The 71,873-nt window shown below is 43.4% G+C and overlaps 2 protein-coding genes and 1 pseudogene across 5 annotated transcripts in view; all 3 read right to left on the reverse strand.

Annotated features, from left to right (window-relative positions):
• Positions 1–9,863: 9,863 nt before the first annotated feature.
• DGUOK (deoxyguanosine kinase) lies at positions 9,864–43,427 on the reverse strand. Of its 4 annotated transcripts, none has more exons than XM_052649021.1 (7): positions 43,265–43,427; positions 32,897–33,009; positions 20,677–20,864; positions 16,695–16,842; positions 11,220–11,335; positions 10,531–10,630; positions 9,864–10,098 (listed from the first exon to the last, which is right to left on the reverse strand). In XM_052649021.1, the coding sequence occupies exons 1-7, from the start codon at positions 43,404–43,406 to the stop codon at positions 10,072–10,074; spliced, it is 834 nt and encodes a 277-aa protein (XP_052504981.1). In that variant the 5' UTR covers positions 43,407–43,427; the 3' UTR covers positions 9,864–10,071. The 4 variants fall into 4 exon arrangements, with proteins under 4 accessions (XP_052504981.1, XP_052504982.1, XP_052504983.1 ...); XM_052649022.1 differs by lacking the exon at positions 32,897–33,009 and adding an exon at positions 40,264–40,325; XM_052649023.1 differs by lacking the exon at positions 11,220–11,335 and having other exon boundaries at positions 16,695–16,751.
• Positions 43,428–49,646: 6,219 nt separating this feature from the next.
• The window catches only part of ACTG2 (actin gamma 2, smooth muscle), a 24,085-nt gene continuing 1,858 nt past the window's right edge, over positions 49,647–71,873 (reverse strand). Inside the window, exons 2-9 of the mRNA XM_052647889.1 lie at positions 64,673–64,834; positions 64,162–64,290; positions 57,452–57,562; positions 57,113–57,197; positions 55,171–55,332; positions 54,236–54,427; positions 52,398–52,579; positions 49,647–49,804 (exon numbers count right to left, since the gene is read on the reverse strand). Of these exons, the coding sequence (XP_052503849.1) occupies positions 49,661–49,804; positions 52,398–52,579; positions 54,236–54,427; positions 55,171–55,332; positions 57,113–57,197; positions 57,452–57,562; positions 64,162–64,290; positions 64,673–64,798 (1,131 nt within the window). The 5' untranslated portion in view covers positions 64,799–64,834 and the 3' untranslated portion in view covers positions 49,647–49,660. The remainder of the gene's footprint in view (positions 49,805–52,397; positions 52,580–54,235; positions 54,428–55,170; positions 55,333–57,112; positions 57,198–57,451; positions 57,563–64,161; positions 64,291–64,672; positions 64,835–71,873) is intronic.
• On the reverse strand, positions 60,122–60,803 carry LOC128055358 (complex I assembly factor TMEM126B, mitochondrial-like; annotated as a pseudogene).

The following is a 71,873-nucleotide window of genomic DNA, read 5'->3' on the forward strand; positions in this document are numbered from 1 at the left end:
TTTCTGATCTTTGGAACGTCTCTGCAAAGTAGGTGCAGAGTCTCACTTTCAGAGGTAAGAAAAGAAGCTCCGAGAGGTTAAGAAAGTGTCTGAGTTGCACTGCTACCTTGTGGCCCAGCCAGGGTTAGACCCCAGGCTTGTGTGACACTGGAACCCAAGCCTTCCCTCCATTCCATGCAACTTCTTCATTCACAGGGCAAATATTTTAAGCATAAGACTGTTAGGACCTTGAAGATGATCTTTGTTTTCAATGCAGGAAGCCTAAGGTGTCATGACTTGCCCAAGGTGACACAGTTTCTTCCTACCTGCTTTCCTCATATCTCCCAGAAACCATCTGTCAGCTGCAGTGGTCCCTAATACCAGGTAACATTCCCTGGGGTCCCCAGTTGCAAGCCATCTGACACAACTGCCTGGCAACAGGGCTCCAAATTAGACAGGAGAGGATGTTGCAACAAGTTCAGAGTCACAGCTGTACATAGTGATAACATCCCAAACGAGTCACAGCTGTACATAGTGATAACATCCCAAACGACAGTCACTTAGCATTTCTTTCTTGTCTGAGGAGGGCTTCATCAGGTTCACAGTAACCTGCTCCTCATTGCAGTTTAGGACCATGATGGAGTCTTCGGCTGCCATCAGTCCAGCAGAGGGCTGGGCTATGGCAAACGTGGGGACCAGGAGAGCGTGGCTTTGTTCAGAGGACAGTGAGTAAAACCATTGAGCTGGCACAGAGAGTTCTTTCATAGAGGCAGAAGATGAGGTTGGAGGACCTCAAAATCCCAGTAAAGGAACCTGGTCATCATCTTGTAAGGAGCACCAACATTTTTGAAAAATGAACTTTTCCTTGGATTTACAGAGAAGTTTCAGAAACTCCATAGAGAATTTCCATATATCCCTTACCCAGTTTTCCCTAGTGCTAACATCTTATAGTGTATGGCACATTTGTTAAAACTCAGAAGCTGACATTGGTGCATTACTATTATTCAAACTCCAGACTTAATTCGGATTTCACTAGTTTTTCCACTAAAATTTTCTTTTCTCTTCCACAGTCCTCTCCAGGATACCATTCTATATTTAGACACCAACCTTTTTAAAGGAGAATATTAACATTATTAAAGGCATTTTAGGAGAACCATCTGACAGCAATGGTCCAGTAAGTGAGATAGGAAGGCATTCTAGAACCTTTGAACGTCTAAATACATCCCACTGCCCAGCATCTGAAGGGGCTCACCACCTTGAAAGTGCAGTTGCCAGGAAGAGGAAACCTGGGCCACTGGAAGCATCTCTGTGCCTCTTCAGGGTCCAGGGGCCAAATATATATTTAGGATACACTTGGGAGCCAAAAAAAAGAAAACTCCTTCCTTGGGAATTCTCTGGAAGTCCAGTAGTTAGGACACCATGCTTTCACTGCTGAGGGTCCAGGTTCAATCCCTGGTTGGAAAACTAAAAAAAAAAAAGAGAGAGAAAGACATCTGGGAGCCTTCGCCTAGCAGTGAGGCAAGCTAGAAGGTCTTCCTGCCTAGGCACCCAAAGTTGGCTGGTAACCCAGACAGGTAGCCAAAGAAATGAGTGTTTGCCTTCTTTTCTGAAAGTCTAGACTTGTCTCCCTTACAATTCAGTTTGATGTTGTGGAAAGAGAACTGGCTCTAGGATCAGGATGGCCCAGGATTTAAGTCTTGACTCCACCACTTATTCAGTAACTCAACTCATGTGTGAGTTACTGAACTCTGAGCTTCAGTTTCCTCACTGATAATAACTGGTATATTAAACTTCCTTCATAAGATTATTTAGAGGATTGATTAACATTTACAAAGTGTTCAGTAGGGGGCCTGGCACACAATAGGCATTCAGTTATCAATTGGCTCCCTTGACAACAGGAAGGTGAGGGCTGAGCCCATAATTTTCTTGCATATCCTCAAAGTGCTTAACATTTGCAAAGCAGTTCATACATTGATGATTGTGATATGGAGCTCACAAACCCAATGACTTATGAAAGAGCAGATCATGATTCCAACCACAGCATTCATTTATTGAGCAAGTCTCTATTAGTCACTCACTAAATATCAATAAACAGGTAACTGTCAGGCTCTGTGCTAAGTGACTAAGATGGTTTGCGTCAAGAATGGCGAAGCCCAGGAAGGAGAGAGAACTTTATTCAGGTCTGATACATAGTCTGACATAGTTTAATAAGCAGAGGGCCTAAGGTACAAAGGCTGGTTACTTGTGTTGAGAGGTGAGGGAAGAGCCTCACAGAGAGAGGAGGAAGAGAACTTGGGACTGGCAAATTAGTAGGTCTTCCAGTAAAAAAAGAGTGAGGAAAAAGCGAGAAGGAGAGAGAGAGAATTGCATTATGTGGGAAACACAGGTCATATTGTGGAACCTACGTTAGTCTTGTATGGAATGAGTGGTGGGAAATGAGGTTATGAAAACATGGCAGCTGGAATACTTCTGCACAGGAAGAGCTGTGTGGGGGCAGGGCCCGAGACCCAACTGGAAGCTGCTTCTTTAACACATGGTTTAGTTGAGGGGAGGGCTTCCCAGGTGGCTCAGTGGTAAAGAATCCGCCTGCCAATACAAGAGACACAGGAGACCCGGGTTTGATCCCTGGGTTGGGAAAATTCCCTGGAGGAGGAAATGGCAACCCACTCCAGTATTCTAGCCTGGGAAATCCCATGGACAGAGGAGCCTGGTGGGCTGCAGTCCAGCGGGATCGCAATAGGTCAGATATGACTGAGCGACTGAGCGTGCACACACACACTTTAGTTGAGGTATCTTGGGCAAGAGATGATTACTGGCAGCAGTGAAGGGCAGGGTCTGGGCAGGGAGTGGGCATTCCAGCCACTCCTGGCATGCCCATGCAGAGAAGGAGCCATGTAAGCGCCATGACAGAGCAGGCAGAATGGATGAGTCAGCCGCGATACCCACTACACCTGCAACTAGGGAAACCGACCGGGGTGCAGAGAAGACCTGCACTGTTTCGGATGAACAGGTAGACTCTGGTGAAAAAGCAGGGCATGATGGTAGCTGGAAGAGGCCAAGACGACTCCAGAGAGTCTGGTGAGTCAACTAGGTGAATGGAGGCGCAGGAGAAGTGGGTTTTGTTAGCTCAGGTTGCAGGTGGGTGTAGCGCGTGGGTGGGGATGAGATGCTATCTCATACACACTGAGCATGATGGATGTCCAGGTTATGATATCCAGAGGTCGATATAGCTGTAGCTTTAGAAGTCCTCTTCCTGCCTGGAATTTGCTTCAAAACCATGTGTCAAAACCAGGTGGGTAGGCTATAAGTGAAACAGAATTGGCTATTAGTAGATAACTGAAGTGGGTGAAAAAGTAAAAATTAGCTCATACTAAGGGAAAAAAAGCTGCCCTGCCATTCATCAGGCTGGGAGGACAGACATCTGCAAGGCTAGATACAAAGTTACCATGAAACAATATTCCCCCCAAGGGCACGCTACAGCTAAAGTGTCATAACCACCCCCTCCTTTGTGTGACTACTGCTTTCTGATTCACTGGGAAACCTTGTTCTCTAAAATGATGGATCAGAAACTTCGCTGTTTGAAATTTTATCAGTAAAAATGAAACACCCTTCTGTTGCCAGGAGGATCTAAGTCACTTTGACATAGGGAAGCAGTCTTGATTTGCAACCCAGGCTCAGAGCCTCATGATAAGGGGCTTCTGAACACATTTCATGTTTAGCTTAACTTTGCACTTCCTAAGGAAATGAACCTGGCTCTAGTGTGCAGTTCAGACCAGATGTTGACTCCTGCTTTGCTTTGAGTCTGTCAAAACATGGCTTCTTTTAAATTTTACCTAAATTCTATCCTTACCCTAAATCCTGTTAACTCTGTGTCTGCTTGGTGAGACACCCCATAGTTTCCCTGGTATGTGGGTTCCTTCGTTTGAGTGAGTTAATAAATCTGATTTTGCCAAAATACAGGTCTGTTCCCAGTGATCTTAGGCTGATTGATTATGTCATGAGCAACTGGGATACAGGAATTCTCTATACTATTCTATTGTAAATGATCCACGTTTTCCATAACATTTCCAAGTTTTTAAAGAGTCCTCACCCCATGTTAGTAGTGTGCACCATGACAGTGTTTGAGGTCTAAGGCAGAATGATGCCCCACCCCTCAACGTACAGACCGTAATTCCTGGCACTTGCGAATCTTACCTCACTAGCAAAAAGGACTCTGAAGATGTAGGGAAGGCTAAAGAACTTGAGTTGGCAGAGTATTCTGGACTATCCAGATGAGCCCAGTGTACTCTAGTGGGCCCTTAAAAGCAAAGAACCTTTCTTGGTTGTGGTCAGAAAGAGATGAGATGGTGGGAGAGTCAGAGATGCAGCGCTGCTGGCTTTGAAGAGGAAGGGGCCACAAGCCAAGGGATGTGGGCAGCCTCTAGAAGGCCAAAAAAGGTAAGGGAACAAGTTCGCCTCTAGAACCTCCAGAAAGGAATGCAGCCATGTAGACAATTTGACTTGAACCCAGTGAGACCCATGTAAGAGTTCTGACCTTCAGAACTGTGAGATAATAATCTGTACTGCTTTAAATCACCTTGGTGGTAATTTGGTATGGCAGCAATAGAAACCAATGCAAGATCACCCAGAAGAGTGAGCAGAGATAAGGGATGAGCCAAGGGTGCCTGGGGCAGCACCAGCATTTCAGACTAGAAAAAGAAAGGCGAGGCAGTCAGAGACAGAAAGGGCGATACAAGCACTGGAAAAGCCAGAAGAGACCAACAAAGGAAAGTTTCAAGGAGAAAGTGGTCCAGAGACTGAAACTGCCTACTCTTTACAGGGACAGCTGAAGATTAAGTAGTAGTCTCTCCAAGTATATGTTATTTCTTGCTTCATATTCCCAGTGATTCTTGTATTTGTATATAACAAACAATTTTCACCTGAAACTATCACCTTCTCCCTCATGTTAAAAGCCTGAGAGTTTGAGAATTTTCACAACCTCAATCCGCATTATAAACCCATTAAGGTAATTATTCTGGTTCCAGAAGAGCAGGTTTTACCACATGGTAATGATCAGTGCAAAGAAATAGAAGAAAACAATAGAATAGAAAAGACTAGAGATCTCTTCAAGATCTTTAAGATCTCTTCAAGGGAACATTTCATGCAAAAATGGGCACAATAAAGGACAGAAATGGTATGGACCTAACAGAAGTAGAAGATATTAAGAAGATGTGGCAAGAATACCCAGAAGAACTGTACAAAAAAGATCTTCACGACCCAGATAATCACGATGGTGTTATCACTCACCTAGAGCCAGACATCCTGAAATGTGAAGTCAAGGTGGCCTTAGGAAGCATCACTATGAACAAAGATAGTGGAGGTGATGGAATTCCAGTTGAGCTATTTCAAATCCTAAAAGATGGGAAGTGCTGCACTCAATATGCCAGCAAATTTGGAAAACTCAGCAGTGGCCACAGGACTGGAAGAGATCAGTTTTCATTCCAATCCCAAAGAAAGGCAATGCCAAAGAATGCTCAAACTTACCACACAATTGCACTCATCTCACATGCTAGTAAAGTAATGCTCAAAATTCTCCAAGCCAGGCTTCAACAATACGTGAACTGTGAATTTCCAAATGTTCAAGCTGGTTTTAAAAAAGGTAGAAGAAACAGAGGTCAAATTGCCAACATCTGCTGGATCATGGAAAAAGCAAGAGTTCCAGAAAAACATCTATTTCTGCTTTATTGACTATGCCAAAGCCTTTGACTGTATGGCTCACAATAAACTCTGGAAAATTCTGAAAGATATGGGAATACCAGACCACCTGACCTGCCTCTTGAGAAATCTGTATGCAGGTCAGGAAGCAACAGGTAGAACTGGACATGGAAAAACAGACTGGTTCCAAATAGGAAAAGGAGTATGTCAAGGCTGTATATTGTCACCCTGCTTATTTAACTTATATGCAGAATACATCATGAGAAACGCTGGGCTGGAAGAAGCACAAGCTGGAATCAAGATTGCTGGGAGAAATATCAATAACCTCAGATATATAGATGACACCACCCTTATGGCAGAAAGTGAAGAACTAAAGAGCCTCTTGATGAAAGTGAAAGAGGAGAGTGAAAAAGTTGGCCTAAAGCTCAACGTTCAAAAAACTAAAATCATGGCATCTGGTTCCATCACTTCATGGCAAATAGCTGGGGAAACAGAGGAAACAGTGGCTGACTTTATTTTTTTGGGCTGCAAAATCACTGCAGATGGTGACGCAGGCATGAAATAAAAAGACACTTATTCGTTGGAAGGAAAGTTATGACCAACCTAGACAGCACATTCAAAAGCAAAGACATTACTTTGCCAACAAAGGTCCATCTAGTCAAGGCTATGGTCTTTCCAGTAGTCATGTATAGACGTGAGTTGGACTACAAAGAAAGCTGAGTGCTGAAGAATTGATGCTTTTGAACTGTGATGTTGGAGAAGACTCTTGAGAGTCCCTTGGACTGCAAGGAGATCCAGCTGGTCCATCCTAAAGGAACTCAGTCCTGAATATTCACTGGAAGGACTGATGTTGAAGCTGAAGCCCCAATATTTTGGCTACCTGATGTAAAGAGCTGACTCATTTGAGAAGACCCTGATGCTGCAAAAGATTGAAGGCAGGAGGAGAAGGGGATGACAGAGGATGAGATGGTTGGATTGCATCACCAACTCATTGGACGAGTTTGAGTAAGCTCTGGGAGTTGGTGATGGACAAGGAAGCCTGGCATGCTGCAGTCCATGGGGTTGCAAAGAGTCAGATGCAACTAAGTGACTCAACTGAACTGAAGCCAGAAAGAAATGTAGCTGTGTTATGTGTTTTATGTGTTAATCCCAGTTACTTGATTCTGGGGGCCTGTCTAATCCAAGACTGAGAACAGCCCACCCAGTCTGGCCTGCCAGTGAAGACCTAATCTCCATATTTAAACACTTCACCTAGACCTACCCCTACCCACATTCTTAAAGTTCCAAACTACTCCTAATTAAAATATATACTCTCACCAGACCAGCTCAGCTACCAATCTGGAAAATGACAAATTGTTTCCGGTGAGACTGTTGACAGCTTTGATTATTTCAGAGAATATTTACATTCTAAAGGCAATGTTTACAAATGGAAAGAAACACTGTATTTGCAGATTTTCAGACTTCAAGTGTGTAGAGAGGAAGGCATTCTTAAATAATAATCTCATTAACCTCAAGTTTTGTCAGTGTGGGCCTAATGCCTTGTTCTCACACGAAAGCCTTGGCACAGGACGTTTTTCTCTGCCTGGACACTTCGTTCTTCAGGGCAGCTGTCGCTTTTGTAGGGGGCTGTCCCGGACTATGTGGCTCCTTCTGCTCTGGCCGCCACAGTGCACCTGCACATCTTTTGAAACAGTCACTACGTCTGCACCACTTGGTCCGTGACTGTCACCCTCTCCATTAGCTGACAGTTTCTGTGAGGTGAGGATGAGGTCTGCCTTACCTTCCTGGTCTCTAGCATATGGGAGATACTCAAATATTTGTTGATGACAGAATAAATGAATGAAGGGTGGGGACCTAGTGCTCTTACTCCGGGTTTACAGGTGATTTCTACATTAGCGGCTCCTGGAAACTTAAATAGGAATGAAACATTTGAGACCCTCAGAGCTCAAATACCAAAACCATTGACTTTCCAAACACACCTAATATCCTGTATTCATCCCTGGTCTTGTCCAAAGCCCGAAGCGGCAAATAAACACACAAACAAGTGGGACAGATTTCCAAGATGGTGCCAAGACTATTTTGTTTTTTGGCCATAACAATTCAATGGGAGAAAAGTCATGTTTTCTACAAATAGTGTTGGAATAACTGGATATACGCATGCAAAAGAATGATGTTGAATCCCTTCCTTAAACTCTACACAAAAATTAACTCAAAATGGATCACAGACCTAATGTAAGAGCTAAAACTACACAACTCTTAGAAGAAAACATGGCAGATATTTGTGACGCTGGGTTATTCAAAACTTTCTTAGACATGGTGCCAAAATAAGTTGATAAAAATAAATTTGACTTCATAAAGATTAAAAACATTCATGCTTCAAAGGACACTATCAAAATGAAAATATAACCCACAGAGTGGGAGAAAATATGAATAAATTATCTATGTAATAAGGATTTGTATCCGGAATATATACTCTTACAACTCAACAATAAAAAGCCACAAAACACAATTGAAAAAATGGATTTGAATAGACGGTTTTTCCCAAAGATATACAAATGACCAATAAGTACATGAGAGTTACATTCAACATCATTAGCTGTTAGTGCAATGTAAATCAAGACCCCACTGCAGTGAGATACAGCGTCACTCCTATTAGGATTGTTATAATCAAAATGACAGATGGCGATGACGTGAAGAAAGTGGAACACTCACACACTGCTGGAGGGAACATAACACGGAATTTCGGAAGTTTAGCAATTCCTCAAAAAGTGAAACGTGGAGTTGTCATCTGACCCAGTAATTCCATTCCTCAGTATATACCCGAGGGAAATTATAACATATGTCCACACAAAAACCTGTAGATGAATTTTCATAGCAGTGTTATTCCTAATAGTCAAAATGTGGAACCCTCATGTCCATCAATGGATAAATGGATAAATAAATGTATATTTACAAAATACTTAGCCATAAAAAGGAATGAATCTTAAAAACCTTGAAAATGAAAGAAGCCAGTCACAAAAGGCCACATATTATGTGACTCTGTTTACATGAAATGTCCAGAATAGGCCAATCAGTAGAAACAGAAAGTAGACTGCTGGTTGCCCAGAGTAGGGTATAGGTGGGTAGGGATTGTGGGAAAGTGGGGGATAGAGGGTGACTCCAATTGGCATGGCATTTCTTTTTGAGGTGATGAAAACATTCTGGAATTGACTGTGGTGATGGCTGTACAACTCTATGACTACACTAAAAACTCCAGAATTGAACACTTTAAATGGGTAAATTGTATGGTAATGTGAATTACCTCAATAAAGCTGTTAAAAAAATTTTTTAAGTAGCATAAAGAAATGCTGTGCTATTTCAAAACATCACACATCTATTAGAAACCAGTCTCACATTTGTTTTCCCAAGTATCAGGGGAAACGCAGGTTTGTGTCTTCTGGGACACTCTGGGTCCCAAGCTCATTCATCTTCTCGTGGGCCTGTGCAGCTATTAAGGGCTCAGTGCAAGAATCCCAATCCTGATGAATCGTGGATCTGCAGGCTTCTTTCAATGAAGCACTTCAATTCTAGACAGTCATGTATTTTTCTCTTTACAGTAAACTGTCCTTGAAGCTTGAACTGCAGCACACACACAAAATTTTCTCTCTTTCCAGCACAGACAAATTCACTCCGTGAAGTTAACCTGAAACTTACTTGGTAGGTGTTTGGAGGAGGCCAGAGTGCCAGGACGACCAAGCCCTAAATGTCATATGCTGAACTTCTAAGCTTGTGATTTATTCTCTCCCTCCTTCCCTCCTTTTCTTTCATCCAGGTTCTTCAGCTTTGGGACAAAGGTCTAAGTACCCACCCCACCACCCACACCAAGAGTGCTGGATGGGGAGACACAGAGAACCTTCCTGGAGTTTGAGCTCCATTTCCTAGCTCTGAGGGCTCTCACTTCACATCCATCCACTCCTGAGTCATTTTATTCCCCTTCTTCATGCCTAAGGCAGAGCTTGGTCAGGGTTCTGAAGTAGTCCCTGCCCTGGCATGTCAGAAGGAACCAGTGAACACACAGGGAAGTCTGACAGGTGAAGGATTTAAAAGCAAGCAAGGACTCTTCTCAAGTGAAAATGGCTAGTCTAGAGGGGAGCTCAGAGCAGTAGATACAAGATGAAATAAACAAACAACTAGATTAACAAAACCCACAAGAGCATAGACTTTATTTAAGAAGTCCGTGAGATACAAAAGAAGACTAGGGCTAGGCCTACAGCTAACAGAAGCTTAACCCCCCGCGTGTCAGAGCACTCTAGGGGTAAAAGCAGGTGGGGGCAGGGGACAGAAGCGTGGGTGCTTTGGTAGTCTCTGGCTTTAGAAAGTCAGAGAGCCCAGATCCCAGCTAGAACATCCCAGTCCTGGTTATAGATTCTTTACAAAGGTGTTTACCTGTGGGAAAGAGAAAAACGAAAAGTTAAATTTCACATTTTCAGGAGACTATACACTAGCCCATCCATAACGCATGTGTAGCCAAGCCTCCGAGTGTTTTGTGAGGAAGAGAACACAGGTATGGAAAGGAAATGTGACCTGCCCAGGGTATCAAGTGGCAGAGCTGGAGTGAATCCAGAAGTCTCATTTCCCTAGTTCTAGAATACCTCAGACGAGGAAGTCAGCTGGAAAGCACATCTTACAAGGCAAGTATTTAACAATTATTAGCCCCAAATACTTTAGAGAATAGAGATTATATTAATAACTTATCCAAGGCCCCACAGGCTTTGGAGTGTGAAATGCTATTTGAGGCACAATGCATAGGACCCAGAGTGAAGTTCTGAAGTCATAGAAGTGTAAAGAAAGAAAAGCAGGCGTTAAGGTCTTCCCCACCCTCCTCATGAGCTCTTCTTGTATGGTTACTTCTTCCGAAAAGTCATCATTGACATCCAACACGAGCACTGGAATGTTCAGCAGAGCCTCAGAGTGGAGCCTGTAAGAAGCACGAGTATTTAGGGAGCAGAAAAAAGACGGTAAGCTTCACATACTCACCAGTCTTAATAATTCAGAACAGCTCTAAGGTCACAGGGCTTCTCAGGGAAATTTCACGTAAACAGTTTAAAAAAGGAATTCAATAAAGTTGGCTGGAAAGATGAGACTGAAATTTCTCTTTAGTCTGAAGACTGATACTGAAGGTCGGAGCCCCAAACAATTTAAATGGACAGCACAACAAGCCTGAAGGGAGGAAAGGCTGAAACCAGGAATGTTAACTTAGTACACACTGACAATTTTTCAGCCCTTTACCCTGAGCCAACTACTTCATCATCATCAATCACCAAGTTCAGTCTAGGGGCATATCGAAAAATAAAAAAAACTGGGAAACAATCTAATGAAAAAAGTTTCTTGGAATATATAGGTTATATCCAGTATTAAATTTCTGCTGGGGATAATGCTTGACAATTCTAACCACTTCCGGGACATTCTGAACCTGCTTAAGGGGCTGCGTGTTCAGCTGCCTGTATTTTAATGACTGGCTGCAGGAAGGCAGGCCTCTGTCCACTGGCGCCCTCTTCTCCACTTACGGGGTTGTTTTGTGGACAAGCCAGGCTTCGTGTTGACCATGAAGCTGCTCCAGATAGGCCAACTCAACTTCTTTCTCCTCTTGCCTGCCCCTCCGGTGTAGTCTCTTTAGACAAACCTGAAAGACAGTCCCCGGGCTCTGCTGAGCTGCTGGGCTATCTCGGCTGTCACAGAAGCTGGGGCTCTCAGGCCTCCTTGCTGCGTCTATCCCGGGCGCTAGTGCTATGACATTCCTTCTGCTGCCTGTCTTCTTACTGAATCACAGGTTAATGGCAAACATCATCTACCCGAGGAACCTGGGATTATTATTTTTTCCCTCCTCCCTGCCACATCCAGGAAGTCACTGAGTTCTCTTTCATCTCTCTCCAGCTGGTTCTCTCCTTGCCCCTCTCTCACCCCTGCCCTGGTCAGGTCCCCAGCATTTCTCACCTGGACCATGGAGCAAGAGCCTTCTGACTCTCTGCCTCCTGGAGGCAGTGAAGTGTATGGAAAGAGCACAGGCCTTAATGTCAGAAAGTCCAGGATTAAATTCCCATCTTCGCCAGGCACCAGGGGCGTAAGATTTGTGGGCTTCTACTTCCTCTCATCAACCCCATGGGTCACTGTGAAGACTCACAGAAGGGAGCCCATCAGTTCCAGGCAAATGCTGTCTTTTCTCCTACTTGTCCTGCTCACTCCACCCTTCCAGATTACTGCAATATACAGCTGTCCCTCAGCATGTGCAGTGGGGGTTTCAGGGGGGTTGGTTCCAGGACCCTCTGTGGGTACGAAATTCCAACGCTGCTAGAGCCCCTTATGTGTATGAAATGGCAGTGGGCTCTCCACATCAGGGGGTTCCATGTCTGGACCCGGAGGGCTGACTCTCCTTGCTTAAAGTACCTCACAGGGTGCTTATCGCCTTTAGTCCCAGGTGCAAGGAAGTATGAGTGACATCATATTTACAAAAGGGTAAGTAATTTGAAGTCATGTCATATCACACATTCACTCTGGCGTAGAATGCAAATTCTGCATAGGTCACAGTTCAAAAAATAAAAAAGTGAGGCTTGAGACTCACTTTGTCCCTCAGTCCTTCCAGAGCGTGCATAATTCCAGTCTGTCTTCATCTGATCAGAAAATCTGAAGCACAATGGCTCAGGGAATGTCACCTCCTTTACTGGTCACACAGGGCCATTCCCAGAGTCTGGCCACCCCTCCTAACTCTCCACTCTTGACATTCTTAGCTCCTTCCTCCCCTGAAGCTGGATGTGACCTCTTGTCTGCAGTACAGACCAAGCTCTTTTGCATCTCAAAACTTTTGCTCCGAATGTCTGCTTTGCTGAATTGCCTTCCTTCCTCTCTATGCATGGCAAACACTTCATTATTCAGTGTCATCTGTCCTGGGAAGAACACGTAGATTAACTCACTGATTTAGGACTTCTCTCCTTCAAATAGTTGAGTTTTATTCCCAAATGTAAACTTTTATCCCCAAATATAATGTATAAGATTCCCAAAGGTGCAATCTTCACTGTTTCCCTCTTGTACCATCTTTTCTCTAGGGAAAGAAAACCATATAAACAAATTCCATTTATGATCTTCTGCCCAACTTTTCAAATTGATTAACACAGGTTAACAGTCTAACATGCTAATACTTTTAGCACTTATCCCTTCTCATCTCTTTCCCTTGAATCAAGAACTGTTCTAAAGTTAGATGAAGTCCTTGTCCTAGGGAGTCTATAATTTAATTAGATAACAAGTAAAACAACATATGCAAAACAGCAAATCAGGTGCCCTACTGTGAGGTTAGGATCTTAAGTACAGAAGTCAGATAAGGAAGACAGCAACTGGGCTGGGGCAGTCAGAAGAGCTTCCTGGAAGAGGCAGGGGCTCCCCCTTCATCGCTGGCACCAGCTTACTCAGCACCACTCTGAAAGCAGGCCAGAATCTGTCTGGTTCAGGGCTGAGCACAGGGCCTGGCAGGGGAGGTGGTCAATACATATTTCTTGCACATACTCATTGAAAGTTTTCATTTCTGACCCAGCTTATCTCTGTGGACCTCCTACTTTCATCTTTTTCTCTACCTTCCTTCCCTCTGAACCTTCTCTTTCTCCTTCTGTCATTCTGTCCCTACATCGTTTCCTCATTGCTGACTGCTTCCAGACCTCTTCGCCGTTCCCTTGCCTCCCCATCACACAGCTTTACGGCCCTGACTAACCACGACCCAGTGCTCCACCCCACTGATGACAGATGTTAGTGACTGTTGTCTACTTTCAGAAAGATTTTACACATATAGTCTTACCTCCACTTAAAAAAATATATAAAAGGTCTCCTATTACACACTTAGTTCTTATTTTTCTTAAGAATATATTTTGAAGATTGTTATATGTCAGTATAGTACCTTCCAGTTCTTTTTCATGGCTTCAGAGTTTTTCAGTGCATCGATGGAGCATAATATATTTAACTGGCCTCTACTGATGACTACGTGGGTTGTTTATAATAATTTGCTATTGTAAACAAAGCTGCCCTGCACATGAGCCATTTTGCCTATGTGGGAGCATATTTATGGAGTAAATTCCAAGAAGCATGATTAATAGGGCAAAACTATGTACCCTGCTAGTATATACTGCCAGACTGCCTCCTTAGAGGCTGACCAATTCACATTCCTGCCAGCAAGGTAGCTTCAGGATTTCTTAACATAGCAAAGCTACCTAATTTTCCTGAGAGAAAAATATTATCAGAATTAATGAAAATGCGTATTTTTCAAAATGTGACGTTATGTTTTCAATTATACACTAGGGCAGAGCAATTCTTTTTATAAAAGCTATAATTATTCATTCATTGCTGGCAGGCAAACCTGATGCTAAAGTCTCTCCTGTTAAAATAGGCTAACATTTCCCTGTGCACTATTAATTTACTTAAGAGAGCAAAGTTTTCTTCCCCCACCCAGAAGCCTAGGTAAACTTCTATTTTGAACATTTGGTGTAATTCTTGCTGTACTGATATGGTTACAAGTTTCTTTAAAAAAAACAACAACCTTGCGTAAACAGTGCTTTAGTCTGGTTCCTCTTTACCTCGGTCCTCATGGGGAGGACACGCTGAATGTGAGCAGGAAAGACAGTGCGGCTGGAAACGGCAGCCGCCTGCTTCACTCCACCCCACCCTCCTGGAAGAGCTGCTGTTTGGACTGCCTGAAGTCAGAGGCAGCAACTGGACAGGGACTGCTAGTGGGTCTGACCACTGCACTTCCTAAGCCCCACACCCAGGTGCCACTAGTCCCAGGTCTTTGCAGCACTCGCTGTCCAGGTTGCAGACATGGCCTGGCTCTTGGAGGCACACTGGCCAGCTGCACTCTCTCTTGCTGATTCTTTGGGGCACTGAGGCCCAGCCATTTCTCTTCTGATTTCTTTTTTTTTTACTGTTGGCTAGCTTGCTTTTTACAGGTTAGTGAAGAGTAGGTAGGAAGGAGCAAAATGCCCTACTCAAGCCCATCACATGAGCTCTAAGCCAACATCTGCCGGGACTCTGCACTGGGGACTGGGCGCTCACACCACTTTCTACATAGAGATGTTTCACTTCTGTTCTGCTCTCTCACAGTTCCTCTGGGTCTCACAGCAGAAATCAGGAGTGACTTCAGGGGAAGGATATCAACATTCTCAGTTCTGGTGCCATCAAAATAGCACCAAAATCCCCATCCAATCCCAAAATAAGTAATTTTTTTCTACCATCAAGTTGCAGTAATCCTTAATCCTTCAATCCTTATTCTACCCCAGCTGAAATACCTCAATTCGTCTCTCCAAAAAGATGTTATCAGCCACACCATAATAATTACAATCACCACCACCACTGTTATCATCATTGTCCCATCTCACAAAGTCATTCCAAATACACAAAGACATGAGGAAGACTTTCTTTCTTCCTTGCTGGGTCCCGGTGTCCCAGCAGGTTAGGTCAGGAACCAGGAAAAGGTTAGAGGTCAGTACTTTCAATTCTTCTCTTAATGCTTAGCCCTTCAACCTACAGCTGCTTTCAACTCTCCATCCCATGAACGCCTACTGGAAACCTGTCACCTCTTCAAATCCAACCACAGTCTTCACTCAGTTCAAGTCCACAATGCTCTTAACTCACCCTTGGCTCAGGCCATGAGCCTTCCTGGGGACCAGGACTTTCCTCTCACCCTGAACCCTACATTCGGCCACCTCAAACCATCCTTTTGACACGGCTCTCCTTTTCCCCTAAACACTGGCACCAATGCCTGCCCCTACAGTCCAGTCACCTTCATAACTGGTCTCTTCTATTCCTGCCCCAGGAAATGACAACTACTTCAAGAAGTGATAAACATGCGAGGCTGCCACCTTCAGCTTTGCTCTTTTCACAGAAGGTTCTCAGCCCTCTGGCTTCACTGCATCTCCAGTTGAGTTTCACTTAAACCTGAGATCCTATTTACTTCCGTGGACTCTCTTTATTTCCTCACAATCTTCAGAAGCTCCCAACATAAAGAGCCCCGATGCCTGGTCCCCTTCACACCCAGGGCCCTCGCCTGCTGCCGCCCCTGCTGAGGCCAGGCCCTCCCATCCGGTCCTCTCCCCTCTGGCTCCCAGGGGTCTGTGTCATGGGGGCTCTCCCACCCATTTTCTGACCCTGGCCAGCCTGCTCTCAGGCTTCTTCCTTCCACAAGACTTGGTCATAAACCTAAAAGCCTGGCCTCCAGCCTGAAGAGAATGCTCCCTCCTGAGACTATGTGCTATACCTGGCATTTGACTGTATGTCAGATATCTGTCTAAAAAGGTGAGAGCAACACAGCCCTCAAAAAGACCCCCCAGCTTGACTCCCACTCCAGAGGAGCCCTTCGAGATCATGTGTCTGCGACACTGGACTGGACAGACAAGGACCCCTCCAGGGAAGGGCTTCCAGGGCCTGCCCGCAGTTGGCAGAGCCAAGGACCCCTGCCGTCTCCAGAGACTCCACACCACCACCCTACTGTGTGCTGGGCTGGCCCCATGGTCCAGGTCGGAGGTCATGGGAGGCAACTCCCACAGTCTATCGTGCCTTACCAGTGGCATCCTTAAGGTTCAGAAAAGCAGACAATGAATTAGGAAAGCATCAGGATGAGGTGAGGAAAGCCTCTTCGTCCTCCTGACATGCTAGTCAGGAAACCACCAAGACCACAATGGACTCTGATGGCCCAGTTAGAGGGAAGGAAAAGCTGAGGCAACTGGCTACAGGTTCGCTGGTCAGAGGGTCGAAACTGTGGATCCCAGTGATAAAGCCCAATCCTCTCTAGGCAGTCGCTACATCAAGAGGAACCCTTCAGCCCCCTGCTGCAGGAAGCCTATGGGAACTGGGTCCTTGTGCTAGAATGGGAGGGTGCTCACCCACTGCTCTCCATGCTCCAGGTAATACCCATAACCAACTTTCTCCAACTGGAAAATCAGAGGCTCAGAGAACGTCACCTCTTAAGTTTCATACGGTCCTAATGTTCAAGGCTTTAAATTCTGTCTTACCTGGGGAGCAGCCTGGAGGTAGATGAAGCCATGTAATCTGAGCCGGCTGGCAAACTCCTGCAGGAGAAAATAATGCCAGTCCTGATAGATATGCCATTCAATGTCACTGAGGGACCCATTTTCAAAAAGTGTCTTTGCAAAGATATACCTGGTTGGAAATGTAGGTGGGATGGGTGAGGGGAAGAGAATGGGAAATGGAATGAAAGGCAAAAGAAAGAAGCAAAAAAAACATTAATAACAACTTGTTCCATGTCTGTCCAAACCACTTAACCTTTTTGGTTCCTTACTGATTTTTAAGAAGTCTGAATTCTTTACCTACATCTTTCACTCAATACTGAGAATAGCATTTAAACTTTAGAGGCCAAAATCTCTGAGTGGATTAATCCACTGGAAGAAAAAGGGCACTGAAAGACAGTCTCATTGGTCACTAACAATTTCCCCTCCTGGAAACCAGTCAAAAGATGTGCAAATGGTGCAAGTAGACTCAGACTTTTAAGATTTCCTTATTATTACTGTAAGTAAGCCCCCAAACAAAACAACCTAGTATAAAGCACCCACGACTTACTTTAAGGACTCAAGGGTTCTGAGGCTGCAGAGCCATCCTTCGGTCTAGCCAAGAAGCAGAGCAGAACTGTATTTAAGTCATGTCCCCTATGGAGCAGGAAATGCATTTCCTACTAACTGCAGTATCACCAAGAAAACAAACTCTCTTCCAAAGCAAGCCTCCTCTACCTCTGAGCTTCTAATACAGATATGAGAAGGCTAAATCTAAAATTCAATCTCATTTTGCCCCTTGCTTACTTCCATAACTAAAGGAGCATCTGGTAAATAGGAAGTCGGAGCTTACTAGAAACCGTTGTTTCAGGAGGGGCAATTCTGCTTTCCAACCTCAGGCATCTTGATACAAAACAGTTTACATCAAGCAATGAATTCCAGTTTCTAAAGCAATACTCAGCAACTGGCTACTTCTGGAAAAATGAAATTCGGAAGCCTTGTCTATGAATGGCTCAGGGAGGTATATACCACAAGTCTGCGAGTGCTGCATAAGAGAAGGGTTTCAAGAGTCACATCTCTGAGTCTGACCTGGCTTCAAAATTCACTAGCTGTGTCTCCAGGCGCAAGTCATCAAACTCTCAGGCTGCTTCTTCCTCTGTACATAGATAACAGTTGAACCTAATTCTTAGAGTTGTGAGAACTGTAATACTTACAAGGCACTTAAAACAGTGACTGACAGATACTATTAAAGACACCTTAGTTGTCACTGTAACTACTTCATTGTTAGGCTATGAAGGCACTAATTTGGGAGCTCTAGAAGCCAACTCTTTCAGTCTGAAATGGCTTACCTATAGCCTAGCTGAAGACAACAAAGAAAAGAGGTGAATTTCTAATTCAGTATCTGAAAAATGTTTTCAGCTTTTTCATAAGTAACATGAAAATGAAGATCTTACAAAGAGCAAGTAAATATCTGTTACTTAGTCTTATAAAAGGCCCTGGCCCTTTTCTGAGGATAAGCACTTCTTTATTTCTCCAAAGCTGGCAGTGAAGGGGCGAGAGGATGTAGAGGTCATGGCGGTGCTAAATGCTGAGGAGGGTGGGGAGAGCCCCTACAGCCTGAAGGAAGGGGCTGCAGGAAAGAGCCAGCTTAAGCACCAAGGCGTCAGGGTCCCTGCTCTAAAACCACATGCTAGTGTTTTCTTTCAAGTCAAACAGAAAAGATTTAGACTCTCCCTCCTTGTCATCTACTCTCCCAAACAGGCTATGTTGCTCCTTTGGAATACATATAACACACCTGAGCAGGTGTGCAGTCTCAGAGTTCCCTGTCAGACTAAGGTCACCATGAGGGCAGGAACTGGGTCTGCTCTGCTTACTGCAGCCCCCAGGTCTGACCCAGTGCCTGAACACAGGTGGCATTCAACAAATCTGTTCATTTGCTAAGCCAAATGAATAAATGTTTAAAGGAGTGGAGAGGCTCTAAATCACCATCAGGGCTAGAGTGTGTAATCAGTTATCCTCTCTGTCTCAAAAATGTCCCCTCTGAAGAAAACATCTAGGATGCTGCAGCTGCCTACAGCACCATCAGCTGTCTCCCTTTACATGTAAATGTCAAGATCGGGTACCTTTTTTTTGGCCACGCCACGCTGCATGAGGGATCTTAGTCCCCTGACCAAGGATCAGACCCACGCCCCCTACAGTAGAAGCACAGAGTCTCAACCACTGGACCGCCAGAGAAGTCTGGAGATCTTCTAAACAGATCTTCTAAAGTCCGTGTACTTTCTAAACAAAGTATTTCTAAGGGGTCTCTCACATGTGTACCTCTCTAAAGGGCAGAATATCAAAAGACCAATGGCAAGTATGTTTCCAGGCAGGTAGCAATATGTAATTCATCTTCCTAATTCTAGAGGCAAGGCTTGGGAGAGGGGAAAGGAAAATAAATAGTAGTTTATCCAACAGTTGAAAAAACAAAAATCTAGAGCTCAACCATTTACAATTCACATATTTAGCTTTTATAAAAACAGGCTCTCTCTTGGGGTCCACAGAGAAGGAGTGCCTAGCCTATAGCGTTTGTATTACATATCTTGAATGATTTTTAAGTAATGCTTAAAAAAAAATCAGAATACATTACAAATATACCCTTATTTTTCCCCCTCCAGGAGGCTTTATGGGAAGACTAAGAAGTAGGGCTAGTTTCTGTAATCTGGAAGTAAACAGGTAACCAATCTAGCGTCTTGAGAAGTGAATGGACAGGGCTTCTCTGGTGGCTCAGTGGTAAAGAATCTGCCTGCAGGAGACATGGGTTCAATCCCTGATCCAGGAAGATCCCACATGCCCCACAGCAACTCAGCCCATGAGCCGCAACTACTGAGACTGTGCTCTGGAGCTGGGGAGCTGCAGCGACTGAAGCCTGCAGGCCCTAAAGCCCATGCTCCCCAACAAAAAAAGCCACTGCTCCTCTGAGCACCACAACGAAGAGCAGCCCCACTCTCCGCAAGCAGAGAGAGCCTGGGCAGAGCGAAGGCCCAGCACAGACAAAAACATATAAACAAAATGACGTGAATGGACAACAGAAGTGAAACTTTCCATTCTGATAATTCAAAGGGGCTTCAGAGCTCAACATGCTTTGAGCCACCATCTCACACTGACACAGGTCATTCATAGCCTTCAGATAAAAAACCCTCAGTAATGTCCAGATCGAGGCACCCTCACTTCTTCAAATGGCTGAAACACAAGTCTCAGCCTGGTCTTGTGGCAGAACCAGGAATTCAGGAGTATAGACGGACCAGCTCCTCTAGAATCGAGGGGCTGAATTCCCAAGCTAGCTGCTAGCCTTCGTGAAAAGTGACTCCCCACCTCCCTCCGTCCGGTAGATAGGACAATGCCCTTCCCTGGCCCTATGAGAGACTGGATATCTCTTATAGACTCTGGCCAATAATAAATCCTCTCACACGACAGAGTCAAAAATGGTTAAATCCAAGACAGAAGTCAATTTTTCAGATGTGCTTCTGCTCAGAAATCCTTTCTTGAAGAATAAAACAAGGATAAATGTATTTCTCCTATTATTTTAGAACACAGACTTTAATTCCATCTGCTTTTTTCTTCAAGGTGATAGCCAGTCACTGACTCATCTGGTTTGCTACAACATACACTGCTACTTAAGTGTCTCTTTCGTGCCTTTCTGCATGTAACGGTTATACTAGGTAGCCACCAGCCTGCTTCTATGACAGAAAAGAAGAAGACAAGGTAATCAGTGCAAATGTGAGAAATTAAATGCATTTAGTTTATGAAAAACACAGTTTCCTTTCTTGACATGTGTGGTAACTGAAATTGTAAGTCTGAACAAATCTCTACAGTGTTGTCTTTAAAAAGAAGACAATTTTTTCAAGGATAACATTCAATGACAACAGCAGTACAGGGTCTGAGCAAGAAAAGAAAACCTGTAGTGCTGAGCACAGAGCCTGTGGCCGGCAGAGGCTCAGGATCTTACCTGTCGCTGTACACAGACCTCTCAAAGATCTGTACTGCCTTCCCAACCTCCAGGAGTTTCTCAGGGAAGGGCTCCAACTGTACTTTCAGGCGGCTCAGGAAAGAAAATGTCTGGAAGGTGTAGGACCATCGTGCTGGCTCCTGGTACATCATATCCAGCAAGTTTCCAAGACTGGTGGCAGCGCCGGCCTAGAGGCAAATTACAAAAGAGGAGAATTTCCTAGGAGGCACATTTTCTTCTCAGTGTTTACCACCCTTCTACCTTGTACCTTGTAATCACTGGGAGAACCAATTACAGAGGCTTCCTCCCACTAAAAAGATACTGCATCCCACACCATTTGTGTAGTCGAAGCTACACAATCAAGGAAGAGACTTTCCTACTTTCTTAGGTGAGAATCTGATAGAGTGAGATGACATGCCACCTTCAACATACCAAATAAGAGCAGTGGCAGAACCGCCCATAGAATTAGCACATTCATGGATAGATGTGTTTGCAGAGGGGGGCCAGAGGAGGTAACAATCACAACCATCTAAAACTCTACTTGCAACCATATTACTTCTACGACAACACTATGTTGCTTCTCTCTGGGGCTTCCATTTGTGGTTCTTTCTTTCTAAAACTAACCTAGACAAGAAAGTAACTGACTATAAAATCCAACCCACAAAATAAAGAGTGCTGTCTCTCTTATGGCAGAGCTACACATTGTTAAAAACAAACACAGGAACAAACAAAAACACACAAATCCCTCCTCCTGGATTCTAGACACTTTACGAGAGGCACGTGAAGACCCACTTACTCAGCATGTGCAGGGGGAATGTGTGTAAGATACTCAGGAAGCCTAGATTCTTCCCTGGGCTCTGCCACTGACTCAGTGCAAAAGTGAGTTCTGCACAAAGCACTCTCACCTGTGTTCATTTAGTCACCATTAACTGAAGGCCTGTGTGGATGAGGTGCTACATGAGCTAGGTGCTGTAAGGGGTACAGAAAACAAAATTAAGATTTATCTCAACGTTCACTGTGCTATGCTGTCTCATTTAATCTTCAAAACAGCACCATGAGGTAGGTACCACTGTTATGCCCATTTCCTCGAGGAGAACACCCACTCAGAAGGGTGACAGAGCTTGTCTAAGGCTTCATGGTTCAGTGCTGAACGGGGACTCAAACCTGGCTTCCACTAACTTCTTCATTCTAATGCTTCTCCATATAAAAGCGAGCAAGACATGGTTCCTAAATTTAAGGAGCTCATAATGCAAACAGAAAGGCGGTGACAAAAATATGGAAAACTAGACTAGAAAGCAGAACATACAACAAAGGGGTGCTCACATGTGGTGAGAGAATCTGGGAAGTTTCTGGAAAAAAGTGGCATTAAGCAGGGAAGTAAGTAAATGGTACATGGAATCTCCATAGACGGAAACGGAGATTAAGAAGAAAGAATTTCACGTAGAGACAAAAATCTTGGTGGGGGTGGAGGGGGTGGGGAAGGGGAGGTTAGACAACCATAAGTGGTCCGGTTTCACAGAATATCAACCCTGGATTCCAAAGAAGGGTCTTACCCTTTGGAAGGTTTCATCAGGAGCAATGCAGGTAGAGCACAGCAGGTCCCAAAACAACCTCCCTCTTTCCAGTCCCAACCTACAAACACACACCAGCCTCACAAACGGCCCCTGGCTGAGAGCTGGAGGCTGAAGCAGGAGGACAAATTTGGATCTACTGGGGTCTCTGGCAGGGTCACTGGAGACTGTAGGGAGCCCATGGTGCGTGGCACAGTTCTGAGCTGGCAGGGAAGCCAGCTGACTGGAGTGGGGCACTGCGCTGGCAGAGGCACCAGGCTGACTGGGTGGGGGCTTCTACCGGCAGGCTTTGGGCTACCAAAGGGAGCCTGTTGTAGAATAAAAAACTGTACAGAGGCCTACATGATTTCTAAAGAACCTACCTCAACTACAGAACATGAAGCACATATCCCTTTAGACATAAAAACAAAAAAGGGGACAATCAGTGGAAATAAAGATACTCAGCAATTCAAAAGGAGTGAACTCATCAATGTGCTCGGGACAAGCAGCCTCTCAGGAGACAGAGCTATTGCCAGAAAGAGGAGAAAATGGAAAAAGCTCCATGAGATTCAAGAGACTGCCACACTAAGAACAGGTTATCAAAAAAAGGAGCCAGAGACTTCCCTGGAGGTTAAGACCCTGCACTTCCACTGCAGGGGCAAGGGTCTGATCCCTGGTAGGGGAACTAAGATCTCACAGACTGCATGGCATGCCCCCCAGCAAAAGAAATGAAGCCATGCTCCAAATGGAACAATATGAAAAGAACATTTTTAGAGGAAAAAAATGCAATTGCCAAAACAAAACTCCCAATGAAGATAGTAACCAGCAGACTGTAAACTGTATGAAACCTGATTAGTGAGTATCAAACAGAATACTGCTTTCCTCGTGGCTCAGACTAGAAAGAATCTGCCTCCAAAGTGGGAGACCTGGGTTCGATTCCTGGGTTGGGAAGATCCCCTGGAGGAGAGCATGGCAACCCACTCCAGTATTCTTGCCTGGAGAATTCATGGACAGAGGAGCCCAGCAGGCTACAGTCCATGGGGCCGCTAAGAGTTGGGCAGGACTGAGCAGAGTCGGGCAGGACTGAGCAGAGTCGGGTAGGACTGAGCAGAGTCGGGCAGGACTGAGCGACTAAGCACAGCACACAGCACATACAGAGTACCAACTCAAGAAATTTTTCCTAAGAGAAAAAAGCAGAAAGTTAGAAATAAACAGAAACAGTTTAGGAGATCCAGTATACACTGTTACATAGTGGTAGGGTATCTTTTTTTCTTCTGGAAAGATACATCAAGATGTAATGTCACCTTCTCCCACCCCACAGCAGTTAATACAATTTTGTATCAACTAACTTCAAACAAGAGCTAAAATAATGTGCAACTTTGCAGTACCCATATTTCAGATAAAACTACCTACCCAAAGTAAACAATTTTCTTTCTCCAGTGATGAGCCCTATACAGAGAAGTGAAATGCCACTCCCCTCCCCAAAAGAGATGAACAGAGGAAGACCACTACTTGTGAGGTCTGTGTCTCCCTCTCATCAAATTTCACTGTCACTGAGAATCACTGTCTAATAGAAACATGACATATCTCTAGGTATTTTAGAACACAAATACACTTAAACAACGGTACTTTTACTATGGTTTTAGTTCAGGTGAAAAGGAAGCCAAAACCAAAGAAAAAAATTAAAGAATATCTCTGAAGACCTGAGACTTTCCACCAGAGAAATTTGCTGAGTATCAGAAAGGATTTAATACGGATTTACATATGTGGCTTTCATATTCTCTCTCTCTCACATACACACACACACCCAGACCTATCCTAGCAAGATGTCAATAATTCATAAAAACAAAACAAAAACCTAAGGAGGGGGAAATATTAATTTCTTACATTTAAAAAAGGATCAGAACCACATAACACTTCCCTACAGCAGAAACCTAGATAGTTTATTAAAAGGCAGAGACATTATTCTGCCAACAAAGGTCCCTATAGTCAAAGCTATTCCGGTATTCATGTGTGGATGTGAGAGTTGGACCATAAAGAAGGCTGAGCACCAAAGAATTGATGTTTTTGAACTGTGGTGTTGGAGAAGACTGTTGAGAGTCCCTTGGACTGCAAGGAGATCCAACCAGTCCATCCTAAAGGAAATCAGTCCTGAATATTCATTGGAAGGACTGATGCTGAAGCTGAAGTTCCAATACTTTGGCCACCTGATGCAAAGAGCCAACTCATGGGAAAAGACCCTGATGCTGGGAAAGACAGAAAGCAGGAGGAGAAGGAGCTGACAGAGGATGAGATGGTTGCACGGCATCACCAACTCAATGGACATGAGTCTGAGCAGGCTCCAGGGTATGGTGAAGGACAGGGAGGCCTGGTGTGCTGCAGTCTGTGGGGTCACAAAGAATCAGACACGACTAAGCAACTGTACAACAACACAACAGAAATTAAAGACATTTTAAAATAAGCAATCACTCAGAGACTGTATTAATACGACCTACATTCTAAAAAAAAAAATTCTCTAAAATAAACTTCAACCAATTGAAAATGAATCAAAGAATCAAGAAATGAGAAGAAGTGGCAATAAGAAAACAGTGTTCACTGAATGACCAGCAGAAGAGAGTTAAGTATAAATTATTATTAATGTGGTTAAGAAGTTTACTGCCAATTTCTATAGTTAAAAGAGAAATTTCCAGGAATTCCCTGGCGGTCCAGTGGTTAGGACTAGTGATTTTACTGCTGGGGTCCAAGTTCAATCCCTGACTAGGAAACTACGATCTCACAAGCTGTACAGCCTGGCCAGAAAAAAAAAGAGAGAGAGAGACAGAGAGAGAGAAATTTCACTATTTACTAACATTCCAGAACTATAAAATTACAGATTTTATGCTTGGGTAGTAGAGCCTGGAGAATAAAGTAATAAAAAAGGAGTAAATTTTATGTTTTTCTTTTATGGAGATGCCATTAATATTGATAAATAGGTTCAAACATGAATATATATAGTTTTTACTGAAGTATAGTTGATGTACAATATTATATTAGCTTCAGGTATACAACACAGTGATTCTGTATTTTTGCAGATTAAACTCCACTATAGCTTATTGCAACATAAATGGCTATAGTTCCCTGTGTCCTATAGTGTATTCTTGTTGCTTTGTCTATTTAATATGCAGTAATTTGTATCTGTTAATCCTACATTCCTGATTTGTTCCTCCCTCTTCCCTCTCCTCTTTGGTAACCACAAGTTTGTTTTCTGTATCTGTGAATCTTAAACATATATATATATATATTTAACATGTATATTTTTAGTTTAAATGTTTCCATTAGCAGAGTAAAAATAGTAAAAATTTCCACAGGAATGAAGGGGAGAAAGATGAAAGAAATATTTAAATACAGAAAAGAAGGGAAAGAAAGGAGATGAAAGCACAAAAATAAGGTGGCAGGAAGAAGTTAAATATAATCATGATCAAAGAGAAAAATTCCCAGGAATGGGAAGCAGACCCTCACAATGTGTAAAAGCTAAAAATCCTGTTCATAAGTGAAACAACAAAACAAGATGACATAGATTAGTTGAAAACAAAGCGGCAGAAAAATCCATCAAGTAGGTGCAAATAAAAAGCAAGCAGATGTGGCAAAGATGTGTTAAGAAAAAAAGCATTAGGGACTTCCCTGGTGATCCAGTGGGGAAGAATCTTCCTGTCAACGCAGGAAATGTGGATTCAATCCCTGGTCCAGGATGAGCCCACATGCCTCGGAGCAACTAAGCCTGCGCTCTGGAGCTGCGGAGCCACAGCTACTGAGCCCCCGCACTGAAGCTACTGAGGCCCAAGTGCGAGAGCCAGTGCTTTACACAAGCGAAGCCCCCACAAGAGGAAGACCACGCACTGGAGCAAGAGAGGGGCCCCCCGCTGCTCGCCGCGGCTAGAGGAGGCCAGTGTGCAGCAACAAAGACCCATTTATTTTATTTTAAAAATAAAAAATAAGTAAACAAATATTTTTAAAATACAAGGAGAAATGGGCAAAACATAATAAAAGCACAAAACTTTAGTTCACTTCTCTTAGAATTTAATAAAAAAAAAACAGTAGAGAACTCAGAGGATTAGACTCTAAATCATTTTTTTCACATATCAGAAACTGGGATACATAGTCCAATGCTTACTAAACATAACAGACATTTTAATTATTCCTTAGGAGCATCACTAAATTGATGTCTCATAATCAATGGCATCTTAGAATGGATAAAATATGTCACACCAAACTACACAGAATTTACAGGAAATACATACTGTTCTTAAAAGTCCACAGCAAACTTATGAAAACTGACCATACACAGGCCATGAAGAAAACTTCAGTAAGTTTCCCATGAGAAACTGTATAAGCCACACTGATCATAACAAAGTAAAACTAGAATTAACAAAATAATAAACATACAAAATCTACTCAGAATATGTAAAACACTAAAAATAATTCTTAGGCAAAAAATAAGTTAAAACTACAATTACATATTTTTTTAGAAATTTCAGTTACAGTCTCATATATCAAAATCTAGAAGATAGGGCCAGAACTTATTCTATGCTTTTATCGGGTTGGCGAAAAACGGGTGAAAAAAACCTAATGAACCTTTTGGGCCAACAGTATTATTAAGGCAAAAAAAAGGGAAAAATACACAAATGAATCATTAACTTTATTAAAGAGTTTTAAAAATACAAAAATTCTGAGAAATAAATTTAAAAGCAAAGAGTAATGAACTAGAATGCAAGCCCCAACAGAATTAAAAATTACAATCTATTAATTGCACCTTTTAAAAAAGAATAATCACCTACCAAGTCTTCTCCTTTCAAAATATTCACACAGATAAGCAACATCGGACAAACAATAAAATAACTCTCATACAGAAGAATTTAAAGCATAAAAGAAGACATGTACTAATTCTACATTATTAAATTTGAAAATCTTAATAAAAGGCAATTCTTTGGAAAAAAATTATCAAAAGTGACTAAAAACATTGAATAATAATTGAGGGAGAAAGAGTTGTCCAATATTTCCCCCAAACAACACTAAGTCCATGTAATTTTGAAACTAATTTCTATCATACCTTCAAGGAATAGACAATTTCTATGCTAAATACAATACAAAGCTCCTCAATTCATTTTCATAACCTTAATGGTAAAACCTGTCAAAAACTGTATACCCAAATAGTAATATCAATTAAATTTATAAATACACATGCAAAAGTCCAAACAATGTATTAGCAAATTAATGCAACAGTACACCATGATCAAAAGGGTTCATTCTAGGAATGTGAGGATGACATCATTATCAAATCTATGACTAACACTAAGAGAAAAAAGCAAAAGAAAGAAAAATCCCATGGTTATCTCACTAGATGCTAAAAAAGGCTTCTGATGAAAACTTAACATCTGATACTGATAAAAACAGTTAATATCTTAGTAATAGAAGGGTACCTCCTCCACACAGTCTATTGAAATGAATGACAAGCACAGAACTTAATGATGATACATTAGAGGTAGTTTCACTAAAGACAGAAAAGATAAGGGTGACTACCATCACTGCGATTATTCAATATTATTCTGGAACTTCTATCTAACAGAAGAAAACAGAAATGAGGTTTGGATATTGGAAAGCCCTTACAAGTGATTAGGATTTAGAGAAAACTATTATTTTCTAAAACCTCAAGCAAATAAAGCAGAAAAAAAGAGAGAGAGAGAATTAAGTCACACCAAGACATATACAACAATCAACTGCTTTTCTTTAAAACAGCAATAACCAGTTTGAAAAGGACGATGGAAAAATACTTCCCAGTCACAATAACCACAAAATAGATAACCACTCAGGAATAAACTCAACAAGACCATTACTGGAAATGCAGATAACAACTGGGGGAAAATTAGACTTCTGTAACTTTTAAAGTCACATAAAGGGTAAAACCTTAAAAGCAAAAGAGAAAAACAAGTGCATGTTTTTATCATCCTGGGCTTGTAACAGGTTTTTTTAAACTTTCACATCAAAGTCAGTAACTATGAAGAAAATGTAGATCTGACCACATAAAAACTTAAAAGTATTATATTGCAAAATATACCATATAGAAAAGGAAAGAAAAAAATGACAAAACTGGGGAAAGAATCGACAGTATATGACAAAGAGTTAAGATATTTAACAAGACAATGAGCTCTTATAAAGCCATTACAAAAACCTAAAGATCTCAATGGGGGGGAAAATGGCAAGAGGTTTGAACAAGCAGTTCACTAAAGAATACTAAAAAATATCCAATAAACATTAAAAAGTTGCTCAATTAATTGGTACTTAGTTCAGTTCAGTTCAGTCACTCAGTCGTGTCCGACTCTTTGCAACCCCATGAACCACAGCACGCCAGGCCTCCCCGTCCATCACCAACTTCCAGAGTCTAGCCAAACCCATGTCCATTAAGTCGGTGATTCCATCCAACCATCTCATCCTGTCATCCCCTTCTCCTTCTCCTGCCCTCAATCTTTCCCAGCATCAGGGTCTTTTTCAATGAGTCAGCTCTTCGCATCAGGTGGCCAAAGTATTGGAGTTTCAGCTTCAACATCAGTCTTACCAATAAACACCCAGGACTGAACTCCTTTAGGATGGACTGGTTGGATCTCCTTGCAGTCCAAGGGACTCTCAAGAGTCTTCTCCAACACCACAGTTCAAAAGCATCAATTCTTCGGCACTCAGCTTTCTTTATAGTCCAACTCTCACATCCATATATGACCACTGGAAAAACCGTAGCCTTGACTAGACGGACCTTAGTTGGCAAAGTAATGTCTCTGCTTTTTAATATGCTGTCTAGGTTGGTCATAACTTTCCTTCCAAGGAGTAAGCGTCTTTTAATGTCACTGCTGCAATCACCATCTGCAGTGATTTTGGACCCCAGAAAAATAAAGTCAGCCACTGTTTCCCCATCTATCTGCCATGAAGTGATGGGACCAGATGCCACGATCTTAGTTTTCTGATAAAGGGATGCAGCCAAAGCAAAAACACCACCCAGCTATAGATGGGACTGGTGATAGAAGCAAGGTCCGATGCTGTAAAGAGCAATATTGCATAGGAACCTGGAATGTTAGGTCCATGAATCAAGGCAAACTGGAAGTGCTCAAACAGGAGATGGCAAGAGTGAACATCGACATTCTAGGAATCAGTGAACTAAAATGGACTGGAATGGGTGGATTTAACTCAGATGACCATTATATCTACTACTGTGAGCAGGAATCCCTTAGAAGAAATGGAGTAGCCATCACAGTCAACAAGAGAGTCTGAAATGCAGTACTTGGATGCAATCTCAAAAATGACAGAATGATCTCTGTTTGTTTCCAAGGCAAATCATTCAATATCACAGTAATCCAAGTCTATGCTCCAACCAGTAACACTGAAGAAACTGAAGTTGAACGGTTCTATGAAGACCTACAAGACCTTCTAGAACTAACATTCCCAAAACATGTCTTTCCATCATAGGGGACTGGAATGCAAAAGTACGAAGTCAAGAAACACCTGGACTAACAGGCAAATTTGGCCTTGGAGTACAGATTGAAGCAGGGCAAAGGCTAATAGAGTTCTGCCAAGAGAACGCACTGGTCATAGCAAACACCCTCTTCCAACAACACAAGAGAAGACTCTACACATGGACATCACCAGATGGTCAACACCAAAATCAGACTGATTGTATTCTGTGCAGCCAAAGTTGGAGAAGTTCTATACAGTCAGCATAAACAAGACCGGGAGCTGACTGTGGCTCAGATCATGAACTCCTTATTGCCAAATTCAGACTTAAATTGAAGAAAGTGGAGAAAACCACTAGACCATTCAGGTATGACCTAAAGCAAATCCCTTATGACTATGCAGTAGAAGTGAGAATTAGATTTAAGGGACTAGATCTGATAGACAGAGTGTCGGATGAACTATGAACAGAGGTTCATGACATTGTACAGGAGACAGGAATCAAGACCATCCCCAGGAAAAAGAAATGCAGAAAAGCAAAATGGCTGTCTGAGGAGGCGTTACAAATTGGTAATCAAATAAACGTAAAATAAAATAACATACCATTCATTTTCTTTACTCTCAAGTCAGAAAGGATAAAAAAAATAATACCCTGTGTTGCTAAACATATGAGAAAAATAGTAAAACTTTTCTGAAGGAAGATTTTACAAAATGTAACAAAAGTCTCAACAAAACATGTAATTTCTGGACATCCAAATACCACTTCTAGATTACCCTCAAAATTTAGCCATTAAAAAGAAAAAAAGATATAGGTACAAAAATATTCATCATTGTGACACTTTATAATAAGCAGAAATTGGAAAAGTAAACAGTCAAAATAAGGCTGGATAACTAAATGATAGCACACCACATTATACAGTATACGGCAACCATCAAAGTGACATTACTGTGAAAGGAAGGAGACCTTGTGTATTAAGTGACGTGCAAGCGACAATCACAATTTTTATTTTAAAAGAGGAAATGTGGGCATCCCTGGTGGCTCAGTGTAAAGACTCCACTTGCCAACGCAGGGGACACTGGTTGGATCCCTGGTCCGGCAAGATCTCACACGCCTTGGAGCAAATAAGCCCACGCGCCACCTACGACTTAGCACACACACTGCAACTAATGAGGCCTGCTCACCGAGAGCCCGTGCTCCGCCACAAGAGAAGCCACCACAGTGAGAAGCCTGAGCACTGCACAGAGAAGTCCCTGCTTGCTACAACTAGAGAAAAAGCCTGCGCGGCAACGAAGACCCAGCACAGCCATAAATAAACAAATAAATAAATTTTTTAAAAAGATGAAATAATGTGTATGTTTCATACATTTATATGTGTTAACATACACATTTTCTTCTTTCTAGGAAAAAAATTTTAAAGGACAAAAATGTTAACTTTTATTTCTAGACAATGGGATTATGAGAGTAGTAATTATCTAAATTATGCCAAAATTTAGTGGCTTAAACAGAAAAGACATTCACTAAATCCACTTCTGCGGGAAAGGAATTTGGGACACAGCTTAGCCAGGTGGTTCTGCCTCAGGGTTCTCCATGAGATTTCAGTCAGGATATCGGCCGAGACTACAGTCACCTGAAGACTTGACTGGGGATTCAAGGATTTGCTTCCAAGAAGACTCAATCACACGGCTCTTGGCAGGCCCCGTTCCTTGCTTGCGTGGACCTCTTCACAGACAGGTATGTTGCATCACAGGGCAGCTGGCAGCCCCAGAGCCAAAAGTGATCGAGAGAGAGCAAGATGGAAGATACAATGTCTTTTACCACCTACCACAGAAAGTCACACACTATTAATCCTGCTACACTGTACTCATTAGAAGCAAGTCACTAAGTCCAGATCACACTCCAGGGGAGAATTAAGAATAAAAGAATTAATACTATTTCCTTCAAGAAGGAAACAGTACCAAATCTGTGGATATATTTTTAAATCCCCAAAGCAGGTGCCCTGTGGCATACTCAGAAAAAGATAATTTATTTACTAAATAGAAAAGTTAATTTCACAAATACACACACACATGCGCATACATAGATGGAGACAGTTAAAACAAGTATCCTCAATAAGTGTAAGTGTCTGCCAAAAAAAGGTGACACGATCCTAAGTTGGAAGAACAAGAAAAGGGCACAGAGAACCAGTTCTATGGTATTCTGTACCATGTAGACTACACCAAGAGGTCCTGTTCAGCTCTGAGTACTACTCTTACTAACATCTGGTGGAAAACCAACAAACAGCAGTGCATCTCCTACACAAAGTTACTTCTGCATGAGAAACAGTCTGGAGGAAAACGGTATTTGGGTTCAAAGAGAAGACTCGAGGGGGCAAAAAGGCAAGAAATCATTGCCTTAGAAATGAATGAAGATTTGCCATGTGGAAAAGTTAAAGGACTTAAGAGTCAGAACTTGAACCAATGAATCAGAGTCACAGGTATGCCAAGTGGCTCATACAGGAACTTTCTAACAATAGGCTGTTAAAAGCAAGAATGAGGTACTCATGACTGCTCCTGGAACTACAGGAGTCTGCGGAGATGCCGCCACTCGGTTGCTTCTAAGGTTCACGTCCAGTTGGTTGGTGCCTACTCACACTGATGTGGCTGGTGAGAAACCAACCCCGTGGCCTCTCCCACAGCAACATACCTGACAGGAGGGCTTCAGCCACGAGGCATCTGTGAAACGTACAGTGTTTGGGACGGGACAGTGCCTGGCACGTAGTATGCACTTTATAAATGCTAGCTATGATTTCTGCATTGACTCAAAATGTGACAAGATGTTCTCTAAGGTTCCTTTCAATTTCTAAGACTTCAAAACTAAGCTAAAATCACAACTACTAATCCTGATGGTCAGTTTCAACAAAATACTTGAGGGTAGGAATGACAAACTTAATCTTCAATGCCAGGATGGCTGACCATGCTTTGGGAAACTGGAAAGAACAGAGGCAATCACTTAAACAGAAATGTAAAAACTACAAAAATCAAAACTAAACACATTCAAACAAGTCATCCCTCCCTGATGTACATGGTCTGCTTTCTGAAATGAAGCTATTTTAAAAAGGATACACAAAACGGACTACTTTACCTACTCAGAGCAAATTAGATTACTACAACTAGTTTATGAACCCAAGCCTGCCAACTACCCACCACAACTGAAAACTTACTTTTTGGGAGCCAGCAGCCTGGACATTCTGCCATGTTGCTACAGGTTCTGTAGCTATGTGCCACTCTGGGTAAGTTTTCGTGAGTAACTTCACAAAGGTGGATTTTCCCACAGCTGCAATGCAAACAGCATGTATTGGGACACTTCCCAAATCAGGGTTACAGGAGAAGGCTGCTACTCAACTCTTCCACAAATGCCCAACTCAGCAGCCACATCATTGTCAGACAGATGATGGATCATGCTGTGCTAACCAGATGAATGCAGGTAACAGGGAGGAAAAACACCCCTGAGATTTGATTTGTAATTTTATTGCCCCAACCTCCCAGAGGAATATTTAATACCAGTTAAAAATGGAATAGACTCTCAAAAGTAGATGAAATCAACTACATATGTTATAAACCTTGAATCACAGTCAGTTATTCTTTGACAGTATAAAATTGCAAGTTTTTCTGTAGAAAATGAAGACAATGACCCTCATTCATTCAACAAATCTAACCAATACTCAGGGAGTGCTATTATGTGCTCAGAACCGTCTGGCACTGGTGGTTCAATGGTAAACAAAACACAGGATGGATTCTGCCCTCACAGAGCTTGTATGAGAGACAGACACCAAATAAACACATGAGTAACTAACAGCAGTGTTACGTGCTAGGCAAGAAAAATGCATATTGACTCAAATGTGGCTCAAAAGATCAAGGAAGGTTCCCCTGAAAAATGCGACCTGAGGTGCAACCTGAAAGACGAGGACTGGTCAGGTCACGGGTGGGGTAAGGGGAGAGGGAGCAGCCAGGCCAAGGGTGGGGGGAAAGGTCAGGAAAAGAGAAGAACAGTGCACAAGAAGACAGAAGAGAAATCTGTGGCCTTGAAGAAGGCACTGTAGCGACAGTGTGGTCCAAAGAGGGCTAAGGACAGCTCAAAATGAGTGTGGAGAGGGCAGCCGGCAGGGCGGGGCCAGGCCACATGGGGCCTTGTACCATGCGAAGAAGTCTGAATTCTGTTCTAAGGGCAACAGGGAATCATTGAGGAAGAGTTTGAAGCAGGAAAATAACAAGTTACCATCTCATTTTTAAAAGACACCCCACCAGCTAGGTAAGAATGGACGGATGTAGACATAGACCAGTTGGGATATAACAGGAGCTTCAACCAAAGCAATAGCAGAGGTGGGAAGTAGTGAGTGCTATGAGAAATATTCTGGAGATGAAATGAACCCAGCACTGCAACATTTAAGTTCTCTTTTCCCATTTACACCAACATCTAGCCCACACCTTCCTAAATTCCAGTCTCACTATCTAAGAGCCCTCCAGACATTTCCCCTTGAATGTCCCACAAGCACCTCAAAGTACTGACATGTGCTAAATGAACTCACCGTCTTCCCCACCAAACTGAGCTTCCTTCCATATCCCAATCTCAGGGCACAAGGGCACCATCCACTCAGTCACAACTTCTTCCTCCTCTGCCAAACCTCAAGTGGCCACCAAGTGCTTTTGAAGATGCCTTCTAAAATTTCCCCATCTGTCCTTCTCTCTATTCCCATTTCCCACTCAAGACCAGGCTCTCATTTCTTGCCTCTCAAACTCTGGCCTTGCCCTCTTCGATGCATTATTCATACTGCAGCAGCCACACCACACAAAATAACCCTGCTTAAAATCCTGTGACAGGTCCCAACTCCCTTCATGACAAAATTCAAACCCTTTAGCATATGGCGTATGATGGTGGTGGTGACGATGAAAGTCTCTCAGTCATGCCCAACTCTCTATGACCCCATGGACTGCAGCCCACCAAGCTTCTCTGTCCATGGAATTCTCCAAGCAATAGGTTGGAGTGGGTTGCCACTTTCTTTTCCAGGGGATCTTCCTGATCCAGGGATCAAACCCAGGTCTCCGGTATTGCAGGCAGATTCTTTACTGTCTGAGCCACCAACCTGGCCCCTGCATAGACTGCTCTGCCTCAGCTTCTCTTCAGACATCCTGAGCTCCTGCTGGACCAAACGCCTTGCAACTTTCATCAGGCCGTGTGGTCTGCTGCAAATGCGACTTCGCATACGCTCTCCCATTTCCTGGAGCGCCTCCTCTCCTCCTCTGACCAGCTACTACTCAGTCTTCTAGATTCTGCTTAGATACACACCCTGTGTGCAGCCTTTCAGGACCTTACACCTATAAGCTGGATTGGCCCGCCAATGCTTGTGCTTGGCCTGGCAATGTGGATAAGACTCCATCACTGCCATTGTAATTCTGTTTCTCTAAGTAGAAGACGGGGTTCCTCCAAGGCAGGAACCAAAGCCCAGACTAATGACCCAGCCAAGTGAATAAAACATAGATTATTAATTTCAGTTCCCTACAAAATCCACATCTGTTAAAAACCAAAACATGAACCAAAACAACTGAGCACTTGGGGCTCAATCTCCCCTATCAGAGATGATCTTCCTCAAGTGAATTCTGCCCTTAAGAGGAACCCAAATGGAACCAAGAGAAGGAAAGGGGAGGCATCCTTTAAGTTGATTCTATCAGCCATTCATGGTTGATGACTGGGAGTAAAGAGATGTCTCAGCAGGAGAGCCCACACATCCAATATGTGACATTTATTACACACTGCTCCAACTCCTCTCTGAACACAGGGGGTGAAGAACACACACAGAAATCTGTGCGTTTTGCACAGTCATGCTCATCTCTCAATCCCACGTCCACTGAGCTCGTGTGCGCCTCTGCCCCTCCCACACTTCAATGAATAAATGCCTTCCCCTGCTCTGCTCCGCCTGTGTCTAAATCCCTTCCCCACCATGCCCAAGGCCCACCTCTTCCAAAGTTCAGGACATCTCTAGCTCACCCCAAATTCCTACCATGTTGGGCAGTTGACTCAAACAAATATTTATTAACTGCCTCTGATACATTTAGCATTTAATTGGTTTGATTTTTCATGGGTCTCAATTTTGGTTTCCTAACAGGATCTGAACCTCTGAAGTTGGATCCCTAGGAATCCACATTTTTAAAGTATGCCCCAAGTGACTGTGATGTAGACTTACATTTCATACTGTATCCAGAACAATCTGATCACAATCAACAGAAGTGGTTTTTAAAAAATATAGGTTCTAAAACCACATCCCAGACTACCAAAAAGACCTTCTGGGCTTGTCATGGAGTGCCCAACAGGGTCGCAGGAACTACAAACTGGTTGAATTTTCTATTATCAGACATCTGCCTGCCCTGAATCACCCCTGGTTCAAAATATTTGGCAGAGATGGTCAATATTTAGATTGCAGGTTTTTGATTAAGGCTAAAACATGGTTCCTGGCTATGGGCTGAAAAACTATTTTAATTCACATGAAAAGATGAAGGTAACTTATTTCTTACATGGGTGGGGTAAAATGGTTGTTAGAATTAAATTTTTAAAAGTTAAAAACAACTACCCAAGGAACAATTGCAGATGGAAAGGAAGGGCCCTGAGGAGTAGGGCGTGCCAACTTCACCTCTGAGATCAGACACTATTAGTTCATCCAAGGGCAGTCAGTACTCTGAGACTGGTGCTATCTAAACACACAAAACCCGGAATGCCAATAAATGAGATGTAATGGGAAATATACAGTCCTAATTACTGGAGCAATCACACCAGTGCAACACCCCCAACTTGCACACCACTCCCCATTCCAAAAATTTTGGAAAGCCACTTTAAAAATGAGAAGCTAGACTTTCAGCAAAGAATAACAGTGGATGCTGCTGGACGGTCCTAGGAACTTTGCCATCCATGTCACTGTAGGGCTGAGAGCCTGGGTAATTTACCATAGAATGAACACAGAACTGCACTCCAGTGGAGCTCAGCTGTGCCAAGCACCACCCACCGATACGGAATAATTATTTTTAAAAATAATTCAAAATTATGTATTTACAATACATTTTTGGGGGTTAGGATACTTGACCATATAGTTTTTTCCTTTTTTTAAATTTTTTTAAGACTTCGGTTTTAAAATATTCCCAGGGGTTTCACAAGAATGGTGCTGTCTGGTTCTCCATTGCTACACTGGTTTCCTCCTGGTGACCAGAACATCTGTGTGCAGAAGTTCTCTTCTTCAGAATAACACTGGGCCAACTGAAAAATGCCTCCCCTTGTCTGGTCTCTATGCTGAGCACCAGCGTCTTCTGATATCATTATCTCAGACTTATCACAATTAACCATTCTTTTCCAGTATACTTCTAATATCACGAAATTTGGGCGGTTTCACCTCGTAAGCAGCATTAAACCTTCCCTTAGGGCCTTGGCTATCGCTGTACTTTATTATGCGTGCCATGACCCGAGAAAGGGTGGGAGGTACTGTTATTAGAGCACATTACATCAACAAGTTGACTTTTATTAGCACCAGTATTGTCATTCCACAGGATGGATCAAACAGTTCTGTTGTTAACATTCATCTTCTCCTAAATCATGTTTTTTTCCTCCCTCAAGTTTTTCTATAAACTAGCAATACAATGCCTGTTACAGCTACATTATACTAAAACCTAGTAGTTAAGATAGTATCTTGATGTAACACTCAAAATGATCTATCATTTTAAATATAGCTGTAGTTCATGGGAGCCTCTTAAATATACCATCATCTCTAGGCATTGTCTTCTGAACAATATGTAAAATCCTTTACCAAGAAGCAACCAAAAGCAGTAAATATAAAACTGCCTATCTTTAAGCAAAAAAATTCTGCCAAAGAAAATTTAAAGCCTTCATTTCAGGAACTATATCTGATGCTATATTCATTCATTCAACCAACAGATGTTTACTGAGTAGCCACTAACGGCGGGTACTATAACTAAAATGAAGTAAGCTGAGATGCTGCCCTCAAGGAACTTATATTGAGGCTAAGTACACACGATCAGACAGGCTCTGAGCCTAAAAGCATTCTGGGGAAAAAAATCATCAGCTGACTTAAAAGAAACTTGATATATTTCAGCCCTGGTTACTTTCATCTTCTTTTCAGGAGAAGAAAAAAAAAAATTCGTTGTTAAAAAAAGGAAAAAAAAAACTTTCCTCACAACTTCCAAAGTGGAAATTAAGCTTCTGCATTCAGCACAAGACCCTCGCTGATCCGGAATGTCCTCCCCAGCTCTGCCCACCAGCTGATTCATCCTTTCACTGTCTCCTTCTCAGCGAGGTCTCCTTGAACTCTTTCCAGCTCCACTTTATCCCTGGGCATAGTTAATTACTGCCCGTTCTGGTTTAAAAGGCATCACAGTGCAATTATTTGTTGACTCATCAGTCTCTCCAGCTAGACTGGGAACTCACCTTTTGAAGACAGGGACTAACCTTACTTCCTTTGCATCCTGAGTATCTGGCCAGGTGCTAAGAATGAGATGGATAGATGGAATGATGTAAATCACAGAAACAGAGAATCCAGTTTATTCCTAACATTGTATCCAATATACAAAGATTCCTTTTTTCCCTAGGAATCTTGCCCAAATGTTTACACTTAAGGAAAATAAAAGATGACACTAGTGATGTTAAATCACTAATTTTGAATGCTGGAGGATATGTTATTAGGAAGGCTCTCCACTGCTTTACATAAAAGCCTCTAAATGGCAAAAGGGAGGTTTCTTCTCTGTTGGGTGTTTGAAAATGAAGATTTAAAAAAAAAAAATGAGACTACTCTGAGATGACTCACTAACAATAGTTCCTACAGCAATCCTTTATTCAATTTAGGTTTGTAAACACAAAATAACTGAAGGTGATAATACACTTTAGTGATGGATACACTTATATAAAAAAGATAGGCTAGGTAGTTTATTTTTTAGATTTTAAGGGATTCTAGATCCCAAGCTTTGACTTTTAATCATAACATATGGCTCACAACTCATGCTGGATGCCATTACTTGCTGCTTCACTGATCTATTTTCCTTCCGTGCTACTGTGTGCACCTGCAGGATCAGATTAACAAGATTTAGAGCAGCAAAACAAGTCCCTCTAAACCTATCTAACTCCAGCTGGGACAGGGGTTCACCTTCCCCTGTTCAGGTTTCCTGAATGGATACTCTGATTTCTGTGGGGGCAGGGGAATGTCACCTGTGGTTAGAGAACAAGATAACTGTAAAAGCAGCTTATTGTACTTCCTGTGTGGGTACCAGTGACTAACTTGCACATGGCTATCACAGCCCAGGATTCAAGCATCTAGCAAACACTGGCTAAGTACCATAGGCCACACGTGGGTTAGATGCTGTGACACAATGATGAACAAGACACTCTGTGGCTAATCCAGGGAAAGTATGGAGGGTGTCAACAATCTCAACAGAACTCAAGTGCAGCAGAAGTTGTGGGTACAAAATGTTATGTGAGCACACAGAGGAGGCAGTGCCCAATTCTGTCTGGGGAGAGTCATCACCATGTGGGGGTGATGGAGACTAATATAATGGGAGATAAAACTAGAAAGAGCCAGATTAAGATCCCCCAGTCCACTTTGCATTAGTCACACTTCCTTTGGGCAACTGCATTCACTTCCAAGACTTCAACAACTACCCTGACAAGTCAACAACTTCCATGTCTGGGATTGCAGCTCCAATCTGTCTATGCACTTCAGGCACTTACTCTCATCTACCCCAGGTTCTCTAATCTACCTCAGAACATCTATCTCTTGTCTCAGAGGCACCTCCTCTAAATATCACTCTTACATCCCCAGACTACTTCTTCCTTCATTCCCATCTTCAGTTTTCAGTCAGTGTCTAAATTAAGGCTCCTTATCTCTCACCTCCAAGTGGTCACCAGGTCCTGTCAATTCCAGTTTCAAAACCTTCCTCACGCCATCATGATGTCCGGTGATGTCCACCATTCTCTCTGTTCGGGCCTGCATCTTCCCTCCCTCCAACAACTACAATGGCCACAATACCTAGTCTACTCCAACATTCATTCAACAAACTGGACGCAAGGCATGATGGGTACTGCAGCAAATAAGACATACAAAATGCCCACTTTATGAAGTTTTATTTTTTATTCATTCTAGTCCACTTCCTTTCAAAAATTAATCTGGCCATGGCACACACTAGCTTTAAGTCTTCAGTAGCTTCCCACAGCCTACGTGAGAAACTCCTTGCTGTCCAGCATCTGGCAAATCCTACCCTTCCAAATTCTTGTTCTGCTATCCTCTCACAGGCCCTTCAAACTCCCGGCACAAGCTTGATATTAAAACTGCATGTCTCCTGAGGCTCTGTGTTGGCAAATATTACTTCCTGTGCCTAGAACACTCTTTCCTCTGGGGGAGGAATTCCTACCCCAGAGGTTCCAAGTCTCCATGTCCGAACATAGCACTCATCATTTGGTACAGAAACTATGCTTAGAAGTCCGCTCCTCCCACTTAGCCGTGAGTTCCTTACAAGAGAAGGCCTGGACCACATCTGAGCCTACCTCCACAGCAGGCACCCACTGAGCTTTGGGGGCAGGAGAAAGCAAGGAGGCGGCACAGAAATCTGGAAAGGATAAGAAGAGAAGCAAAAGGCAGGAAAACTGGGATAGGCACTTCAAATTTCACTAGATCATCCGTCCAAACCACTTATTTTGTGAAGTACTCTGTACCTCTCTGGGCTCTGGGGACAAAATTTCCTTTAGCGGCATGTTTCCCCAAGTATAGGACAGAAAATCTTTTTTTTTAAAACACCATGAGGCAGGTAGCCCCTCTCATTCCCTTCAATGTTTCTGATTTAGCTGGAGGACAACACACATCTGTGGTGACTGGTCTCACTTAAAATTCAAGACCGCTGAGTCCAAATGGGTCCTTAATGCTGCCCAGCAGTTCTACACTTCTCCTCCTCACTCGCTGGACTATTTCATGTCTTTCCTCTCTCCTCACACTCAGCTGATCTTTCTTCCTATTCTACTGAGAAACTGACACAACCAGAAGATGTTTCCCAAGTTCCCACCGCACCTACTCCAGTCAGTCATCATTTATGTTGCTATTCTCCCTGTTTATTAGGGATAAACTGCTCCTAGCTAAAGTCAATCTTTCTTAACTTGGGCAAGAGATTCCATTTCTTCCTGCTTACTAAAATCACTCTGGCAAGTCTATTCTCTCTCCTGTTTCACCAATTTTCTCCCTTTCTATCAGCTTATAAATATGATCTAATTCCTCTTACAAAAAGAAAAGAAAAAAAAATCTAACTCTCTCAAACCCTTGTCCCATTTCAGCTATTACTCTACATCTTTCCTTTCAAGGAAAACTGCAAACAGTGGTCTTAACCCACTGTTTCCAATTCCTCACCTCCCATTCTCCTTGAACCTCTATAACCAGACTTTCATGCCCGACTCCTATAAATTGTTCAAGTTCACCAAAGAGTTCCATTATTCAAACAGCATTATACAGTCGATCATTTCTTTCCCGAACACCTTCTTCATTTAGTTTCCAGCATATCATGTTTCTGGCTTTCCTCTCATCTCAGTGGTCACTCCTTCTTTGTCTCTTTTGCTGGTTCCTTCCCATTGTCTCAATCTCTCTTAACATTTGCATGCCCAGGACATGGTCCTCTCTATCAACATACATAGGCTCCTGGCTTTAAATACCATCTACATGTATAACTACAATCCAGAGAGATTCTCAACTCTAGACTCATATATCCAACTGACTATTCAGCAGCCCTACTTAGATATCTAATAAGCATATAAAAATCTAACATGCCTAAAACCAAAAACTTGAAATCACCCTTCTGTCCCCAGACTGTTATTCCCACTTTTCTCTATCTAAGAGAATTGGAACTCCATCTTTCAAGTTGCTCAAGCCAGAATGATTTGAGTCATCACTGACCCCTTTTATGTTATACTCCACAATTTCCTGTTACCAATTCCTGTGTGCCCTACCCTAAATGAAATTAGAATCGAATCACTTCTCACCACCTCCACTGTTAACATCCTGGTCCTACACACCATAACTCATCACTGCAGCAACTTCCTGACACCTTCTATTTTCAACATATCAGCCAGAGTGATCTTTTTATAATCTTAGTCAAATCAAGTCACTTGACTGTTCAAATCTTCCAACAGTTTCTCATCTCAGTCAGAGTAAAATTCCATAATGGACTACAAGGCCTATACAATCTAGCCACCCCTTACCTTCTGACCTCATCTCCCTCACCTGCCCCCTTGCCTCACTCCACTCCAGCCACAGCAGCTTTCATCTTGTTCCCTGAACACACTTCCCACCTCGGGGCCTCTGCACTTGATCTTTCCTCTGCCTGGAAGATTCTTCCCCACATTATCCACATGGTTCACTCCCTCATCTTCTTCAGGCTTTCGCTCAAATTATCACCTTCTCAGTGAGGCCTGCCTTGACAACTCAACTTAAAACTGCAACTTCCTTCAATTTCTCAATCCTGTATTTCCTCCATCACACTTTTTAATATCTAACATACTATTTATGTTGTTTATTGTGTATCTCTCTCTACTAGAGTCCCATGAGAGCAGAGATTTTTATTTGTTCTGTTCACTACTGTATCCTCAGGGCCAACAGCAGTGCTGAAATACGGAAGTTGCTCAAAGGGCTGTTTGTTGAATGAACAAACTGAGAAATTGTCAGTTTGCTGCTAAAAGTCTTCAATACTTAAAACTTCCTAATCCTTTTTTAGGGCTCAGCACCCTACAGGTAAAAGCCTCAAGTCAGACTTTAGCAACATTAGTAACTAACAGTAACTAATTGAATATTTTGCTTTCATTTTATTTTGAAATATTTTTATTTAAGGTACTGGACTTCTATTCACTCTTATAACAGTTATTTTTAATTTAACACACGTTTTTAAGTTTAAAAAGTGAGCTGTTCTAAGAAAAATATTAAGAAACTATAGTGGGACCAGCAGAGACATGGCAAAAATAGTGAAAGTGATATCTGAATGACTGGAGTTTATGAACTTAGGGTAGGGTTGCCAGATAAAATAAGGACACTCAGTTAAATCTGAATTTAAGATTTGTGGGGTGGGGAGGTGGTATGTTCCAAATACCGCATGGGACACACACTAAAATATTATTCGTTATCTGAAATGCTATTTTAAATGGATATCCTTTTTTCCTCCCCTCAATCTAGCAACCTCATCTTAGGAGAACAAAGAAATTGCATCCTTCTCTTTGTCGCTTCCGTTTTGACCTACCAAAACAAGCTAGCTCTTGTCCCATTAACAGATTGCGTGGCTTTTATGCCTCAATAAACGTATCCCTGTGGGAGAGTACGAAGGCCTGACGTCTGAAAAATCCAAGAGGCAAAGGCACACAGCGCACCTTGAGTGGGGAAAGGTCTGGGAGCTGAGAACAAGCAGCCTGGCCGCATCAGACCGAAAAGGAAGGGGTTCTGGGCCCAACTCCCTTTCCTAGCCTCTTAGGAACCTGCTCTGCGGAGGCCGAAGCCTGGCAACTACTTTCTGGCCCTTACCAATGTTGCCTTCGATGGAGAGCCTTCGGGGACCACGCCCCGCGTGTAGACCCCTGGAAGGGGGCACACCCTCGAGTAAGCGCTGAGCCATGAACTTCGAGGATGCGCGCAGCAACCTTTGATAGAGCCGGCAAGCGGTCATCCCACCCACGATTCACGCAGCGATCACTTCCGTCGAGAGCACTTCCGCCCCCGATACTGCTGTTCAGCCACTCCGGCGCACCTTTGACGTCAGGCGGGAAGTAGGTGGAGTTGAGCTGGCTCGAAGGGAGGGGCCAAGGGGACCTCTCTGTTCTCGCGATATGTGTGGGAAAGTGTTGCAAGAAAGACTTCTAGAGTGGGGTACTGGAGAGTACTGAAAGTTGGAGCTGCTGCTGCTTTATTCGCTCGTCTGTTTGTGTTCACTGGAAAAGCAACATTTAAAAACTGCCTTAAGTTCAACAATTCATCACCTTTGCATATTTATCTCACTTTAGAATAAATTTCGTAACTAAAGACAAATAAAAATAATTGTAATTTTAAACGAGTTTTTCCCCCAAGTGTTTGTTTTTTGGCTTTTGTTCTAACGTGGGAAGAAATTGGACAGTTTTAAGTAGGAAAATGATGCAGTCTGATGATTTACACACGTTAACTTCACATTCCGTATAACTTCCACCGCAATGCTGGCATCTTATTGAATAAATTAGCAAGTTAGTGTGTCAGTTACACTCCACCTCTTGTTTTGCCTCTTGAATAAATATAAAGTTCAATCAGTTGATTTGAGTAGTAAGCAAAAATTCCATAAGGGTGGAGAGGGTGGAGGGCTTCCCAAGTGGTGCAGTGGTAAAAAATCAACCTGCCATTGCAGAAGACTAACAGAAAGCTGGTTTCGATCCCTGGGTGGGGAAGATCCCCTGGAGTAGAAAATGGCAACCCACTCCAGTATTCTTGCCTGGAAAATTCCATGGACCAGGGGACCCGGTGGGCTACAGTCCATGGGGGTCAAAAAGAGCAGAGACATGACTGAATCCCAGGGACAGGCTGCAAAGTGAGAGTCCCTGGCTTCTTGCAGGAAGAATTCAAGAGCTAGCCATAGTAAAGTGAAAGCAGGTGTATTTAGGAAGATATAGGCTCCACAGTGTATGGGCTGTCTCAGAAGGCAAGAGCACCAGAGATGTGGAGGTGGTTAGTTTTTATGGGCTGGGTAATTTCATAGGCTAAGGAGTGGGTGGAATATTCTAACATCTTGGAGAAGGGGCAAGGATTTCCAGAAATTGGAGAACCACCCACTTTTTGCCCATTTATGTTCAGCCTCAAAACTGTCATGGTGCCTGTGGGTGTCATTTAGATGCTAATGTATTACAGTGAGCATATAATGAGGTTCATCTACTGGAAGTCAAATCTTCTGCCATCTTGGGCCTAGGAGGTTCTAACCTGTTTTTGTGATCTCCTGTTCTTCTTATTAATTGTGCCATTCTTTTAATGATTGTGCCCTGCTGCCTTCCTGCCAGTCTCAGGACAACTATTTGCAAAGCAGGCACAAGATCTTTTTCCTATATTGATGTTTATATGGGATGGCTGAAGTGACATTCATATATTTAGATATAGTTTCAATCCCTGGAGAAGGAGATGGCAACCCACTCCAGTATTTTTTCCTGGGAGATCCCATGAACAGGGAAGCCTGGTGGGCTATAGTCCATGGGGTCACAAAGAGTTGGACAAAATTGAGTACACACACATACACATACAAACCCACACATTAAAAAATAGATTCTAAATTTATTTAGGATAACCTGGGTAGATGCTAAAGGATATTGGAGCAGGTAAAATCTGTCCCATTCCCCCACTCCCTCCGCCACAGTCACTTCTCTGTAGAAAAACTACTTCTGTTTCTTTATCTATGTAAACTCTGACTTGGGGAAATATTCATCCAAAAAAATTTGAGAAGCTCTCACCATCCTACGGCTTTGTTTGTCTCTTTGCCCTCAGGGTGACTGTGAAGGTTAACTACCAAAGTTGCTGGCAGGTTTAGGCACAGATAGGCAATTAACCTGTTCCTAAAAGTTAGAGCTCCTAAAAATAATTTAACTAATTTATTTACTTATTTTTAAAATAAGATGTCTGCCTGCACTTCGTGCATGTAAGATCTTAGTTCCCCAACCAGGGATTGAACCCACTTCCCCCCGTACCTTGACAGTGGAAGTGCAGAGTTTTAACCGCTGGATCACCAGAGAATTCCCCTAAGAGTCATTTAAAACAACTTTTTAGTGAGGCAGAATATGTAGTGAAGAAAAGAGCATGTGTTATAAGTAGACAGTTTTATGAAATGTTCACAAACTAAGCACACCCTGTTACCCAGATTCGGTGCAAGAAATAAAGCATTACCAGCATCCCCAGAATTCATTTCCCATGCCAGTTACTACCCCCAAAGTTAACCAATAGGCTGACTTCTAACAGCAGACATTAGGTTTGCCCATTCTTTATGTAAATGAAATCATGTAGTCAGTTGTTCTTTCATTCAACATAATGTCTGTGAGATTTATGTATGTTATATACATAGCTGTAGTTCATTTATTCTTGTTGTTGTGTGGTGCTCCATTATGTTATTATACCACCTTGAATTTAATTTATCCATTCTACCCTTGATGGGCATTTGAAAGTTCCTAGATTAAAGCTATAATAGATATCATTGCTATGAATATTCTTGAGTATGTCTTTGGTAAATTTAAGAACTCATTTGTCTTGGGCATATGCCTACAAGTAGAACTGCTGCATGAGAGGTTACATGTGTGCTGAGCTTTAGTAGATATTCCAAAAGAGTATACAGTTCCACGGTGTTTGATTGCACCAATCAAGAGTGCCACCATCAGTGAGTCAGTGCTCTTATAGTTCCACATTCTTGCCAACAATTGGTATTGTCAGCTTTTTCCAATTTATTCATTCTGCTGTATAATGGTGTCTTGCAGTTTTAATCTGCCTTCTCCTGATGATTAATGAAATGGAACATTTTTTTTGTATGTTTATCAGCCATTTCAGTAACCTCTGTTGTGAAGGACCTGTTCAAGTCCTGAGCCCGTTTTCTATTGGCTATCTGTCTTTTACTTATTGTTATTGTTCTTTGTATATTCTGGATATGAATCCATTGTGAATATTTCCTCTCACTATGTTCCTTGCTTCCAAAAGCTTTCAAATTGAGGGGATGTATACTGTAAAGTAAGACGCTTAAATGTCTTTTGCCTGTTAGTTATCCCTCAGTTATTGATGATCCTTCTATTCCTCTGTATTTCTTCATGTATGTTTATTATGTTATACCATGCAGAAAAATTCAATACCTTTCTTAATCCTAATTCCAAACTTCCAAAAGAGAGACTCTGATTGGCCCAGCTATGGCCAAAAAGTAAGGGCTCAAGAAACAAATGGGTGTGTTGGAGACCCACCCCAGAGTGCATGAGGAAGAAGGGTGATTAAAGGGATCGTCAGGAGCAAGGGAGAAAAAAAGGTGGTGATAGGTTCTTCCTGGAAGTGGTAAACAGGTTTTGGCCAGAAAGCAGTTGGTGCACAGAATTATGTCCCATTTGCTTGGAAGAATGACGTCACTTCCTGCTCCTGGGGTTTGTCAGACATCTGCTGAAGTTTATGAGTAAAAGCTGATGTTGCTCCGGGAGGACTGCAGCCATTCAGCATCCATTCCTTCATCCAGTATTGGCTCAGCATCTATCATATACTAGACACTCAGCTTAGTCCTTAGAGCTCTGAAGGAATTACCACTTTCAAATCTCTGTAAATGCTGCTGTGACAAGTAAACTGATCTGTACTACCAACGCGCTATGCAGCCACTAAAAATGGGGAGATAAACATACACAAATGTGATCCTGAACTTCTTCTGGACCTTGATGTCTGGTCAGTTATATTTTTATCTACATCAAAGATATTCTAATGTACTGGATTGTGCTAACTCAATCTGGTTAAGCTGGGAAGTATGCTTCCAAAACCCCCTTCCTAACAGGGCTTTGAGTTTGAGTTGATCAAAGGAAGACCAGGTGTGAGATTTAGAAAGCAGGATGGGAGCCTCAGCAACTCTGAGGAGACCTTTGTCATCAGACACTGTGACAGACAGGTGTGCCCAGAGATAGATCCCAGCTAGTCCTTGAGGCCTAGCGACTCCTCCCTGATTGCCCCACATTTCCCTCCGGACCTCCACTCCCCTAGCTTGTCCCACGTTGGGGCAGTCTCATTCCTATAATAACTCCCTTATCCCCATAATGTGCATGGTGGCTCTGCTTGCCTGAATGAACACTGATAGACCTAGTCATAAAAGGAGGCATATAGGGAACAGTTAAGTGTGTGGGCTCTTGTATTCAGACAGCTGAGGGTGAGGGTTAAGAAAGATAATCCATGTGCAGCGTTTAATACAATGCCTGCAACATGGTTACCAACCAATAGGTATTACATAACAAGTAATGGCCACCTTCAGCTTGGCCCTCAGGTCCTAGGATGTTATTTCTGTTTAGTTGATTTCCTGTTGGATTTACACACTCCTCAAACCACTGTAACTGATCCATGCTCTCCCTTCTACCACCACATAACTCGACTTCCCTTGCAGAAGTCTAGGACAGCACTTACTGAAGTGGGGTAAGATCAGGTCAGGGAAAAGGAGGAAGGACGGGTCAGCCTTCCCTTCTTGCCCCATGTGGAGACTCCTCTGTGCCCCTGCACAGTGGGAAGGGTCTGTGTGCCTGGGCATTCATAACCCGTCTTCCCTGTGCTTTCTTTCCCGATAGCCTGTGCCTGTGGCTCTTCTTTGCAAGACAGCCCTTAACCTACTGGAGGAAAGTCTGGGACTTTCTGTCCCCTAGGAAGTGCCATCACCAATCACTGATATGTGGCTGTGGCTCCTTGCCTGCAGTAAGGTTTATACACCAGGGCTCCTTGGAGACCGGGCTGAAGTCACCCTCTTCTGTCCTGCCTCTCTCCTCACTCACTGGTTTCCAGCGAAAGCACTTCTCTGATAAATCACTTGCACGTGAGTCCTCATTCCAGGGTCTACTTCTGGGAAACCCTTTAGAAGACAAAAATCCTCTAGGGATTTTGTTTTTGAAAATATGCCTCTCTACCATAACCCCAGAGGGCAAGTGAGGGGATGGTGGAGGAGAAATGTCTGACTTTGAGTTCTGTAATGCTTTAACTGGACTCCACTGTTTCCATATAGGTGTGTCTGCAAAGACCAGGTGGGCTCTGTTCAGGAGCATTAAAAGTGGGACCTGGCCAGGAGGCAAGAGCAAAAGACATGCTGGCAGAAGTAAGGACTTAGTTCTGCCAATAACTAGCTGGGCAATCTAGTTAACTAGTAAACTAGCTATGAAATGAGAATGATACTAGCACCTGCTTCATAGGGCTGTGGTAAGGATGGAATGAGAAAATCCATGTAAAGCTCTTAACCCCAGTGCCCAGCATATTGTAAGCATTCAATCAATGGTAGCTGTTGTCATTATCTGTTGTTCTCCCATAGTATTTTGTGAAGGCTTCTCTTTCTGTTCAAATCTTTGTTTTATATGTATGTGTCTGTCTTCTTCTTTAGGCATTGTGACCCTGATGGGCAGGAATCATCTTTGTGGGGTACATAAATCCCATTTGACCTTAACCAGGAATTGTCGATGCCAAAAATTCAGTAAATACTTGTGAAATAGCAGACTTGACCAAGGGCAGGGAGTGGGTAGCAAATAATCTGAGACAGAGACAGACAGAAAAGGAGAAGAGGGAGGGAGAAGAGGAGTGCAGGAAGAGAAAATATTCTCCCCGTGGTGCTGCTCCTTTCTTGATTAGTTTTTGGGGCAAAATACAACTTAATCCTCAATGACAAAGGATCATAGAGACCTTAAGCCCACTATGACCATCTTTCACCTAAGTTTAAATAACACTGTGTTTCAACCACTCATATGTTACATCTTATAAGTGCTGTGTTTCTCTTTTTGTTCACATTCTCTAGTGTTATCACCCTTGAGTAAAAGGACTTACATCTCTGAAAGCCCTTGTTTCTTAACCCTCCTGTCCCCAAGAGTCATCTAGTCCTCATTCTTACTAAAGTTCAAAGAAAAAGGAAACAAGTTGGTAGAAGAAGCCCTAGGCTTTAGCGTCAGATACACATGAATTTTTAACCCTGGTTCTGTGTGATCTTCAGCAAGTTTTTAACTTCTCAGAGCTTAATTTCCTCATCTGTGATATGTAATAGCAGCACCTACCTCATAGAGTCCTTGTGTGGACTAGAAATAAGGTGTGAAAAGCCCTTAGCACTGTGTGTGAGACACAGCCCAGGAAGATAAAGAGCTCCACACAGAGAAGTAAGGCTTGTAGGTTTTAATGTTTCATGATTGTTAACAGAGCACGCTCAAGGAGGTCCCCAGAGAATCTGCTGTGACTTTAGAAGCACTTCCTGTGGACAATGGAGGGCCCTGCCTCATCATACTCTGGCTTGCTGATCCACATCTGCTGGAAGGTGGAGAGAGAGGCCAGGATGGAGCCTCCGATCCAGACCGAGTACTTCCGCTCTGGGGGAGCAATAATCTGCAAAGAGCAAAGGTGGTGAATCATGGTCAGTTGCCAAGGTATAGGGAAGGTGGTCCAGGAATCATCTCATCATACTGCCAGACTGCCCTGGGAAAGGACAGCCCCTGTGGTCAGAAGGGAACTAGGAGAAGCCTTGTGATAGGTCATACTATTGCTCAGATTGTCACTCTCTCTCCCACTTCATTCCCCTGCCCCTCCATGAGAAGAATGGGCTGGGCCCTATCTGCTTTGGCCAATGGGATATCAGCAGACGACACAGTGGCTAGAAATGTGCTTCAGTCTTGCAAGTGGCACACTCTCTTGGGTCTCTGTCATCTTCATGAGAAGAGCTTCCCTTAAAGAGCTACTGGCCCTTTAGCCTGAGCCCCACAGTAAGAGATACACCCCTGACCTGAGTTGGCTAGACCTGAAGAACTGCCTAGCCAAACTTGACCCGAAACAACTGACTCCCAGCTGACCTGCAGATGCATGAACAATAAATGCTTATTGTTATGGGACCTGACATTTCACAGTTGCTGTTACCCAGCAATAACTGACCAATACAGACATCTATAAGGGGAGTGCTGTTCTTTTCTTGCCTGGATGCATGGGCAGCTTGGGCTGGGATTCCTCCTTTCTGGAGTATAAGCCAGTCTACGCAATAGTCTTTTGTATCTAAGAAGTTCTCAAATTCAAACATGCCACTGGGGTTCCTGAGCTTGGCCTGTAGAAATTCGTTGCCATGTCAGACAACTTTGAACTTCACCTAACAGTGGATCCAAAAGGACTATGACTCTTCAACTAACTCCTGTTTCTGAAGGGACTAAGAATCCAATGCTAGAACATGCCCGATGTGAAACAGATTTTTTCTGGTCTCCTAAGAATCTCCCTACATATTTCCTAAATTGCAGAGATCATGGAATTACAGAATAAGTAGGGTCTTTAGAAGTTATCTTTTGCACACAGACAAAAGTCACCCCGGGGCTCCTTTGACAGATACCTCAAGGACTGGTGCAGCCACTAAGAAGGTACAGGATTTTATTGCTGGGCAGCTCTAGTTGTGAGAAAACTCTGGGCTGTCTTGGGCTGGAGGCCCTAAGTCTCAGCCCCATTTCCACCCTACTCTCTTCTTCCATATTCTGGAGCTTGCCTCATCTCCCCCACACGTCTTGCTGTCCAATTTGGCTGGGGAGTTTGTACACGCACACACCCTTGGGCACCTTTACTCACTCTCTTCCCCCTGCTTGCAGTGCCCTTTCCCTTCCTCTGGTCTTATTTAAGCTGTTCTCCCATTGAGCATGTCTAATAAGCAGATCTTAAACTCCTGAACAGCTGGCCATGTTATTAAACTCAGGGCATTGGCTCATAAATTGGGATATGCATCAAATCACTGGTGTCCGTTTGTCAGTGGAGGTGATGGTGATACCCCATAACTGTTGAAGAGGAATCTGGGGGTGAGGCTAAGTCTGATATCCTGACACATGGTCTTAGTAAAAAAAACCACTGCCTAAGGCCTGGCACAGTGCCCACCATATGGCAGGCCTCAATAAACATGACTGCTCCAGTGGTTCCAGGTGAGAAGAGCTCAGAGGTGCTCACCTGTTTTCTGGTGGCCCATTCTGCTTCCCTGGGCAGGGAGGCCTTTGTGGAAAAGGTTCTTAGAATATTAACATATAGAACACACTTCCTCAGCTCAGAGGCCAACTTTATCATGAGCATCTGTAACTTTCAACCTATTTGTTATCGCTATTTTGTGCCTACCTTTCTCCAACCCCACTAAGGCTTCCCTGGTGGTGCAGAGGCTAAAGCGTCTGCCTGCAATGCGGGAGACCTGGGTTCGATCCCTGGGTCGGGAAGATCCCCTAGAGAAGGAAATGGCAACCCACTCCAGTACTCTTGCCTGGAGAATCCCATGGATGGAGGAGCCTGGTGGGGTAGCCCACGGGGTCACAAAGAGTCGGACTTGACTGAGCGACTTCACTTTCTTTTCACTTTCTTCTTCTAACCCCACTAGCAAAACAGTTCCTATAAATCCTGAAAGGGTCTGTCTGATTGCTTGCAGACAGGGGCTGGGGACGGGTGGTAAGACAGGTGGGCTCCTGTGCTGAGGAGGCCTATGAGGTGAGCAGCAGTGTGGGGGGGCTGTGGCCGAGATGGGACGACAGGTCAGAGGTTATCCAGGAATCGAGGCATGTCCCTGTAGCCTGTCCTACAGCCAACATTCTCTCTCTGGAACTTTCACCTTAAAAAGGCTTCCCAGGTCCTTTTTAAAGTTTAAAGATGGTGAGGTGTTGCCTCTTCCTTCTCTTTCCCTCTTCAATCTCCTCATTTCCTTCTCAACCCCTTCCACATTCTCTCCATTCCAAATTCATTTCACCTCCTTCTTGTACAGTGTCCATGAGATTGTGCTTAAGGGCCCAGGATAAATGTGTCTCCCGTTCAGGGTCCCAGGAACATACTCCTCCCCGCCCAGCCCAAGATGAAGTCTGCCTCAGGCCAGGATAAAGGTGACACCAAGCTGTAGGCCCGGCAGCCTGACTTGGACACATGTACCCAAGTACACAGGTCTTTGTACAAGGAACAGGACAAGGAGAGCCAGGGTAGCACCCACCTTGATCTTCATGGTACTGGGGGCCAGGGCTGTGATCTCCTTCTGCATTCTGTCGGCAATGCCTGGGTACATGGTGGTACCCCCGGAGAGGACATTGTTGGCGTATAAATCCTTGCGGATGTCAATGTCACACTTCATGATGGAATTGTAGGTTGTTTCATGAATTCCAGCTGACTCCATGCCTAGCAGAGACCATGATATCTGGTCAGGACCCACCACCCCACACCTACAGCTCCTCAGGTGACCCTTCTATTGGGACAGCTACCCTGATTTGCCTCAGTCACTTCCCTACTGGACTGTAAGATCAGACCTCTAACTGGTCACTGCCCTGCCTTGACTTTCCCCTGTTCTGGGTGATCGTTCACACTGCTGCCTGATGACAATATTTCTAGAGGGACGCTTCCATTGTATCACTTTTTTTACAACTTTATTGAGATATAATTCATGCACCATGATGCTCACCCCTTTAAGGTAGAGTTTACTGTAAAGAGTTGTACAACCGTCACCACAGTCTAATTTTGGAACGTGTTTAGCACCCCTCAAATAAACTCTATACCCATTGGCAGACACTCTCCATTTTCCCCATCTCCACTTTCCCAGCCTTAGGCAACCACTAATCTGTTTTCAATCGCTATAGATGTGCCTATTCTGGACATTTCATATAAATGAAGCCGTACAATCTTTGTTCTTTCATGTCTGGCTCACTTCACTTAGCACAATGATTTCAAGGTTCTTCCATGTTATAGTCAGTTATAGCCAAAAAATATCCCACTCTAAGGACACAACAATCATAGCATGTTTGCCTACTAGTTGACATCTAGCCACCTTTGTCTGCAACCAAGATCTTCCACAGTAAAAGGTCCTGCCTGCCAAAACAGCTCATGCCCACATACCTGAGTTTCCCCACCTCCAGTCTTTTTCCATGTGGTATTACTCCACACTGTAGACAGAGGAATCTTCCTAAGCTGAAATTCTGACTTCTCTACTCTGCTGCTTAAAGACTTCCAGGGGATTTGAAATTGCTGATATGATCAACACCCATGCCCTTTGTGTGACCCAGTAGTTCTCTTCAATTTTCCATGTGTGAATGCATGCACACACACACATACACACACACACACACTTCACCTATGATGTCCCAAATAGAATATGATGTGTACATATTCCATAATTTTCACAAGCTTTCCATCTGCCTTGCATGCCATTCCCCACTTTGCACTCCTTCCATCCCCAGATACCATAAGGTAATGCTCATTCTTCAAGGTTCTGTTCAAAGATTCAGCTTTATGAGAAGCCTTACCTGATTTCTTAGGCCTATAGCACTTTATCCAGTTTGCTATTTACCACTACATTGTATGTCAACGTTTGCTAACAGGCCTTTCTCTTATATACTTCTCAAGATGATAGTTATCCTTGTATTAAACATTATCTTATTTAATCCCCATCTAGTAGGTACTATCACGATTTCTACTTTGTAGATAAAAAAACTGAGATTTGAAGAAGGTAACATGCCCAAGGTATAGTGCTTGAAGGACCAGAATCAAGACTTAAAACCAGGTCTGACCCCCCAACCCACTCTGTTTACTCCTATAGATTTCAGACTCTGTGATCTAAATGGTGAGAATTCAAGAAGAGTTTTGTGTTTTAACCTCATTCTTAGTTTCATGTTATATTCCCATCCCATTTTTCCTTTATTTTGGTTTCCTTACCCTTTTATTTAAAATTAGATTTTATCTAGTTGTATTGTTCATGTATTTTCAGCCCTTTCTGGAAAAATATGGGTAAGTATAAACAATAAACTGTGTGTGTGATTGGCCGGAACTAAGGCAGAGCCTCACCAATGAACGAGGGCTGGAAGAGGGTCTCTGGGCAACGGAAGCGCTCATTGCCAATGGTGATGACCTGCCCATCTGGCAGCTCGTAGCTCTTCTCCAGGGAGGAAGAGGAGGCTGCCGTGGCCATCTCATTCTCGAAGTCCAGGGCCACGTAGCACAGCTTTTCCTTGATGTCTCGCACAATTTCTCGCTCGGCTAGAAAGAGTAGAAATGACAGACGGTAGATACGCGGCTCTGCCAGTTTGGTTGTCCCATTTTGGTCTCCATGAAAACTAACTTCCTTCTTTCTTGTCCTTTGGATTCAGTCTCAAGATTTGCCTGATTCTCAAGCAAAACTTTGCATGTACTTTTCATCTAGCTCTTATCACTCTGTCTTGACAAAGCTGCAGGCCTTCCTGAGGGCCTTGCAGGACACATCTCCCATCTAGATGGAGGCTTATACGCTGAGATTGTACAGAATCTAGGAAGGCCCCTACCTATAAATTCTTCCTGCCCTGGGGGCCACTTCCCCTTAGAAATTCAGACCTTAGTTATTCCATTTGTCCTAAAACCATAAACACTTCTAGGTAATGAAATGCACCACCAGTCTTGCCACCATTCAGCCCCATAAAAACTAGCTCTGATCCTCCTTCCTGGGGAAGGAGGGTGTGCTGTGAACGCAGTTAAAGGAGGGTGAAGACATGCACTTCTCAGAATGAGTAGGTCTAAGCCTGGTACCCCTCCCCAGGGTGTCTTGGTTGGGAAACTTGTCCCTTGAAAGAGGCTCCCCTGACTATCTGGTCTGGTCCAGGGCCCCAACCCCAGCTTATGGCCTCCCTATCTACCCGAAGAGAGTTTGAGGACACAGGGCCACTGACTTCTCATTACTCATGAGAGTTTCTGGTCCTAGATCAGATTTGGTTCTGAGCTCAAGTCAAGTCCAGAAAGAGGATGGGTACCTGTGGTCACAAAGGAATAGCCTCTCTCTGTGAGGATCTTCATGAGGTAGTCCGTGAGGTCGCGGCCAGCCAGGTCAAGCCGCATGATGGCATGAGGCAGTGCGTAGCCCTCGTAGATAGGAACATTGTGGGTGACACCGTCCCCTGAATCCAGGACGATGCCTAAAGACAGAGGAGATAAGGCCTATGAAACCCTTTATTTTTTCCATCTGTTTCTTTCTGGGACCTGTCACCAAATGATCCTCAGCAACCATATTTTTCTTTAGCAGCTGGAAAATTCACCCATTGTGAGAATTATCAATCATATTTTTTGTGTATGTCAGTTTATTTTCCCAAATGAAACTGTAGGCTTCTGGAAGGCAAATGAAACATCTCCTCTTCTTATATTCCTTGAAACACTTTCACAAAAATGCATACTTGTCAATTGGCATCTAGGATGCACATTCTTTAAGTTAGAGTGAATAATTTGCATATCCTTCAGGCATCAAACTAACATATGCGCTCATGCAATTAGAATGTTAGCACTTAAAGGGCTATAAAAACCAGCTTGAAAAAAAATGAACATTCTCTACTGATGAAACTTTTAGTAAACCATGAAAGGATGTAAGTTTTCTCAACATGATAAGAAATCCCTCTTGATCCAACAGCCATATAATTGATGGGGAAACATTACGATATTGTTACTATATTATTATTATTTAATATTGTCCTGGATGTTCTAGCCAATGCAATATGACAAAAAATAGAAATAAGAGGTATTATTATCAAAAGGAAAGAGGATCATCATTATTTGCAGATAAAGTGGTGTGTATGTTAATTGCTCAGTCATGTCTGACTCTTTGAGATCCCATGGACTGTAGCCCATACTTAAAAGACCTGAGAGGACCAACTGAGAAACCATTAGAGTTAATAAGGTGTCTCAGTAAAGGGCAGATCCAAAATAAATGTCCAGAGATCAGTAGCTTACTCTTATACAAGGACGTTGGTTACAGCATAACTTATAATAAGCAAAAATTGGAGGCAACCTAAAGGTTCCGCATTACAGAAATGGTAAAATCAGTCAACCAATCATGGAAGCATTAGACACAATGACTACCATGTGGCGTGTGAGCATGACATCCACAGCATAAAACCAAGCGCAAGGCGCAGGATACAAAACTGTGTGTACCTGCATTTCCCCGTCGCTGTCCTTATCACGTGCAGTGAAATTACCCTTTGCTTTCTTCTCCTCCTCTAGACTGTGTTCACTGCAACATGGCTGATCTGTCGTGTTTCCCAGTGTGTGCCTATGGCCTGCAGTGTTTGGCACATGGTGTGAAGTATTGGAGAATATTTGAATGGATGAATAAATGGACAAACCAATGGATACATGAATGAATGTTTGACAGATGTTTCTGGAAACTGTCAAAGTGAAGTGAAGTCGCTCAGTCGTGTCCGACTCTTTGCGACCCCGTGGACTGTAGCCTACCAGGCTTCTCAATCCACAGAACTCTCCAGGCAGGAATACTGGAGTGGATTGCCATTTCCTAGCTGTCAAGCCCTTATTAAAAATCACTGCGTTTTGAAGTTCCCTCTGTTTTCCCTGAGTTTTCTATGCCAAGGCCACCTCATACTTATACACCCACCATCACAGATTCTGCCATTGCTGCTTCGTGAGCAGAAACATTTCAGTACTGTTGGAAAGTGTGCACAAGCTCCCGGACTAACTATTGTGATGGAAATGGCCCTTGCGGTCATGATTTGCTCATGTAGATTCTCTTCAGCTATACTGGGTGGACTTGCACCTGTATTCTACCGGGGCTTACCTCTGTTATCCCTCACCCAGGTTTTCGTTGGACTTTGGCTGACCCTTTGATTCCTCTGAACAGGAATCTCTCCAGGAGCCCAGTTTTCCCTTTCTTCCCCTCAAGTCAAAAAGGGAACAGATTACAGGGCTACTTACCTGTTGTGCGGCCAGAAGCATAGAGGGAGAGCACAGCTTGAATGGCGACGTACATGGCGGGGACGTTGAAGGTTTCAAACATGATCTGAAGGAACAATGCAGAACAGAAGACTATCAGAAATCACAGCTCTCTTGGCCCACAGAATGGTTGGTAATTTTATTATGGGGGGACATGTGCCTGTTAACCCCGCTCCCACCTTCCATGGGTTCTGGCGTGGACTGCATGCCCAGCAGGTCCTCAAAAAACTCCTTTGCATTGATGCATTGTTGGGAAAAAGAATCTGGCCAAGCGTCCATGTGTGTTCCTGCGCTGGTACTCAGGTCTTCCTGGCCTCTTACCTGGGTCATCTTCTCCCTGTTGGCCTTGGGATTCAGAGGAGCCTCCGTGAGCAGGGTGGGGTGTTCCTCAGGGGCTACCCGCAGCTCATTGTAGAAGGAGTGGTGCCAGATCTGGTTGGGAGAAAAGTCAGATGAGTCCAGCAGACTCTCAGTGGGTGGGGAAGTTCCAACTGGCATGTCCGTACTGGGGGAGGATGGCTTGATGGTCTCAGAACAGACTGGATCTGGAGAGGAGGCCCGTCAATACCGGGAATTTCTGATCGCTCTTTCAAGGGTATATTCCTTCTCATCAGGGCCCCAGACAGGACTCAGACCTAGGGCCAGCATACTCAGTGTGTTGATTATTTCCATCTGACCTTGGGTCCTCTTTACTCTGCTCCCTCGTCTCCCCTGCACTCCGAGGCACCAGGTATACTGCAGCTCTCTGGCTTCTGGCTGTGTTTGGCTGATCGAAGATACCAGCAAGGGGTTGCAGAGTGCGAGGCGAGAGGAGGGCAGGGCGCCCTCCTGGCCAAGCTGAGGTCTCCCTGAGCACACGCTGTGCGGCCCCTCTTCAGGCTCCAGCTCTCACTCACCTCTAGTCTCGCCGCCCTTGCCCTTCAGCCTTCCAGCTCTAAGAGCTTCCCCTGCTGCTGGTACTCTGGTGTCTCTGCCTCTCTTTCTGGTTCCCTAACCTGCTCACACCTCTGTAAGTAGTCCTGCCTTAAATTAATTCAGAACCCCAGCTGAGTGTATACTGTCTCCTGTTGAAGCCTGACAGATATGCATGGACTGCCACTGTCTATTATTGACTGGGCTGTTCACAGCAGGGTTTCTCAGCCTCAGCGCTTTGACATTTTAGGTCAATAATTCTTCATCGTGGGGGCTGACCTGTGCATTATGGGATGTTTAGCAGCATCCTTGGCTTCCACCCGCTAGATGCCAGTAGCACCTGTCCAGCTGTGAGGAGCACAAATGTCTCCAGAAGTTGCCAGATGCCCCCGGGGGGCAAAATTATCCTGGCTGAGAATCACTGCTTTAGGTGAAGCTAGTTCTTTTTTTTACTTCTACATGTGTGCTGTGCTTAGTCGCTCAGTCACGTCCGACTCTTTGTGACCCCATGGACTGTAGCCCGCCAGGCTCCTCTGTCCATGGGATTCTCCAGGCAAGAATAGTGGAGTGGGTTTCCATGCCCTCCTCCAGGGAATCTTCCCAAACCAGGGACTGAGCCGAAGTCTTCTGCACTGTAGGCAGATTCTTTACCGTCTGAGCCACCGGGGAAGCCTGGTAGTTTACTTCTACATATTGAATATTTAATAGTTACAGGGCACAATATTAGATTCTGAAAACATTGCATGGTAGTTTTAGAGGAAGTTACTTCTTCCCACTGTGTCCAGTTCCCTCTGAGTGATCCAGACAGCAAACAAGAGCCTTTATTTCAGAGGGATTCAGCAGAGTGGTAGGGACACAGGGCTTTGATTTCCTCAGAGGTGGGGCACAGAGTCCTTTGTGTCCATTGTACCCATGTATTTATGGGCCTCCGGTTTTGCGCTAGGATGGTGCTGAAAGTAACCTTAGTTTCCAAGTCTAGAGTGGAGAAAAGCAGTCAAAAAGACAAAATGCAAAGACACATTCATATTTAGGTGAAGGAAGAGGCAGGAGAAGTTCATTTTCTAGGAGATCTGAGAGAGCCCTGAAGGCAAAGGAAGGTCTCCAGAGACTGAGAAGGGCACCTGAGGCAGAGCAAACAGCCCAGGCAGAGGCCACAGGCTGTGGAGGTGTCACAGGAGACGGGAGAGACCGCAATCAGGCTTAATAAGGTGATGCCAGTGTTTCCTCAAATGTGGCCTCAGTTGTGCGGGGATAATTGCTATAGCTGCAGCTCCCCAGGCTGTATCCCAGGCCCATAAATCAGAATCTTTCTGGGTGTTGGGTCCAACCATCTGCACTTCATTTTATTTCATTTTCAAAAGCTTTTATAAAGTACTTTGAAGTTTAAGTTATGAAGTACTTTAAAAGTTAAAGATGTTGACAATTTTTAAATTAGGAAAATTTCTTTAAGAGGAATAAAAATTCCCCATATTTCTATCACTTACTAGTAAACAGTTAACACTTTGGCTTTTTTCTCTCCCTAATCTTTCATCTTAATGTATTTTCAAATTCATTACTATTATCATTTATTCACTTCATATGCTTTCATTTATTTATTACTTACTACGATTACACTTCTGTGTTCAACTTTGTTTCCTGTCACTTTTCAGTTAATATAAATAAATAATTTTCTTTTTCATAGGAAATATTTATTTTTAACAAATTGAATTTAAAATTATTTTAATGCTTATACAACAGTTGATCATATCTCATCACCATCATATATTTAATCACATTGCTATTCAGGGTAGCCTTGATTTTTTTTTTTATAATCGTGTGAAAACTATCTCTGTATCCACTACATTTTCTTTTTTCTATTCAGGATGTTTTCCAAAGAAGAAAAGTTCTAAGAGGGGCTGCACATACTGTTGTGACTAATGCATACTGATATATGGCAGAGACCAGCACAGCACTGCAAAGCAAGCATTCTGCAACAACAACAAATTGTCCATCTAGAATTACTTTCAACTCTTTCAGCAGCGCCTGAGTCCTTATAAAAAAAAGTGCATTCAGCTGATTCAGTATCCATTCATTCTTTGGTTAATCTTCACATACAGTTTTCTCAAATGTACTTTCAAATATTGCATAATGCTGAAAACCATGAAATATCCCAAAGACTGTCTGAAAAATGAGAGGAATCACCATTGCTTTTATCTCTGTTTGACAAGGCAGCAGCCAATAAAATAAAACGCTTCCTTTTGGTGGCAGTGGAACAGTATACTCGACTGCCAGACATCCATTTTTATAAAAAGCCAAAGCAGTGTGGTATAAAACACCACACGCCATGCCGATCAGTGAACTTCTCAGAACACAATTTTCCTGGCTTGTATTACCTAAACACAAAGCATCTGTTATAAGAAGCCTGTAAGAAATTATGGTGCACAAAATGGAAGTATAGTCAATGATGCGTATGTCTTCAAAGCATCATGTTTAACCTTGAAGCAATGCCTGAAAATGAAGTTTCCCGATATTCCAGGGAAAGCAGCTGTTGTTCTAAAGGTCACTGTTCCATATATAGAAAAGTCTTTTCTAAGGCATTCAAAATTTTTTCTATGATTTCAATGACCATTGGTTTTCTGAGTTTTGCATCTCCTAAAGAAGGACTGGACTGACCATGTGTATATGCTGGCATCTTGAGGTCCTTGCACGCTTCCCCAGCACCCACCAGCACCACACCTGAAGCTCTCAGGTCAGGTCCAGCCTCATGCCTGAGTGTTGCCATATTGGTGACTGCTGGAAAATGCTTGATTTCTATTACTCACAAAGAGGTTAATTTTGTCTTTACTTTAGAATAAGAAATTGCCTATTTCACCCTTATCTGCATCCAGTGTTCTCATTCTTAAAATATGAAATAATTTGACAGATAAAAATAACACCTAGCTGTTTTACTCCAAATTTTTAAATAAAACTTTAAATAATTTTTCAAATAATTTTCAGATTTTTGACTTTTAATCATTTCTATTTGGCCAATTGTCTGGCCATGTCCCTTATTCATCTGGTGGAGACTTTGTGTTTTTAATGATCAATTTACATTAGTTGTTTATATTAATCCTCTATTACACTAGTTGTGAAATTTCTTTGCAACCTGTTGTTTGCCTTCTAAATTTGGTTTTATTTTTCACATACTAGAAATTATGATTTTTAAGAAATCACATTTGTTATTCTTTCTATGACTTCTTTCACCAGAAATTTGATACTCATACTTACTATATTGTATTTTTCTCTTTAATTTTTCTATATTCAACTTTTATATTCAACTGATGTGTTTAATGAAATTGTATGAGGTAAGGGCCATAAACAGATTCCCTGCCACCCAAATAATGGGTCAGTTGTCACAGAATAATTCACTGAATAATCCTTTTTTCCTCTCTGGTCTTAGAAGTTACATTTACTGTGTATTTCTTTTTTACTTCTGTACTGGCATCAGATTGTTTTAATTTATATAACTTTATATCTTAATATTCAGATATAGCAAGTCTTCTGTCAGTTTTCCTTATTCATAATAGTCTCATAAATTTTATTTTATTTATTTCTCCACACTTAATGATTATCTTGCATAATTAAAGCTTGTGTTATTTTTAGTCTAACTCAAGGAAGCAGTAAAAATGGAGTTACCAGGAGCTGAGGGGGAGGGGAAAGGGAGGCGCTCTTGGTCAAGGTGCACAAAGGGTCAGTTATGTGGAATGAGTAAACCTGGAGATCTAACATAATATATTAGCATGGTGACTAGAGGTAACAATACTGTCCTTAAAATTTGCTAAGAGGGTAAATCCTAAGCATTCTCCCTACAAGGAAAAAAAACAAACTGTGAGGTAGTAGATATGTTATTAGCTTGAATATAGTGACTGATACATAATGTATATACATTATCAAATTATCAAGTTTTTTAAATGGTGAGATTTTTATTAGAATGGCAATGAGGGCTTCCCTGATAGCTCAGTTGGTAAAGAATCCACCTGCAATGCCAGAGACCCCAGTTCAATTCCTGGGTCAGGAAGATCCACTGGAGAAGGGATAGCCTACCCACTCCAGTATTCTTGGGCCTCCCTGGGGGCTCAGCTGGTAAAGAACCCACCTGCAATGCGGAAGACCTGGGTTCGATCCCTGGTTTGGGAAGATCCCCTGGAGAAGGGAAAGGCTACCCACTCCAGTATTCTGGCTGGAGAATCCCATGGACAGAGGAGCCCAAGTCAGTCCTCACCTATTGAATTTAAGTGCCAGAGTTTAAACTAGATGTACTTAACCTCAATTGCATGGTCTTCCTGCTCTTCAAATTCCAGGGAATTCTAGATGAATGAGACATGGTTCCTCCCCTCCCCTCCCTCTCAAGGTTTACTAAGAGACAAGTAACATACCACACTATAAGGTTTGTGGCTCAGCTGGTGAAGAATCCGCCTGCAATGCAAGAGACCTGGGTTCGATCCCTGGGTTGGGAAGATTCCCTGGAGAAGGGAAAGGCTACCCACTCCAGTATTCTGGCCTGGAGAATTCCATGGACTGTACAGTCCATGGGGTTGTAAAGAGTCAGACATAGTTGAGCGACTTTCACTTTACTTTTAATGAGCCTATAAATCTACTTGAAAAAATTTGACAGCTTTATCCTATTCAGTTTTTCTTTTAAAGCATGCAATGTATTTTTAGGAGTTTCTTTAAAGAATCCATATTACTATTGTGAATAAAAATTTTGTCTATTGTTTTTAAATTAGATATTATTAGACATATACAAGTAATATGTGCCACGTGTTGAGCATTAAGTATGCTCCATGCTTTGGGATTATACTATTTGCCTAATTCAACCTTCAAAGCAACCTAGTGAAGAAAGTATTTTTATTTCCACAAATCAGGAAGCTGAGGTTTAGAGGGAGTTTTTGCTCCCAGATCCCCCTGCCTCTGGTTCCAGTGTCTGTGCTTTTAACTGCCCCACAGAGTGGAACAAAAAGCAATTGCATTTGTTATCTGTTTATCTCTCATTCAGAGTGACTGAATTTAAGGTTTAGAGAAAGTGTGTGTGAAGCACAGATTTCAAATCAGCTTTCTTTATTCCCAGCTGCAAGACTGCAGCTGCTCAATAAGCCCTCTGTTACATTTCAAAAGACAGTCATTGCAGAAACAAGAATTCTCAGACAACTGTCAGTGGAATGTATCAAAGGAATATTGGAAATATTGTACACCAACTTTACTTCAATTAGAAAAGTATATTAGAAAGGTTCTATTAGCATTTTGCATGTGATTTTGTTGAACACAAACTACTATTTAAAAAGTACCCCCATATCTTCCTTTTCTAGATATTTTATTTTCATTTATCATTCACAGGTGGTTTTGTTCCTGATATTAGTATTTCCTAGGTATCTAGTGAAAGTTTGATTTTTTGCTGTTGTTTTGGCCACACCACACGGCATGCAGGATCTTAGTTCCCAGACCAGGGACGGAACCCTCATCCCCTGTGGTGGAAGCATGGAGTCCTAGCCACTGGACCATCAGGGAAGTCTGCCCCTTCTCCCATTTTCTGACATGAAAAAAAGCTTCTAGAAACCAGTAGCGATTCTTTCTTAAATTTTTCACTAGAGAAGCATCATAATAGTATAGCATCAATGTACCTGTGTGAGGTCATGACAGGGAAAATAAAGAGGAGAAGTTATTCACCTTTTTGGAGGGGACCATGCATTTTAAAGAAGGACAAGTACTGGGCTGGGAAGAAAGCTGCAGGAAAGGATAAAACTGGGACCTCGGCTGGACCAGGTCCTCAGATGCCAGACACAGAGTTAGGAACCTACCTGGTCAGTGAGGAGCTACTGAAGAGTCCCAGGAGGCAAGTGACATGAGTTGGTCTGTTTTAGAAAGACAAGCTTTGCAACAGTGCAGAGAATGAATTAGGCGATTGAGACAGGAGACAGAGAAATCAGTCAGGAAGCCATTGGAATCATCCAGTGAGAGATGTTGGCAACTTAGGCTGGGGAATGCCCAGGGGCATGGACAGGAAGAAAAGAAAGATGTGAGAAACATCGTAGAGGAAGAGTTGACAGGGCAGAAGGTCTTGATGATATTCAAATGAGCACATTACAGGAGGGGGCCACCAATACCTTCTCCATGTCATCCCAGTTAGTGATGATGCCGTGTTCAATGGGGTATTTGAGAGTAAGGATCCCGCGCTTGCTCTGAGCTTCATCCCCCACATAGCTGTCTTTCTGGCCCATTCCCACCATCACACCCTGCAATGCAAAAAAGAAGGAAGGAGAATGGAATTGGCTGAGGTTCTGCTTGGAGGGATTCAGGCATTGGAGAGTCTCTGAACAAGGATAAAGACAAGAAGAATGTCCTTTTTTTCCCACTGGAAACCAGACTGAAGGAGGCAGGGTGAGGCAGATGCTGATGAATGGGGAAGTGATGGGAGAGAAGACGGATGATTTCTCGCGGGCATCTCCCTCCTCTGTCCTAAAACAATGTCATTTTCTGAGAGAACAGGGCTCATCCATACACTTCTCCCTCTTACTTTACTTGAAACACACACACACACACACGGCTCTCCATGGAAGCCACAATGCAGTGCTTCTTCCCAGGAACTCAAAGCCTTGGGTCCACGTGAGCACATACCTGGTGACGAGGGCGGCCCACAATGGAAGGAAAGACGGCGCGGGGGGCGTCATCTCCTGCGAAGCCAGCTTTGCACAGGCCTGAGCCGTTGTCGCACACGAGCGCAGTGGTCTCCTCTTCACACATGGTGAGTGTGGCCGAGTGAACCAGGGGCTGGAGCACCTAGGGAAGTGGGGAGAAGAGAGGTAGGTGGCCACCTCTCAAAATCATGTTGGAGGCGATCTTCTCGGCTTTGGGGTCTGACCCCATCGGCAACTAGGACATAATTCCAGATGGACAGGCAAGGACCCGGCCCTGTGCTCTGGCATTTGGGCCTCTTCCCTCTCTCTACCCTGCTGTTTCGAGCTCAACTGTGTACCCCCCAATTTCTGTGTTGAAGTCTAACCCTAGTGCCTCAGAATGTATCTGTATTTGGGGATAAAGCCTTTAAAGAGATAATTAAGAGTAAAATGAGGTCATTAATCTATTACGACTGGTACCAAATATGCCTAATTCAATAGAATGGCTCTTTACAAGAGAAAATTAAAACACAGATACACACAGAGGAAGACCATGTAAAGACATAGCAAGAAGACAACCATCTACAAGCGAAGGAGAGCGGCCTCGGGAGAAACCAGCCCTGCTGACACCTTGACCTCAGACTTCTAACCTCCAGAACTGTGAAAAAATAAAATTTCCCTTGCTAAGCCTGTCTGTGATACTTCATTATGGCAGCCCTCACAAACAAATCCACCTGCCCCTCAAAGACCTGAAAAGATACAAAGTGTTAATCCAGTGGAAAAACTCTCTACAGACTTGAAGTTTAGAAAAGAAACAGAAAAAACTTGCAATAAACATAATAAGGGTTATCATTTACTACATACAAGAACTGTTATAAATCAATAAGAAAAAGTAAATAGCCCCGAAGGAGGAAAAAACACAAAACTATGAAATAGATAATTGACAGAAAAGGAAATGCACATACCCAACAATTATCTGAAAAGGTGATCAGCCTCATTAGTTATCAGGAAATGCAAATGAAATAAGACCATTTTCACCCATCTCATTGTTAAGATTCGAAGTTTCATCATAGCTATTGGCTAGGTTGTGGGAACACTGGCACTCTTTAATCAGAAAAACACATCAGTGTACAATCTGGCACTGCCTAAATGCCCCTTGTGGAATATTGTACTGAGGTTAAGGGAAGGGACAGGCAGATCAACATGGACTAATGGGGACAAGTTTCTAACCCATTCTGCTGAGTGAACAAAGCAAGTTGCCAGATAGACGGCCCAGCATTAAAAATTAGTGAGTTTTATTTAAAGCACAAAAAATATTGTGCATTTTCCATAATTTTCTTTTTGTGGATATGAACACATAGCAAAAAGTTCTGGGGGGTGGAGAAAAAAAAAAAACTAAGGCTGATTGTAGCAGTTACCTGGAGGTGGGAAAGGGACTGGGAGGAGAAGCGCCGTAATGTTTTAATTTTTAACAAGGAGACTGTATCCATGTACAGTTTATAATTAAAATCAGTCATAACGTATCATTAAGAAAAAAAAAAAGATGGAGCAGTTCTAGGTGAAATGTACAATCCTAAGGATAGAAGCCCCTGGAGGACAAGGAAAGCAAGAGAATTCATGATGGGACTCACTGCCCCTGTCGCTTCAGATGGAAAAAAACAGAGAAGTCCTTCCTCCAGGGCTGATACTGAATTGGGATGGCTGCAGACTGACTAGGAAATTAATTTTTCTAACATGTGGTGCAGGTTTTCTGTTTTTTGAGTGACCCAACAAATTTTTGACCCTTGTGGCAAAAGAGAAGCAGTGGCAGTCTAGGAGACGGTGTGCAGATCGCTATCCGGCTGGCAAGCCCCGAGTGGGAGGTGGGAGAGTCTCAGCTGAGGGGGATAGGAGTCCAGACAAGAGAGGCACATGGCGTGGAAAGGGAAGGTGGCTGCGGAGCCCACCAAGCTTCGTTCAGGACATGCAGCAGGAGGGGAAGAAGAGAGCTGCTGCAGACACCTGGGACCCCGGCTCCCGTACGACCTTACGTGGGAGGAGGACAGGACAGACCATGACCAGAGTAAAGAGGAAGAGTCCCGGGCCTGCGAATGCCAAAGCCTACCTAGAGACTGAGCAAAAGCTTGTTCACACAACTTTCAGGCTAAAAGGAAGCCTTTCCTGTTCTGTTCAAAGCAGTGTGCACACCTGGGGAGAGGCCACTGGGACGTCTAGAATCCAACCCTGCTTGTCCTTGCTGACCCTCATGATCCCTTTGGCCATGGAGAACAAGTCCCAACTTTCTCACTCAGCCCACAGGGCCCAACAAGGTCTGGCCCCTGCCTGTGTCCCCAGACTCATCTCCTGTCTGGACCCCCTCCTTGGCCTTCTCACTGAGGCTATGTGGCGTTTCTTTCCATCCTCTGTACTGTGTCATCTCCTGTCCCTTCTGGACCTTTAGATGCAGGGTCTGGAACACGCTTCCCCCAACCTGTTTACTACTCTGACCCCCATCACCTGTCAGGCTTCTGTATTGACATTGCATTTTCAGTCTTTTTGGCCCACCAGTCTCAGTGGCATGGAACAAACACTGGTGAGAAGACAAGAAGGTCTGAGGTGTGATGGAGACTGAAGGGAAGTGCCCGGTTGCTCAGAGCCTATGGTTGCCAATGGGGAAGAGATAGGGAGTTTGGGATCAACATGTACACACTGCTATACTGCAAATAGGTAACCAACAACATCCTATTGTATAGCACAGGGAACTCTGGTCAATGTTATGTGGCAGCCTGCATCGGAGGGGAGTTTAGCAAAGAATGAATACATGTATATGTATGGCTGAGTCCCTTTGCTGTCCACCTGAAACTATCACTACATTGTTAATTGGCAATACTCCAATATAAAATAAAAAGTTTAAAAATGTAAAGAAAAAGTACCTAGTTGTTCAAAACAATGCTGTCTCTGGTGTGAACAGTTTCTGGATTGCAGAGAAGTTCCCTAACCTACCATGCTGGAACCATGGAGAAATGGAGAGCTGTCAGGAGATGGAGGTGGCAAAAGTTCCAATGTTCAAAAAGGGAAACAAGGCAGATGTCTGAAACCTCAGGTAATCTTGATACCCAGATTAAGTGGGTTTCCAGAAGGCACTATTAAAGAAAGCATTATAAAGAAGCAGTGATTTCTTATAACTGACTAGGGTTTACCAACAACAAATAGTCTCCTTTTTTCCCCAGGACTCCCTGGCTGGAAATGAAGGAGAAGGTGGGAGAAATTGAGCTTAATTTGATCTTGGCATCTGACAAGTTCTCCTGTGACATCACTACTGATAGAGCCATGTAGGCCGAACAATAAAACAATTAGGCATATTTATAGCTACCTGAGTTACTGTCACTGAAAGGTGTTAATTGATAGATCACTGTCAACCTGGAGGCAACGATATACCTCAGAACTCCACTCTTGGTCCTTTCTCATGTTTTATACATGAACTGGATGAAAATAGAGAGTACATGCAGATCATATGTCCAGATAAAGCACATGTGTTGGCTGGAAGGATCAAAATCTAAGATCTCAAAAAGCAGAGAAAAACAAGTTAAATTCACTAGGGTTTAATTTAACAGGATAAATATGAAGTTGTGAAGGTGAGTCTGAATAACAAACTGTGAAAGTTCTTGTTCAGCCTCTGTGAGAAGGACCTGGGGTCTTGTGGACAGTCAGCAGTGTTCTGGAGCCAGGATAAACGCTGACCCCACCTCCAGCCTGAAAGCTGTGTCTGCTCTTTAGGACTACACTTGCCAGCAGAGGTGCGGGAAGGTGAGCTTCCGTTCACAGCTGACAAGGTGAACAGGACTACCTTTCTGAAGGAGAATTCACAAATACTTATCAAAAGTCTTAAAAAATGCACGTCTTTTCACAAATACACTTCTAGCAATTTATCCTTGAAAGTGAAAGTGGAAGTGTGTCCAACTGTTTGCAATCCCATTAACTATACAGTCCATGGGATCCTCCAGGCCAGAATACTGAAGTAGATAGCCTTTCCCTTCTCCAGGGGATCTTCCCAACCCAGGGATTGAACCTAGGTCTCCTGAATTGCGGGCAGATTCTTTACAAGCTGAGCCACCCGGGAAGCCCATTTTTATCCTTGGGTGAGTGCAAAGATTTGGCCCACTTTAATGCCAAAAAAGTTATTGACTAATAAATAAAATGCTGGTTAACTAGTTGCCAGAAACCTACCTATAATAGAGCAGAATATTTACTGCCCTGGAAAAGGAGCAGGCTGTCTTGTTAGGTGAAACAGTATATTCTGTATTTGGATTTTTGGTAAAAACACATCTTTGATTTTTAAAATTTGAAGGCCTTTCACACATATTATCTATTTAATCCTCACAGAAGCCCTGAGTGAAGATATCCTTAGTTCTAACTTATAGATAAGCAAACCAAATCTCAGAAAAGTGAAAGGACGTAGCTCTCAGGCCGCTCACTGGGAGAGGTAGGGCTGGCCGCAGCCCATGAGGCTCCAAAGCCTGGGCTTGCCCCTTCCCCAGCACCTCAGTGACACCCACACAACTTCTCCATGTTTGGTGTTTTTGCTTCTGCCTCTCTGTCTCCCTAGCACTGCTGGCAGCAAAAGCCCTAAAACAAAAGGGTCAGTGTTCTTTTCTCTCCCGGAGCCTTTGCGCCCCTCCCGTGCCATGCCAAGATCTAGATTTGCGTTTACGGCCCCCGTGCCGGTGTGCAGCTCGAAGCAGAGGCTCAGTAAACGTCGGATGACAGTCCCACCACCTGCCTGGGCTCCGCCGTGACAGTCTGCTCTGCCCCTGAGAGCTGAACTCCCAGTTCCCACAGTCCCAGGCAGCTCGGTCACATGATTTAGAGCCACGAAGGGACAGTCTTCTTCACAAGCGGGTCACAGAGCGCTGGGTTTCCTTGTTCTCGCAGGTGGTCCACCTTGGGGAGAAAACAACCTCCAAAGGTGACCAAGAAGCCAAGCTGCACGTCTGTGACTGTCTCCCTCTGGGGTCCCCTCTCTCGGGTGACCTGTAGTTCAAGCCGGGCTGGCTTTTCGGTGAACCCTATTGTCTCCCCCCGAAGTTCTGCACTCACAGGAAGAAAGAGTGTTGGACTTCATTTCCCAGCAGCTGAGACAAGCCACAGAGCGACTTCAAGCTGTCAGCCGTGCCATTCTGCAGCACTTGAGGTGCACTCAGATCTGCTTTTTTTTTGAAGTTGGAACCAAATGAGAAGCGAGGGAGGTGAACGCAGGGGGAGAGCAGCTGGCGGCGGGGGCCCTCTGGGGGAAGGCTTGGACCCTGGAGCCAGCCTCTCCTGGAAGGTCTCCGCTGGGGGAAATTCTAAACCTCACTCAGCCGCTTGCTGGTAATTTGTGGCTAGACTCGAGCATGTCAGCTGAACCAGAGCCAACGTCACTGTGGTTTCCTGGGTCACGATCACTTTGCACTCGCAGAAAACCCAAGCACACTGTTCTGGCCCTTTCAACACGTACTACATCTGGCCTTCATTGAGGATTTCACAGAGTTAGAAACACAGCTCCCCACTCCTCCCCCAAAAGTGGCCAAAACCCAAAGACATAATGAGTGCAAAGGATTTGCTCACCCACACGTGCCCCTGGTCACCCCCAAGCAAATCAGAGAACAGGATGAGAGCTCCCCACCCTCACTCTGAAGGTCTGGTTTCAGAGTTCTCTCCCGCCCTCTTTTCTTTTCTCACCTCCCTTCGGGTGCCCCTTCCCATGGCTCAGTCCCACAGCTCCCTCTCTGGCCTTCAGTTTCCTCAACTGTAAAATGGAAATGGCGACATCTATCTCCCGGGACAATGGATCAAATGAAATAATGGAAATGAAGTGCTTTATAAAGTGCAAATCAGGGTCAGTAAACTCAGGACCCTGTAGTCTACAAACTACAACACCTGTTTTTGTGAGACCCTTGAACTAAGAATGGTTTTGATATTTTTTAATGGTTGCAAAAACATCGAAGAATAAGATTCTAATACCCAAGAAAATTATATGAAATCAAATAATAAATAAAGTTCTATTGGAACACAACTACACCCATTTATTTACATACTGTTCATGGCTGCTCCAGTACAATGGCAGAGTTGAGTAGTTGTGAGAGAGACCTTTAGACTCACAAAGCCCAAAATATTTACTATTTTGTTCTCTACAGAAAAAGTTTCCCAATCCCTGTTGTAAAGGACTGAAAAATAATAATTCTTGTTATCTCTCTTATCTTCTCCATTAGAACTTGCTCTCAGGATGAAGTCTGCCACACTGGAAGGAGATGAAGGCTCTGCTTCACCAATCAATGATTATTGAAAGGAAGGTTGAATTTATGCCAGTTCCCAAAGGCATTTTCATTTCAGTGAAAAGTTTGAGTCCTAAAAGGAAAGCCTCTCAAATATAGTGAGATTTCAAGTAATAGTTGGGGAAATAGATCCGAGTGAGGGCTTCAGTTGACAGCTAAGCAGCTGCCTATTATAATCTGCAAATGCATGTATCCATACAATGATTGCACGAGGAACATTCCTACGGTGGAAAATTCTAGTGGCACCTCTTATTAACTTCAGGGTACCTTGACTTGGTTAATACTAATTAAATTAAAAATGGCTTCTTGCTCGTAACCCTTCTGGTCCTTAGGAATCTGCCGTTTGGACTTGCTGTTCTGACTTTTATCCTGGCCACTCTCTCCCCCTGCTCAGATCTAGGCCTGACCCCTCTCCTGAGCCCCACGGCCCTGGCACCTCAACTCCATCTCTGAGACTGCCATCTTCATCAATGTCCTCTGGTTGGATTGGCCCCTCAGAGACTCGTACCCCAACCCAGGACAGAACCCGGTTCCCCAGTGCTCCCTGCTCCTTCCCCTCAAGCCTCAGGCCTTTTATCTCTGCATCTGTGCACCAACTGGGACCAGCGCACTGCTGCAGCAGTCTTGCCCTGTTCCAGCCCACTCCCCTCACAGCTGCCCGAGCAGTCCTTTCAGGGGGCAGACCTCTTGCTGTTACCATTCTGCGATGCCCCATTGCCCAGTCCTTTAGTTTAGTGGAGAAGGCGATGGCACCCCACTCCAGTACTCTTGCCTGGGAACTCCCATGGACAGAGGAGCCTGGGAGGCTGCGGTCCATGGGGTCTCAAAGAGTTGGACATAACTGAGCGACTTCGCTTTCACTTTTCACTTTCATGCACTGGAGAAGGAAATGGCAACCCACTCTAGTGT

The sequence above is a fragment of the Budorcas taxicolor genome, chromosome 11 (assembly GCF_023091745.1).
Source record: "Budorcas taxicolor isolate Tak-1 chromosome 11, Takin1.1, whole genome shotgun sequence".
Lineage (NCBI taxonomy): Eukaryota > Metazoa > Chordata > Mammalia > Artiodactyla > Bovidae > Budorcas > Budorcas taxicolor.

Bases quoted from the DNA above. Each gene is read 5' to 3' on its own strand.
- DGUOK (XM_052649020.1), bottom strand. From the start codon at position 43,406: ATGACCGCTTGCCGGCTCTATCAAAGGTTGCTGCGCGCATCCTCGAAG. The intron at 20,865-32,896 runs GTAAGTTTTCAG...ATTTGCCTCTAG, and splicing joins AGGCTGCTGGCTCCCAAAAA to GCCGGCGCTGCCACCAGTCT. The intron at 11,336-16,694 runs GTAAGACAGAAT...ACTGTCTTTCAG, and splicing joins ACCTCCAGGCTGCTCCCCAG to GTTTGTCTAAAGAGACTACA.